Consider the following 72,089-nt stretch of genomic DNA (forward strand, 5'->3'; position numbering starts at 1 on the left):
ATAGGCAATAATAAAATATAAAATGGGCAGTCAGAAACAGAAGCAAAATACTGCGCAAGCACTGCATGTAGACTTCAGTTCAATGTCTGTTAATTATATTATGTAATATTTAATCGCAATATTTTATGTGATGCTCAATTTCAGATTTTTATGGAAAATAAACATTCTATGTCAAAATACAGTTGTAGTATTTAGTGGTCGTGATTTTTCACAACTTACACCACAACTAACACAGATTAAAGTCTCCGCAAAAATTCATCCCCACTGACACATGACCTCTTCCTTTACTTGTCAATTGTCATATTCCTGAAATAGAGTTCTCATGAAAACAGGGCAGAAATGACAATAACTTCCAGCTTTTGCTGGAAGTGAACACCCAGAACCTGTTACAAGGTGAGGTGACCCCTGAGGCCTCTCCTGCCCACGCCCCTGGGGGGTCCCTCACCCTGGAGCCAGGCCTTGGGCTGACCGATGGCCTTGTGAGGAGTGGGGCCCGGCTGTTCCCCCCGCGCTGAGTTACCGGGGTGCCTCTGCCCGCCAGTGCTTCGCTGCTTTTTGTTTGTGCAGATTAGCCTTTAATCACGTCACCTAACATTCTAGGTAGTTCCCAGGCGTGCCTATAGATTTTATAGGATGATAGATAAGCCATAGTCATACCAGCTGTAGGAATACTATTGAGTGTGTTTGCAGGTAAGAGAACATCGTTATTTCTTGGTCTAGGCTTTTTTTTTCTAGTTGTGTCAGTGATGAACGCTGAACGTATTGGTTTAAGTCTTTATATGCTCCTGTGTGTGAGTGTGCACAAAGCCCTGCCTTCTTCAAATAAACCTAGGGCTCTGACAAATTGAAAAATAGTTGAAAGGCTTTCTGTTATGATTTCTTTCTTAAACCTTTGAGAGGAAAAATGTTAAGGGTGACTCTGACATATCCGACTGCCTCTTGTTAAGCTTTAGGTCTTGTTACATCCATCTGTGCTGGATCTGAGAAGCAGAAAATGTCTTCAGGGGTTTCATCTCAGATGCCCCAATTCAAAAGCCAGTTACGGGAGGCGTCTCATGAGGCCTTGCTCCACCAGCCCAGAGGACTGCTGGAAGGGAGGTGCTCCTTAAAACGAGCCATGAAGGAAAGGTGGTGGAAATCCTCCTCGTGCGAAAGGTCTGTCTTATCATGAGAAGTTGTCAGGTGAACGGTGGGGATGACTTGTTCAAGGTTGACTGAGGAGAAGACCGTCAGACAGTTACAGGATTGCCCAGCTCTGTGGCTCAGGGCTGACCCCTCAGCAGCAGGTGGCCACAGCTCTCATTGCATGGCCCTGCATGGGCCTTACGCATGCATCACTGCCCTCCTGTAGTGACATTCTTCACGCCTCTGTCACCGTCTCCATCAACTACTAATGGAAGTACCTCTTGGTAAAGTTAGTGTCAAGAAGTAGAAGAATCTGGTCGTTTTTCTGCCTTTTTCAGCGTGAGATGTAGTTTGGGGTATTCCTAATGAAACCTTGGGTTGTAAATTGAACAAGCCACCTCTCATGGTCATCACAGCTTTCCTCACATAGTAGAAGCGATCCTCCTTGCAGAAATACCAATGTGAACAAGATCAACGGTAATAAAAGAAGTGTATCTTGAGTTCCCTTTGGCTTCCTGTGGATAAATGCCATCCTCCTGAAGGAAATCTTTTAATATCCCTCCAAATGCAGTCACAAATGGAACGGAGAGAGGAGAAAAACTCTCCTAACTAGATTTTAATCCCAGGACATGCAAGGTCAAGCTTGGCTGCTTTTCTGAACCAATGTTGAAATAAAAGGTGGGGTTTTTTTCATGAAACACTAAGTTTATCTGAAAGGTTTTGCCGCAATAATTTTTTCAAAGGCTATTAAGCTCAAGTTGTCCATAAGAAAAGTGTGGCGGAGAGGAGCTTTAGCTTTGAAAGCTGGTTGGTTGGGTTTTTTTTCTGAGGGCTACTTCTTGGTGCCGAAGTGGTTCAAGGCTTACCTGCCATGAGTTGCACCACTATCAAGTCATAAGACTTACAGAATAAACTTGCCTAAAGGAGGGAGAATTCCCTTCTTAGCTCAACATACATGGTTCAGATTAATATGTTCTTATTTCCTTCTTCCCCTAGGAATTTTCCTCTGGCAAAATTGAATGCTTCAGTGGACACTGTTTGAAATCAATGAGAAAAAACATGCCGCCCTGTTCAGACTCTAGCTTTGACAAAAGCAAGGAAATATTAAGTGAAAATGTCAATCGAAGACGCTTTACGAGGTATTGTATTTCTAGATGTCCAATCTCTGTTCAATTCATAGAATTAAAAGGAAAAGTGAAAGCATGCACAATGAGTCACATCATGATAAATCTACAGCTAAAAATCTGCGGGGGAGTATGATTATGTTAATGTCAGTGTCAGTGTCTTAGAACCAGAATCACTCTTCTTAGTAAAAGTCTTCTGCTTGTATAAAAAACGTGCATCTTTTCCCAACTCCTTTGAGATCTCTCCTCCGCTTTGGTTACTGAGATGTTATTTGCACTATTGAGACTTCAAGATTAGCCGGTTAGGAAAGTTGCGTCCTTACCGAACTGTCTGCATATGGTACGCAGCAGACTTGGGATCTGAATCCTCAGTGTGGTCCACAGGCTTTTCTTTGCATGATGTGGAGCACTGGATTACAAACTTGGTCAGGTTCCCTAGTCTTGATGGGGAACAGTACAATACAAGACTTCTATACAATATTCTAATACAATCATTCTTTTCTTCTTTCTCTCCTCTGTTCTCTTTCTTAATGTAGGCGGTTGGCAAAGCCAAAGTCAGACCAAAAAAAAGGAAGAATATAAAGAAGGTAAGTAGTGGTAACTCCCTAGGATTCCTTTTTACTCTGGTTTCTGAGAAGGATTGCGTTTGGTCACACCATCTATTTAACTTGGCCACAAAAACTGCTGAACGCATCAACCCAAAGCAGCTGAAGTTGTGAAAATAGATAGTGAAAAGATAGTGAATTTCCTATGAGTTTTACGAAAAGAGGTAGGTGAGAATAGGAGGATATGCTATTAATTCCTGTCAGGCTTGGGGAGAACACAGCGTGAATTCCAGCCTGCTCTTAGGCACTAGTGCCTGAGAATCTGTTCCTTAGCTCAGGTTTCTTTGTGACACGGATTTTCTGGAGTCTGCAGGACACAAATTAATTGAAAATCGTTCTTGCAAATAGGAGGTAATATTTGAGTTAAAAAGTAATTCAGTCATGAGGCGCACAAACCCGCTGATGTGGGGAAGGTGTCACTGAAGTTCAGTGATTCACCTTGGAACTGAATCACTGTGCTGAGTACACAAGCAGGCTTGGTGCTGTGAGGCTGCTTGCTGGCAGCTGGGAAAATGCGTTATTTCCAGGCAGCGTCCTGCCAGCCATGGATGGGCTGAACGCAGGAAGGGGCCTGAAATGCGCTTTGTGTGTAGTAATTCAAGTTCTAATTGTGCACTACTTCCTCACTGACCTCTCTTAACTGTTTTAATGATAGTGCAAGTAACAGACCCGTGGCAAAGGATGCTGTGTGGTAAATACTGGGCAGATAGTTTTTAAAGCAGGCAAGCCTTTGAGTTCTTTGCTATTTGGGAGTTTATCTTGAGACGTTTCTTATCTTCTAGAGCTTTTGTGTCAGGATGCAGAAAATGAGTGATGCATGCTTAAACAATGGACTAAAACCACGCATCTTAAGAAGAGACTTCCCACATAAATAATTTTTTAAAAAAACTATTCGATACAATTTGACATGGATGGAGTAAAAACACCTTAGAGAGAGGTATTTGTTGTTTTCACTTTTCCAGAAAGAAGTAACTGGAATGAACTTGCTTCCTGCATGGAACAAAAGTTGCGTGTTTGTTTTCATCAGATTGGCTTCCCAGTCTATTAAAAAATTGCTATACAAGTCATGCTTTTAGGTAGGTAAACATAATTAATTTAAGTTGAATGCTGTGGTGATGACAATAACTTCCAATTCAGTATTTAAAGAAAAAATCAAGCCACTGCAGATTTTTTTACATTTTACTAGAGCAACGGTGAAATAAAGGGACTAACGTATTTTCTGTCTCAAAATATTTTATACATTAATGCATTGTAGTCACCAGAACACTGAAGACCAGAGCTGATGCAAAAGCTGCACAACAAGTCCATGAAGAAAACGGGGATTTGGAGGTCCGCTGAAGCTGCAGACGTCAACAAAGTCGTTACACCATTACAAATCAATCTGTTTTGTTCGACAAACTTATAACAAAGTAAGTGGGTTTTTTTCATGATCTTACAAAGCTACTAAAATGAGCCTTACTAGCAAGCCTTTCTGCTATGGCATCATATTGGCTAGGGACTTTCTCCTTCTTTTGACAACAGAAAAAGGTATTGTTATTCCTGGCAGCAAGAGCTAAATGTATTCAGTGCTCAGGCTGAGACTTCCCTACGTGCCCTTACGTATACGGTACATCCGTGTGACAACTGCTGGGCTGCAGGTGCCTTCCATAGTAGAGTTCCACCAGGGTGGTGCAGCTTGGAACTTCTGGGTTGTTACTGGCAACCTCCGCTAACATTCCGTGGTCGTTGATCAGGTAGGGTCTCCTCCTCTTCCTCTGCCTGCACTGGTATGTCCTGTAATTATTGTTAATACATTGATTTGTGCAAGGTGTGGGCCTTTGTACTTCGCAGCAAAACTGTTTAACCTGTTTTTTGGAAATAGGTGCTTGTGGCTGCTTAAGACTTCCAGGTCTGAGAGCATGTGCGGGAGGATGTATTTGGAAGGTGTTTCATGTGTAAAGAATTTGGGCACAGCCAATGTTGAAATTTGCCACTGGTGTCTCTGTTTTGGGATTGCCAGTTGCAGAGAGGTCTTCATACGAGAGCATCTTTTATGTATGGGCTCGGTGGGTTTATGTGTTGTCTTGTGAACCAAGAAGATCACTTTACGTTGTGACTTTCAGTAGATTTAACTTGCCCTCTAAATGAATTTTCTTAGCATCAGAACTGCCTTCATTTTTAATTAACTTTTCTTCCATGCTTATGAATGTTCTTATAATGCTTGGTTGAGTTAAGATACTGAGGAAAGTTGGATAAAGCCAAAGTGAAGTAGTCCCAGTGTTTCTGCCTGTCTGTCCATGGCTTAATTCTCTTTGTGAAGCCCAAATGGACATTGTTTTCGGAAAGGTTTGCCAAGTGTAACAGCAGTGGGATGTTTTTTCCAGCATGTCTAGTCATGGAAAACCAGCACAAAACTTAGATTACAGTTAAGAGAAGAACAAGCAGCCTGTTGTCTGAGGAAGGCTGTGAGCTGAAAATTACTTAATGCTATCATGCAGAACAACTTAAGTGCTATTAAAAACTGCCATAATTTCTTTCTGTTGTCTTACTATGATCTTTAGAATTCTTATTTTTCTCTTGCTTAAATGGATTTTTTTTACTGTGCTCACCGAGAGGGAAAACAAACCTGAAAACAGTGTATTTTTGCAAATCTCAAACACTTGTTCTTAAATCTATAAAAACCTTGAACATTTGATCTAATTTTTAAGTAGTGTTTAAAAACTTGTCTGTCAATGATTCTTGCTTTATGAATACTGTATTAAAATATCATATTGATTATGTGTACTGTTTTAAATGGGTGTTTTTGTTCTTGCCTGTCTTTGCTCTTACATGTTAACTTTTTATCTTAGTACTGCAGAAGCAGTCTTGCAAAAAATGGATGACACGGAGAAAATGCGTAGGCGGCGAATGATGGAAGACCTTGGGGTGTTCCACGATGCAGAAGAAGTAGATACAAATTTATTTTACTATTTTTGTATAAGTAGTGTATTTCACGTAGGGGAATTACGTAGTTGTAATTTTAATTGAGCTGAAATAAGTTCTTCCAAAGAATAGCGTAGTCTAAAATAACATTTGTTTTTGCTCTCTAATTATAATTTAACATCTTACTGGTATGATCATGCTACAGATACGCTCTAAGGGTGAAGAAAATACCTTCTTCAGAAGACATGAAAGAGCAGTGATATGCTGAAATACATGTCTTATACTATGCTTTCTGAATTGCCGTATGATTTTTGAATGGACACTGTTTACAAACAGCTGTTTCAGGGCTTGGGTTTTCACTTCAGATCTTACTGAAAGCTGAATTCATTGATGCCTGCTTTATCTATGTTTGTTCTTGTGCCAGCCTTGCCTGTGAGCTTAAATAGTCCTCTGTCCTTAGAGGAACTTACGTTAAAATTATATACAGCAATCATATTTCCTCTGTCTTAGTTTTGCTCTATTAAATTAAGTTCTTCTCCTGTCTTGTTGAATGACAAGCACTTCATTTTTTAAACATCTTCATAGCCGGCTTTCAGAGGTTTTTTTGTTTAGATCTGAAATCCTTTTTTTTAATGAAACCGGAATTGTCCATAGTACTTTGTATATCATCTCTCAAATGCCCGCACAAATTTTATTTTGTCTGCTAGGGATTGCTTTTTCCTGGGCTCTGCCACACTCTTGGATTATTAACCCGTAATTAACAGATACCCTCAGTTTTGTATCTGGATAAGTATTTAACTATCACATGTACTAAACTATTTTAGAGCAGAAATTCTTGTTACTAATTCTGGATGCCAGAATGATGTTCCAGTTCTCTCTTCCAGTACCTTGATTTAATCTTTTCTGTCTCTGGAGTGCCTTGATAATATTACTCTGTAGGCAGGCAATATGCCTATGTCAGGTTTTCTGCATATTTGTCACTGATCTTTCTCGTTTCTTTTAATTAGGAAAACCTCGATATGTACTCCCAAGGAGAGAAAGAAATCCAAAGAGCTGCTGAAGAAATAGCTGATAATCAAGGTGGCACTGTAGATTAGTTCTGTTTTAAATTTTCTTTACTACGCTGTAGCCAAAAGCCTTGTCTTAAACAACTGAAATGAGCTGAACTACTCGCTATTTTTCATCTATTAAAAAAATCTATATTGCTGTTGACACTACAAGTCACGGACTTCAGGGCAGTACTGCAGAGAGCTCAGAACAGATATTCAGAGAAAAAAACAGGTGGGAATACAAGAAATGGACGTTATTACTCAGAATGAGAAAGAGTGATCATGCAACAGCAGCAGCATGACAGTTTTCACGGTTTTGAGCAGCACGGCAAGAGTTTTCAGGAAGTAAGGGACGCTGCCCGGTGTGTATGGAAAGCTCCTCCGGAGGATGAAGATCAGCAGGGGAGAAGATAGTGTTGTTCATTTTTGTGTTCAGCAGGTAGTCAGTGAAAGCTGCTGTCTGGTCCTGTAACTAGGACCTGTCATCCCAGTACTCAGCGGGAAATAACACGAGGAATCAGGTTAAATGGTAAAAGGCCATATTAACTTTATGTTTGAAGTGAGGGGGAAAAACGTTAAGGTTTTAAGGAGAATGATAGTTGTGATTAAGGCAGTCAGTCCAACGATCCTTGTAGGAGCTTTCTGGATGGAACAGAATGGGTCGAGACTGTACTCAAGGACAGAAAAGGATGTGGCGGTAGTTGAGCCGATGGGTGTTAGGTTTTGCGGTAGACCTCCTCTGCACACCCACAAAGGAGCTCAGAGAGACAGTGGCAGGAGGGGGAGCCCAAATAATACCCCGCCGGGCTACTCCCAGGGCCATCAGCCCATCAAAGTCCTATCTGCACAAGCCCAGAGGAGCACAGGGGTGCACGACGGCAGGCAGGGACCCAAACCAAGGACTCCAGTCAAGGAGGAAGAGCCACCTTGTCTGGGCCCCTCCCAGGGCTGTCTCAGCGGAGCCATCCGCCCCATCCGCCCCAGCGTCCAGGGGTGAAACCCATCTGGATGAGTCATCGGGGGCAGCTCTCCAGATCACCTTTCCGACTAAGGGGTTACTGCCTAGGGGTGGGACATACTGTGGGATGCAGGGGAAAAGCAGTTCACCCAGGACTTATGGGATCTTTAGGGCAGGAACCAAAGGCGGGACAAGGGTGGGGTTTAGGTGATTCTGGGAGGAACAAGAGTGGGCAAGTAGAGGGGCAAGGGTATAAAAAGGGCCAGTCACGTGTAAATAGTTGGCTGGTCAGTACGCTTGTCTGACTGTGCCCTGCGCCTGATCACCTGTCTGACCATCAGACCATCAGAGCTTGAATAAGAGATGATTTATGCAATACGCAGTGAGGGCAGTATCTTGGACATGTTACACAGCCTGTGTAAGACTTGACCACTGGCAATGGAGACCTACAAAAAGGTTCAAGCTAGATGTCCAGGTGTTAATGAGCACTGGGGTGATCTTGTTCAGAGAACAGTCCGTGGCCTGTTCATGATTGAACCCGTGGCTCCCAGGTGTGCACCTTGGTGATCAGACCTCCTCTATATGGCTTGGTTCAAGTGTGTGGATGTAGGGGTGCTGGGCAGGAGAGACTTGTAGAAAGTAATTATAAATCGTATGTTGAATGAGAAAGAAAGAGTATGGGGCAATTCATTTGTGATCAAAGTGAAAACTCTGGAATTTCAAATTAGGAAAAAACTAAAATATACTTCTATAATTAAAATCATGCCAGGAAGGAGTGGGGAAAGGAAAGCGTGTCAGTGGTGGTGTAAAGAAGATGAGTGGAGCAAGGGGAAGGACTAGAGGAGCAGAAAAGCAGAGAAATTCATGCCTTTGTGACAGGAGCGTTGGAGTACCAAGGACTTGGGATGGTAGTGGTGCCAAAATAATTTTTCAGTTTTCCATGTGCTGTCTATATATCTTGTGTAATTTATCTTGCATTCAGAAAGCAGTGAGACCTTTTGGGGGGAAGAAAAAAATGGGTAGTGCTTTCCAAGGAATAAAATTTTACTTAATTTTAGTGAGCAGGTAGGTGAACAGAGCATGTACATTCCTCACCTGGTGTCCAGCTATTAATGTGAGAGGGTATTATTAAGAACCTGCTAGACAATTATACGCTGTCTTTTGCATTCATATTGTCTTTCATGAAGAAACTTCAAGTTACTTTACAGAAGCTAGTGGCATAAACTGTATGCATTTGACATTGTTTTCTGACTGGGGAGGTTCACACCTGTGGCTTGCCCATTATTGCTCATGTGGCTGAGCTAGGGTTTGGGAGCTAGATTACCATGCTTAGTCTTAGCACTGTAGAGTATTAAAAACATTTCTGTGAAACACTTTCTCAAAATAACAAGGAATTACTTTCTGAAATAGTGGTTTTCACAGGAGCTGCATCTTAGCTAAGCAAGATGACAGTATTGTTGTTACTAAGACTGATGAGACGTCACCCAGCAGTTTCAGTGAGGACAGAACAATAGCTATATGTATGTTCCTCTGTGTATTGTAATTTCTGGAATGTGTCTTGCATAAATTGGTCTTAAGGTTTTGCAGGTTTTCAGATCTATTGTGTCATTAACATGAAGGTAATAGTAAAACCTATAGGCATCTGTGCAGTGCATTTTGAATTTAGTATCATTTACAACAGTACTTAAACAGTTTAACGTTATGTCGATTTACAGTAGTTTCATCAGAAGAAAGCGAAGACACTCGAAAGCGTTATGACTTTCGACAGAGGAAAACTGTTGAGCGCTATCAAGCTCCACTGGAAAGTAGGTTATATGCACAGTTTCTCTTAAGAGCTAATTTCTTGCATATAAGCGAGCTACTCTTTTAATGAAAATGTATACACACACTCAACTCCTATTTAAATTTATTACCTTCATTCTGCAGTTAGATTTTATTAAATGTATGTATCCTGTGCACATTGTATTTCTTTGCCATTTGGCATGCTTCCTGTTGTTTTTCAGTAAAAAATGACCTATGTATCCTTGAGAGAATGGTAATTAAACAGAATTGATAACCTTACTCTTGTGGTTTTCAGTTCTCCTTAAAAAGTAGGTGCGTGTTTTTTCACTTCTACTGTGCGCTGATTTAAAAAAAATAAATACACACACCCCGCCCCCAATCACTTGAAACTTCCCCTGAAATGAGAGATCAGTGAAACACATCACATTTTCTGCCTCTTTCACTATCCTGCTTTCTCTTAAACTTGTTTGTAACATTATTCTAAATTCTTTGCTTTCAACAGAACCAAGGCAACGTAAGAACTATCTTTCGGGCCGGTCTTCACCTGTCAGACAGAGATACTCATTTAGAAGTGCTCAGTCACAAGGCTCTTGCTGCAAAAGAACTAACAGGTTGGTGTATGGTTAGTGATAGTTCTTATTTATCAAGAATGCTGTCAGGCCCCTTACTGAATAATGCTTTCAAGGGGCAAGGGTTTTGAATTGGTGGTAGTTACAGATTAGTAGTATGATTATTGCTGTGGTAGTCTGAGGGTATAAAGAAAACAAATCTTGGGGGGGAGACTATACGTTTTATTAGCCGTTAGATTTTTTTTTTAAATGCAGTATTTGTGGTCACTGATGAGGTGATTATGGAGGTCATGGCTGAGATTGTATAACTGAAATTCTTTTGTTCTGGAATTGAAGCCAGAATCTCACTCTGAAAATTTTAGACTCTTCAGTCTTGAAGGAGACCAATTATTTTCTTAAAACTGAAGATAATTTAGTTAGAGGGAGAGCCTGTATGGAAGTTCTAGTGGAATTTTTTTTAATCACTCAAATACTGATTCTGGTTTCTCTTTGCAATCAGTTAATGTTTCTGTATGAAACTATCATTAAACAAGAAAAATACTAAATGAAATTATAGATGATAAATGGCAAGAGTAATGACAAAGGGGGTTTGGGTCCTGTAAGCAGCTGAAGCATGGAGAACGCTGTCTCTTGCTAGATATGAGAACTTTGTTTAGCATCCCTGAAAGCAGACAGTTATGGAAGGAAGGGTTTCTGAAGCCAGATTTTTAAATCAGTTAAAAAGGTTTATGTTTCACGGAGTGGGTACATAATGCTAAGTGAAACTCTATTTGTGTGTGAGAGAGAGAGATTGGACAAAATGCGTCATTTGTTCATGAAATTTATTTGCAAATTAGTTAAACATTTTCCCTTCCTAAAAAAAATTGAATTTTGCTGTCATAAGGAAAATCATGTAGTGTACTTTGAAATCAGATTCATAAGGAGTACACTGATCTGGAAACTTAATAGATCTCAAAGTAAATTCTGAGATACAATTCATTTAAATTTTGATATCACTTAGTCTGTACTTCAATTTTTTTCGCTTGTTTGTTTAAATGTTTGCAGACGGAGACACACAGTCCACAACAGGGATTCCACATCCTCTTCCTCATCTGATGACGAAGAGCATTTGGAGAGGCGTAGGAAGTGCAGCCGTAACAGAGATTCAAAAAGGTTAATGAAATTGGAGTGTAGGGGAGGGAGAAATCTACTTGGGAGGAGTCTGCACCTGTCTAACCGTGAACTGTTATCCTCTTCATCTTGTATAGTTTCTAAATTGTGGCAATATTTAATCGTATCTCTTGGTACTGACGACTGTAACTGGACTCTCTAAAATTGGATTTTTAGAATTGATTTTTAATAAGCAATTTGATTTCTAGGTGGGAATGGGGGGAGGAACTCTTTTATGTAATTTTTAAATGTAAAACTCTACTGCTCCTGTGCTTTACAGTAGTTTATTCCGAAAGAAAACCATCGTAACAGAAAATGTTATAAATAGAGGAAATGACGGCGCTCTTATTACTTAACAATTGGTCTAGAAAAACTATTTTGATAACAATCTAAGAAACAGGTTTTCAGCCCAGTGTCTTTCAGACATGTGTGTCTTCTGGCACACGCATCCCAAAGTCCTTGGGAAGGACCAGCAGTGGTGGGCAGCCTTTATAATGTTAATCCGCACTGAAATAAGTATCCCCTTGGGCTGTAACTTTTTGAATGTAGAAGCAAAAAATCTTTGAAAGATGTCACTGTGTTTTGGGGGGTTCTTTCATCACACAAATCGAGGTCAGTTCACAGTCTCCACATAGGGAATAACTTGTTTGAAGCTTGCATTCATGTATGTGCTGTGTTGACTGGTGTGGCTATTCGTAACTGCTAAGAGTTGTTAAAGTAAACCCAGTTTAATGCCTGCAGTGACCTTTTTCCTTTATTTACTCACAGACATTAAATATAAAACAATTTGAACACGTATTTAACTATTTAGGAAGTTTAAGCTCATTTGTAAGGTTTTCTGCATTCACTTGCCATTGTTATAAAAGCAAAAACTTTCTAGCTGCATCCTAAGTTAGAAAGCGCTTTTCTCTTTCTTCTTAATTCAAATCAGGTGTCTTCCACTAAACTTTCGGAAAGATGATTTGAAGGGAATTCACAAGGATCGAATGAAAATTGGAGCAAGTCTGGCTGACGTTGATCCAATGCAAACAGATTGTTCAGTAAGTATTTTTAGTTCATTGTGTCAGTGAGATGTTTCCAGTGCTTATGAAAGCTTTCAATAACGTGCTGTCTACAGCTACCTTGGTTTACAGTTTTCTCTCAAGCAGTTTGAAAATTGCCCAGAGCATTTCCTTTGTGCTGACATACAATTTCTGATGGAACTTTATCAAGGTTGCAGCTTTCTTTAACATATAAAATGTGTTCTTTTGAATTTATCTTTAGGTACGGTTTGATGGTGTGGGTGGTCTTTCTGACCACATTTCAGCTTTAAAAGAGATGGTCGTTTTTCCTTTGCTTTACCCAGAAGTCTTTGAGAGATTCAAAATTCAACCTCCAAGGTAACAGACATTGTTTCATAGAATCATAGAATGGTTTGGGTTGGAAGGGACCTTAAAGATCATCCAGTTCCAACCCTCTTCCATGGGCAGGGACACCTTCCACTAGAGCAGGTTGCTCAAAGCCCCATACAACCCGGCCTTGAACACTTCCAGGGTTGGGGCGTCCACAGCTTCTCTGGGCAACCTGTTCCAGTGCCTCACCGCCCACATGGTGAAGAATTTCTTCCTTATAGCTGATCTGAATCCACCCTCTTTCAGTTTTAAAGCCATTACCCCTTGTCCTGTCACTACATGCCCTTGCAAAAAGTCCCTCTCCAGCTTTCCTGTAGGCCCCTTTCGGGTACTGGAAGGCTGCTCTAAGGTCTCCCCGGAGCCTTCACTTCTCCAGGCTGAACAATGCCAACTCTCTCAGCCTGTCTTCATAGGAGAGGTGCTCCAGCCCTCTGATCATCTTTGTGGCCCTCCTCTGGACTTGCGCCAACAGGTCCCTGTCCTTACGTGGGGGGCCCCAGAGCTGAACGCAGTATTCCAGGTGGGGTCTCATGAGAGTGAAGTAGAGGGGAAGAATCACCTCCCTCAACCTGCTGGTCACCCATTTTCATGAGAATATTCAACTGAGGTATCAATATGTTTCCATGCTTCAAAATTTTCAGGAGTGTTGATGGGGTTTTTTAGCAGTAGTAAAAAGTAATTTCTTAAAAATGGATAGAATCCAGAATATATGTAGGTTCAAAGATGTACTGTGTGGGGAGAATATACTTTGAAAGTGTCTTGCCTTTAAAAGGCAGGGTTGGAGTGTTTTTGTTTTGAGTTCTACGTACAAGTCAACTTCATTAGTTTATAAGCAGGAAGAAGGAATTACCTACTGGTAGTCAACAGTAATTTGTTTCTTGGATGTCCAGTTGTCTCTCCCACCGACTCTCTTTTTTTTCAAGTGCTCAAGTATCAATTTTACAATTGATAGGACTTGCAACTAGAACCTTGCAGCGTTTGTTGTACTTAGTTATGAAATGAAATTATTAGAGATTTAATTGTTAGCTTTACATATTCTTGGTCAGCAAAACTCAATCATGGTATATTGAAATAGGACTTTTAATCCTTTGCTTTCAGTAACTTTAAAAGTATTACAAAGAACGACAACAAAATCTGTGTTTTGCTTCTTTATTCATTTAAATTCTTTTTGAAACAGCAGTGTATTGGCTTTTCTAGCTGATGGCTATATTTATCTGATGGCTATATTTATCTGATGGCTATATTTATATATCCCAGCTTTAGACTTCCTCCTCGTTTATCATCAGCAATGGGAGACCAAGTCCACTAACTTAAAGCTTTTTACGGGAGAATTAAATGCTTTACTATCAAATCTTGCCTTTTGTGAAAACAAGAATGAATGTGCCGTGTATCATTGAAGAATGAACTGGTGATTCATAAGTTAGCCCAGTCTTAGATTCTGTGCTGAAGTTTGTTCTTGTTTGGCTCCACTGTGCTGTAACCACCCCTGTTAGTTTGTCAGCAGTTTTGGAAGTGTTGTTCTGGGACACTACGATCATTTCTCAAGGTTCTGTACATCTGCATGATCCTCTTTATTCATGTTGTTTACTGCCTTGTTGAGTTGTGTAGGAACACAAAACTTCCATCTGGTTTGACTTTTCTCACGCTTCAGCTGTTACCGCTCTCTTACACGTGAAGTGTAAGCTAGAGAGAAGAGTTGTGTGTTGTAGGGATGAGGGTTGTAATAGGTACTTTGCCATGATGTTTTTTTCTTATGTGAATCTTTGGTATTTTTAATTGCAGAGGCTGTCTCTTCTATGGCCCTCCAGGGACTGGGAAGACACTGGTTGCTCGTGCACTTGCTAATGAATGTAGCCAAGGTGACAGGAGAATAGCCTTTTTTATGAGAAAAGGTGCCGACTGCCTGAGTAAATGGGCAGGGGAATCTGAACGACAGCTTCGTTTATTGTTTGATCAGGTAAGGTGGAAACGTGCCACGTGTTCTGTCCGAGTTGTAACTGTAGTTTTCTGTGGTCAATATTTTTAAGAACTCACTCTTTTTTGGGTTTTGTCAGTTCCTTCCACTGAAACGGGATTGTCAGTGTTTCTTTTTTCAGTGGGTTTTTTAGGGGCTTGAAATCTTGAGGTGTATTGGGAAAGATTAATAAAGCAAATGAGAGAACCTCACAAAGTAACACACCCCCCCTCAAAAAAACATCAAACAGCCACAAAAAAGGTTTCAAGAGGCAAGAGACGGTGGCTTTAGATCAGAGGGAAACAGATGCAGGCTGCAAGCATGGTCATTTAAATTCATTACAGAAGCTTGCTTCCAGAACCTCTAATTGAATTAAGTCCTGGCTCTGTTCTCGGTGGTTGCCAAATAGCTGTAAAAACTACTGGTATGATTTGTTTCCTGTCACCCAGTCTCAGCGGGTTGACATAGCTGCTGTCTTCTGTTACTCGTGCCACTTACTCCGTTAGCTCCATTAGTAGAGATCCCTGATGCTAGTTGGAAAAATCTAGCTCCAGTGACTTTCCAACCATGACATTTCTCTCTTTAAAATTGTGCTGGTTTACTTATGTCAGTATTCCTGTGTTTTCATTCTAGGCCTACCAGATGCGACCTTCAATTATTTTCTTTGATGAGATAGATGGTCTTGCTCCTGTGCGGTCCTGTGAACAAGACGAAATCCATAGGTAGTACATTTTTTGTACCTACATAGAAGCTGCTAGATCTTTGTGAAAAGAAGACCACAACCTATTTAACTTCATGTGACACATTCATTTGTCCTGAAAACTAGTAATTCAATGCTACTAAACTTCAGATGGTTTTTAAACAATAATTGAAAACAATTCACTAAGCTTGATAGCAGCACAAGACCTGTGTTACCTTGTCTGTTTCTTTATGTCTTAAAACGAGTCTTTCAGTAAGGAGCATCTCATCAATAAAAGCTTGTCCTTTTTGAGTGGTCATTGGAGAAGGTCATGTAAAACGTAACAAAATTTACTAAACCAGTGAATGAAAATTATATTTTTCTGTTAGCTCTATTGTATCAACACTTCTGGCACTTATGGATGGGTTAGACAGCAGAGGAGAGATTGTGGTAATTGGAGCCACCAACAGGCTGGATTCTATAGATCCTGCTTTACGAAGACCCGGACGGTTTGATCGAGAGTTCCTCTTCAGCCTGCCAAATAAAGAGGTCAGAACTTAAACTCAACCCTAATGCTAATGTGGCAAAGTCCCTCTTTGTAACAAAATCACATAACAGTGCAGTATCACGGAGCAGTTAAAGTCGAAATCAGTGTTGTACAACTTGGACAAAAGAGGGATGTCTGGAGAGAGCTGCGTTGTGCTGTGGAGGGCAGATCTGGTACTGAATATATATGACTAAGATGATTTCAACAAGAAGGTAGTTCTAGAATTAATTTTGGTTTCACTGTGACCAGCCAAGAAAAGGGGATGCTGCTAGTCACTGAAATGTTTAAGTAAGGATCAATGTCTGAATTAGCTATAAATTACTGCTATCTCATCTGGAAAATGACAGAAATGGTGTGCACGCAAGAATTCCTTTTTGCTAACAACAACTTTTACCAAGGCTGGTGCTGGAGCAACTTAAGATTTTTCATTCCCAAAGTGGTTCATGTTTGCTTACTTATTTAATCCAATTAGGCACTTTCACCCTGAAGCACTCTTGCTCTCAGAAAAGATATTTTCAAGATTCACACACGAGACTGGACCCCTAAGCCACTGGACATGTTTCTTGAAGAGCTAGCTGAAAAATGTGTTGGTAAGTTTGAAAACAAAGTCAGTCACTGCACGTGACTGAGTCCTAAGGAATCCGAGCTTGTACCAGGCAGCACCCGAGCTCTTGTGCCTTGCTGCAGCGTGAGGCAGCTGACACGCCTTGGGAGCAAACAAAGTTAGATGCTTCTTTTCTTGTCATTTTCTTCTTGTCTCTCAGAACATTAAATAGCTTTGGGGCATCTTCCTCAGGACTAAAGTTCTGATTAGGAGGCCGCTTCATAAGCGCAGGGTATCAAGCTGTGAGCCACATAACAAAACTTCTCTGCAGTTCGGTAACGCTTTGGATTATCTCTTAGCCTGTTAATTTTTAGCTGCATACAAAGTCTTTCAGTGTTGCACTTTGGAAACCTTGGCCTTGACTTCTGTGTTGCCTGAGACTGACATAACATTTGATTCTTGTTTTGTTTATTAGGATACTGTGGTGCTGATATTAAATGCTTATGTGCTGAAGCTGCCCTCTGTGCTCTGCGCCGCCGCTATCCTCAAATATACAAAAGCAGTGAGAAACTGCAGTTAGATATTGCTTCTATTAAAATAACAGCGAAGGATTTTGTCATGGCTATGCAGAAGACTGTTCCAGCTTCACGGAGGGCTGTGGCTTCACCTGGGCGAGCACTATCACCTATTTCAAAACCACTGCTTGAAAACACACTAGCAAGAATTTTACAAGCCTTGCAGAGAGTATTTCCCCACGCAGAGCTTGCTCTAAAGAAGGACCAACAGCAAGGTATAACAATAGTAGCCGCTTCTTTAAACTTCTGCCAAAGCAAAAACTTCTGATTTGTGCAATCAACATACAGAAACCTCTCAGCCATAATGACAGTAGGATTTTATAATATGCACATGCACGCCTTTATTTCAGGAATATCGTGCATAGTTTTTATTCTGGATTCTAAACTGAAGTGCTGGATGGGAGCTGTGAATGACTCGCAATACATGGGAGAGAACTACGCGTTCTCTCCTAGAGCACCCTGTTTCTGACAGTAGCTAATATCGTGTTTATCATTCGTAGAGATGGATTTAAGGTTTAATGTGTGAGGCACCTCTTTCAAAATAAATGTTTAAATGGGGGGAGAGGGCATTTTTACATGAATGCTTCTAATTCCTGTGAAGAATGTCGGAACCACAATACAAGTATAAGTGGTTTAAGCTAAATAGTGTTACAGCTATCGTGATTTTTAACCATAGTCTCTTAATTTGAATGTTTGTGGATCACACTGTACGCCTGCACATGAGATCAGAATGTTTCAGTAACGTATACTCTGGGGCTTGGCTTGCATAGCGTATGTGAGCTCACACTCCTGACTGCATCAACCCTGACCAAGTTGTCTGTCGGTTGGTGACAGCAAATAAATCGATAAACTCGCTGCACTCCTGATTAACGGAGATCCATGAATAGTTAGTTATTATCCTAATCCCTGGAGAATATCCTACCAGTATTACTCCCAGTAGAGCTGGTAGATTGTTTGCATTGGTGAAAGAGGCAGAAACCCACCAACAATATAAAAGCAGAGAGGCTAAGGGATTGGTAATTGCATCCCGTCTCCGTTGTCGGCCTTTCATGATCTCTTCCTTCGGGGATCTTTGAGGAGCCTTATTTAGAAGATGTGTTGGTCTGTATATTCTGACTCACTAGTCCTAGACAACGGGAAGTCTGTGGCCACCACGTTCACTTAATTTCCCCACATCCAGTGGGGGAACCTGCTCCAGAAGGAAGTGGCCTTGTTGGGTTTTTCAGGTGTCTAGGAACTACAGAAGTTCCTAATCATCTTTATTCTAAGGAAGAAACCTCCTGTTGTTTTCACCAACAGAGAGAGAATACCTTATGCAAATCATGCGATGTAGGACAGCTTTGTAGAGACTTGTGCAATCTCCTTAGATCTGTGGTAGGATAAACTCTTCAGAAAATAACATTCTGCATGTGCCCTCAAATGAAGAAATACAATATAAGGGGTCTCCAGCACTGATTTAGAAGCTGTATTAATGTGAGAGCGAGATATGGACTATTCAGGAAAGTTAACAAACCTCTCTTGTCTTTCAGACAGTTTAAATCATATTTTAAGAAATTATGCGATTGACAGTGATGAGGAATCACCATCAATCTTTGAAGATAAGCCAACTCCTAAAATGCCTGGTAGACAAAAGGAAAAATTCCTCAATTTTAGCAGGTACATATTTGTCCCTTGATGTTTGCATTATTCAGATGGCCGTGTCTGTAAACAGTTTTGGTGTGAGGGGTGGTAGATGAAGAAGTAGAGAGGAGGGGTGTGGGGGGGTGATCAATATTTGCAAGAAGTAAGCGTGAAGATCCAGCTGGGTACTGAGGTTCTAATGGAGTACACTGCCATAACCCATCAAACTGAATGGCCCAGCCCTCTTTTCCTAAGTCAAAGTGGTCCACAGACTATTAGAATGTGTTGATTTAATCCATGGCATTCCTTGAAAGACTCAAGACCAAAGAAACGTGCTACCTGTCCTTTTAGCTAAAAAACCCCTACAGATTCGTGTAGACATCTTTTGCCCTTCTAATTTCCAAGATTGTTAAACCAGCAGCGAATTAGGTAGCAGAAACAGAACTGAGAAATGGTTTGTTAAAACACTGTGAGAAAAACTTAAACAATGTCTGCATTTTGTACCTTTAACCGACTAAGTTTATGTTAACTTTTTAACATTTTAATGTGGAAGTCATATAAGCTGACAGTTGAAAAAACAGATTATTGTCGTCACTGGTGGGTCAGTTATTTTTCTCACTTTCTATTGCTGCGCTGTCCAGAAAATCTTCTGACCTGCTGAGCTTGGTTAGGTCTCTATACCTTTGTCTTCAGCCAGCAAAGGTACAATAGTATTGTGGTGGAAAAAAACGAATGCTCTTCACAAATGTGTTTCATGCTAGTAAAGCAGGATTACTAGGAAATTAATAGACAATTCAAAGATGAAACATTAGAATGACTGAATAAAATAAATATACATCTTAATACATATTGAGTGTACTGCTGTAATTTAACCAGTCCATTTGTGTACTTCTTCAGATACAGCTAATGTGTTTCAGTGCCCACGTTAATTTTTTTCTAGAAATGTTGTTCTACTCCTTCCTTCCCACTATCTCCAGTAACTATGGCCAAATTTCAGCTAAACTAGACAGATGTAGAGATCTCACAGCTACTTAAACTCAAGACCTACTGAAAATCAGTGTCTACGGGCAGTGAGGAGATCCAGATTGGCGTGTGCTGAGAGATAGAGTTGTTATTCTCCCCCATATTGGGTTACTGATGAGTTGTCACATGTGTATTTAGCTGGACAGTCCCCCTGTATGATTTAAGAGCTGTTACTTAACCCAGCCAAGGAACAGCAGACATGCTGGGGATTGGCAGGATTTCTTAAGGGAGGTATGGTACAAGTTTTTTAAAAAGAAAATGGGCTTTGACAGTGTTCCTGATCACAGACCAGCTTATTATTTGCTGGAACATGGAGAGTATTTACCGAAAGGGAAAAAAAAAAGAAAGGAAGGTGTATAGGAAAAAACCTTATCATCTGTGTGCCTATTCATCACCTCATTTTTAAACTTGTTTTCTTCTTCCTGTTCTAGAAATGCTTATTACCAGCCAACATCTTGCAGGCCACGATTCTTACTAGTTGGAGAGCCAGGATACGGGCAAGCTTCTCATTTGGCACCTGCAGTAATACATGCCCTGGAAAAGTTTCCAGTCTATACACTAGACCTATCTGTTTTGTTCGTTAGCATCACATCATCGGAAGAAACATGTGCACAGGTACCGTTTTTTCTCTTTAATCTCATAGGATTCATGAACTGTATATAAACTAGTAAAGTAAGCAAAATTCATTGTTAATGGAGGTGGCCTGGTTTGAATGTGCTGTTAGGTTTACTTCTGTCTGAAAAGCCACTTTTCTGCTAGATCAAATGATACCAAATGAGGATGTTACATGTGGCCGTATCTTTCATTCCAAAGGAATGGAAAGTGAGGATGTTGCTAGCAGCTCGGGAAGCTGGGAGGTGCTGCTAATAAACCCCTCTTTATAGCAAGAAGTCCTCCCCATCTCGGTGGGATCCAGAAAGTTGTTTTCATTGCTGCTTAAGAATCTGTGCTCCCAGTAGATGGCTCTGCAGCAGCCTGACTGCCTGTCATGCACTTTTTGTAACCTTCATTTTCATTATATTTGTAAGGCAATCAAGCTTTTGGGGAAAAGAAGTGTTTCTTTTCTTATATATACATATACAGCTTGTACTGCTGCAGTATATGCAGTAAAAGCGTTAAAATTCATGGAACGCTTATGTTTGTTTTTCTTATACTATAAATTAAATATAAGCAGATTTAGTGCTGTTTTCCTTTTTACTTTTAGGCAGGAAATCCCTTTCATTGTTTGACACCACTGTATTAAAATATTTTCACCTTTAGTAGCAGCATTTGAGAGCTCTACAAGTAAGGATGGACATGTTACATGACTGAATACTCATTTGTCACATAAGAGGAACAATTCCTTTTGTGTTATGTGATGGTTGCACCTGCGGTCATATAACTATCATGTCTAGTCACTGCCCGGATATACCACGTGCACTTCCCATCTTGTGACAGGAACTCCCTGAATATTGATAATCTGAAAGGGTGCACGGAGAAATTTGTCATGTGAAAGGACTGTTGCCGCTTCCCTCATGTGGTAGATGCATGTCCTCTTCTGTGATCGAGGTACCATCTGTAGGCAATGGCTTGTGGTCTTCCAAAGCACGTAATCTGGTCTGATTGATAATGAGAGGCTGTGAGTGATTTAGCTATTCAGGCAGCTATTCAGACTGGTCACCTCTTATAAAATGTACGTGAAGTTATGAATTGTAACCAGGCTTCTTTCACAGTGTCAGCCCTCATCTTTTCACATAGGTCTTTGCTTGTTCAAACTGTGCTTCAGAGTGACTTGGACATGTGCGCACTCTGAATTGAAAATGGTGCAGTCAGAGTCGTGTAGTGATTTACCCAGGCTAATACATCTTGCTCAAGGGTTAGTCTTGTTTTTTCAGGCACACCACCACAGCAGCTGAGTTGTAAGGCTCTTTAGGCATTACCTTACACCTAAGTAGTTTTGAAATCAGGCAGAGATTCAGGTCAGTTTCTGTCTGTGTAGCAATGTCCATATTTGAGTAAAGTGAAAATTTTACCTTATTGTTAAGGAGTTGTTCTTTTGTTGGATTGTTTTGATGTTTTGGCTGCATGTGCTCCTATTTCATAAGACAGTTTGACTGACGCGTAGTTATTTATTAGCCTGTTCTACATGGTTTAGTTTTCTTATCCAAGCTTTCATTTTACCAGTTGATGCGAGAAGCACAAAGAACAGCACCAAGTATCATTTATATTCCACATATCCATTTGTGGTGGGAGGCTGCTGGAGCTACATTGAGAGCTACTTTTACAACACTACTGCAGAACATTCCAGCATTTGCTCCAGTTTTGCTGCTTGCAACATCTGATGTGTGTCATGCAGATCTCCCAGAAGAGGTACTTCTGTTGATACTTTTCTTACTTTTTTTAGTCAGTTTTTTGTTAATTTATAAATCCTTTAAACGTTGGAGTACTGTGCACTCTTAAGCAAATTCATACTGTTATTACTCAGGCACCCTAACCAGGTCTCTTAAAATTTGCTTAGACAAAACAATGCTTGAAAGCATTTGCCTAAAGTGTTTTCTGAGTAAAGAGCTTGACTTTGACCCAACTTTTTCCCCCTTCTCACACACTCATGCTCATTAGACAGACATAAACATTTACTTCAGACAATAATTCCAGTGACTTCAAGATTGTTAGGTATGTACTTAGGCAAGAATATACGGTGCTTGAAATGTACATGGGAAAAAGATACTTTTACTGAAAAGTGAAAGATAGTTTTACAGAGAAAGTACGATGGTCACACTCTTAATGATAGAATGTAATTTCAAATTTAAATTCTTTATTAAAAATTTCAATTTCTTTCTTCATATCGGTGAAAGCTTTACAAATCAGAAAGCTAAGTTCCAACTTCTGTTTAAGTAACTTGGAAATCTATTTTTAGTTGTATTTCTTAACAAAATTCAGTAAGAGTATGTGCTTAGCTTTCTAGGTATCTGAGAGTGTGCATTAAAGGAAGGTGTTCAAAATGTGAATATGCTGCTCTGATTATTTTGTCTCATTTACTGGGGGGGAGAGAGGGGGTTGCCTAGATGTGTTTATCATCAAATGCTTTGAAAGGGCTTAACTTTCTACAGAAATTCTTCTACGGTTAATAAATTCTTTCTAAAATAAGTATTGAAATTCCTTCCATACTTTCTGGTAGTAGAGATTGAAAAATGGAGTAAAACTTGGAAGTGTGCAGCTTTAGACACCTCATTTAAATTAATTTAAAAAAAACCCACAGCACCTTACCAAAAAAAGCCCACACTTGTCTCCTGAATCCTGCCTGTTCCTTCTATAGCTGCCATAAAGATTCAAACTAAAGGACAGCAAGGCAGGTAAATACAAAATAAGCAGTCTAGGAGGTGCTGAATGTCAGCACTTTATCAGTGTATCATAGGGTCCCTTCATTGAGCTTTAACTCTAGAGGTGTTCCTTAGAGAAGATACTTTAATTTGCCATGCTAACCTATGAAAATCCAGCCTTTTAAGGCCAAGAAGATACCTTTTCACAGTTTGTCTTATCAAGGTGATTATTCAGTTTAATTTGGAAAGGCACTCATCTTTTTGGAACAGAACATGAATTTGTGTGACCTTACATCTGAAATATCTTTTCTCCTCGTGCTTTAGATAAAAGAATTGTTTATTAATGATGATGAAGTGTTCAAAATCCAGTTGCCTAATGAGGAAGAAAGAAGAACATTTTTTGAGGACTTAATTGTAAATCAAACTGCTAAACCTCCTGCATCAAAAACTAAGACAGGTGAGGATATTCTACATAGAAAACTTTGCTAACTGTAAGTTAACAGCTCTACAGCATTTGCTTTGGTGGTAATTTTCTATCAATAATTTTTCATAGGCTTGTATTTGAGTACCGTAAATTGACTAAAAGTTTCTGATTCTTTTAAGCTTGGCAGACATTGGAAGTACTGCCTGTAGCACCACCGCCTAAGCCTCCACAGCTGACAGAGGAAGAAATAAGACAGCTGGAGGAGCAGGAGGAGGATATATTGCGAGAACTTAGGATTTTCTTAAGGGATGTGACTCGTAGACTTGCCGGTGACAGACGTTTCAGAGCATTTACAAAGCCTGTCGACCCAGAGGAGGTAAATTAGTGTTGATCTGTAATACCATTTTATCTGCGTGTATTCATAATTTCTGCGTGTTTATATTTCTCAGAGTTTGTGTGCTCTTTATAGGAAGGTTTGTCTTTGTTTTTAGGACCGTACTATTCTGATTTTTCAAGAAGCAGAAAGTTTGCTTTTACTTTTGCTGACTCCTTGAGGCCCTCAAGTGTCTGTTATTTGAGTTTCACTGAAAGCCCCGGGTTCCTTCTGCAATGCCTTCAGAACTTTAGAGTATTTCAGTTGGAAGGGACCTATAACGATCATCTAGACCGACTGCCAGTTAGACCAACTGCCAGTTAGACCGACTGCCAACACAGTTCACTCATGAAAAGGCTTTGACATGTAGGCATGTTACAGCACTGAAAAGCAGAGAGATCTCTTTCTTTATAATTATAAACAGTATCTATAGGACTGTTTTAATAAAGCCTAAAGCTCTTTAATTGACTTTCAGTAGTTTCTGTGAGAACAGGAGTAAGAACAGCAGTTTTTAAAATAAATTCCAAGATTCTATTCTCTGTTTCGTCTGGGGCTCCTCCGTATAAGATCAACCATAAGGGCTGTGTGGTTTCTTCTTCCTCCCATACACTTCTGTCTTTTTTTTTTCTCATGTAATGTATTGAATAAGTCTAAGCCAGGGGCATATACTTGGAAGTCAGCTGTCGTTTTAATAGAGCTTTGCATTTCAGCAAAGTCCTGTTCCCCTAAACATCCACTGACTTGTCTTTCCCTTTACTTCTAGTTTCTGAGATGTAAATAACCTAAACCTAGATGTCCTCATCTCTACTAGTCATTAGGCTCCTTTTATGGTCTGAGTAAAGAAATTGGCACCTCTCGGTCCAGTTATCTCATGCAAAAGTAGATGCCTAGGACAGATACTTCAAAGGTGCATTCCTGCACCTTTTTCTTCCCGCCAACAACAAAGAGAATCTCGGGTGACTCTACTGAGAAAGCTTTCTTTGCTGTGATTTTCTGAAGTGAAGTGAAATGAATCCCACTCTGGGTGTCTGCTCCCTTCTCTGCCCCACACGTGCTTCTGACCTCCCTGCTTCTTGTTTTTCCCTCTTCTGGTCTGTCTCTTCAAAGCCAGTTGAAATAGCCCTTCTATTTTCAAGCAACTAACTGGTTAATTTCCATATCTTTGGATGTGTCATAAATATTTGGGGCTTTGAAGAAGTCCTTTATTTTACGTTATTAAAATAATTAATGTTGGTAGATACCATGTTAAATCTCTGAACACGCATATTTCATTTGTAGGTACCTGATTATGACGCAGTCATTAAACAGCCCATGGACCTTTCGGCAGTTCTCTCGAAGATTGACTTGCACCAGTACCTAACTGCAGGAGATTTTCTAAAAGACATCGATCTAATCTGCAGCAATGCTTTACAGTACAACCCAGATAAAGACCCTGGAGGTAAGAATGTGTTTTGATCCCTAATTTGGAAAAATTAAAAATGTATAAATTGATAAACGTCGTCTGTGGACAGTAGACTTGGGATTAGATCATTTTAAACATCCACAGAGAGCATTTCTTGCCAGGTTGTAAATGTTGGAGCATTAAACTACTTGGACAAGAAATTGTGATAGAAGTGTTGATCAGTAACTAGTGCTTTTGCTTTAATGATTAACTTTTATGTTGTTATGCTGAAAATATTCACTGAGATAACCCTTCAGAACCTATCTATGAAAAGCGCAAAATCTTTCGATAAGTAATCAAAATAAAGGATTTCATCGGCTGGTAGAAAAGACTCAGTTCTGACTGTAAAATTTCAGATCGTCTCATTAGGCACAGAGCTTGTGCTTTGAGAGATACTGCATATGCCATCGTGAGAGAGGAAATGGATGAAGATTTTGAACAATGCTGTGAAGAACTTCAAGAACCTCGCAAGAAAAGAGGTATGGTTTTTGAAGCTAATGATTTTAAGACTTGTCTCGGTATTTGTAACCAACAATGCAAGACACAATTCTTTGCTATCTGTTCTTTGTTGCAAGGTTGTAGCTCTTCGAAGTATGCTCCGCCTTACTACCGTGTAATGCCAAAGCAGAACTATGTTCCTGGCTGTGAGAAAACAGACCCAAAGTGTAACGAAAAGATGAAGATGCCAGCAGCGCCTGTAGATTCCAGTGCACCGTGCTCTGAAGGCAAGTTGCATTTTATTCAGACTTTCTTGGAGAAGGTGCTAAAGTCACTGATACCTTCTCTGGTTTTGTGACATAACAGGTTTCGGTGATGCCTGGTTCTTCATGCCAGAGGTGTTCAGTGTTTTTAATTTGCTTCAAAACGTGAGATAAATCCAGAGGTCATTCATTCGATATAGTTATGAAGTTCAAGTACAGTGGATGGTTTACACTGTAAGACACTGGACTTGATGACCCAACTGACATTTAACGGCTCCTAAATTGCTCTCTCTTGAAGTCAAAAATGTTGTACATGGCAGTTTCTGAATACTCAACTAGCTTTTAGTTATGAGAAACAGTATTTTTCCCTTCCCTGCCCTCAAATGCTAAAATCTATGCCACCTCTTAGTGTGATTTCCAACTGAAGGGGGAAAGGGCAGAAAAATAGGGGAGCAATAATAATAGATATGTAAAGGAAAGACAATTATTTCCCCACTTTTCCTGTGAAAAGGACATGAAAGAACAAAGGGACTTGGGTCTCTCGGCTAAAACGCATGACATGGTGTGAACTTTCCTGGTCTCCATAACAGGACTAGGAATTTTGCCATTGACTTCACCCATGCGCTTTGTGCAGTACTCCGTCGATACAAAGAACGGTGGGTTTTTCTGGAAGGCAAAAATGCTAAGTTTGTTTTAAACAAGGTTAACAGAAAGCGTGTGAGGTGTAAGTCTTCACAGGCAAATTTTTCTCCAGCAAATATTCCCTTAAAATTGTCTCTTTAACTCTGCCCAACATGTGTTTAGCTTCTGAAGTTTACAGCTTTATAACCGATTTGAAGAAGGGCTCGTCTCCAAATGCTTTTCTGTTCATCTATATTAGTTCACGTAGTAAGACAGTAAGCAACTTCACCTAATAACCTTGCTTTCTGGTAATACTTCCTATCTAAAGTAAGAATTTTCTGCTCATAAAATCTTGAAGCTGATGGTTTTGTGAGTGAAATTCTGTAGCTGGCTTTTTAAAATTTAATAGCAAATTGACCTCATTAACTTGCAACTCTTTCTCTAGACATATGTAGGGAGACAGACAATGTTATCTGAGCTCCTTTGATAATTTTCCTTGTAAGTCAAGTAAGATGAGTGTGCTGGTTTTGGCTGGGATGGGGTTAACTTTCTTCATAGCAGCTAGTATGGGGCTGTGTTTTGGATTGTATGGGGCTGTGTTTTGGATTTGGGCTGGAAACAATGTTGATAAAGCAGGGATGTTTTAGTTACTGCTGAGCAGGGCTCACACAGCACCAAGGCCTTTTCTGCTCCTCACCCCACCCCACCAGCGAGTGGGCTGGGGGTGCACGGGAAGTTGGGAGGGGACACAGCCGGGACAGCTGACCCCAACTGACCAAAGGGATATTCCATACCATATGACATCATGCTCAGTATATAAAGCCGGGGGAGGAAGAAGGAAGGTGGGGACATTCGGAGTAATGGCGTTTGTCTTCCCGAGCAACCGCTACGCGTGATAGAGCCCTGCTTCCCTGCAGATAGCTGAACACCTGCCTGCCGACGGGAAGTGGTGAATTAATTCCTTCTTTCGCTTGCTTCTCCGCGCAGTGTTCTTTTGCTCTACCTATTAAACTGTTTTTATCTCAGCCCACGAGTTTTCTCACTTTTACTCTTCTGGTTCTCTCCCCCACCGCACCTGGGGGGAGTGAGTGAGCGGCTGTGTGGTGCTTAGTTGCCAGCTGGGCTTAAACCACGACAATGAGGATGCTGGATTTTGAAGGAAGAACTGTTCTGGTAATGTTTTGGCTTACTTTTTCTGATATCTCTTTGTAGAGATGTCAAAAAGGAAACGCAGAAAGAACAAAGCGTCTTCAAGTATCGCAGCAAAGAGGAGGAAATTTTAGTTCAATAAAGAGAATAAAGTTCCAGAAAACCAAAATGAAGTAGAGAGTGCGGAAGAGTCTCCAGAAGAACATGTTTCTAACATGGATTGCACGGAAGTTGAGTCCACACAGGATTCTTCTATGGAAGAAAATGGAAGCGTACTTCAAGAACGACAGAAAAATGGGAATGAAAATAAATCTGGGTCAGAAAATGAAAGAGAGAGGGTTCTCCTTGTGGCTAAATCTGCTTCTGAAAAGAAGATTGTCATGCTTTCTGAACATTCAGACCTAAGAGGGGACAGTGAAATGCCAGATTGCCAAATAGCAGAAAGTTCTGAAGATGGAGATTCAAATGGTAAGTGAAAGGTCAAACAGGTCCTTTAGCTCCTTTTTCTTCCTGAGGAGGATTACACTATTTATTAGGTTTTAGCCTTCTTTAATTCCATTCTGCTGTTTCTGTTGCATCTCTCTAAAATCAGCACACAGTGTTTCTTGCATAATCGTGCTGCCCCTCTAGTTATAGTAGCCAAACTCATGTTTGTCTGCAGCTGCTGTTCTTTTGATTCTGAAGTTTGTTTTTCCAAATGGTACCTAATTGAAAAACAGTCATTGACTTTCTTTTATTGTATGAGTATTGTTCCACTAAGGAGCAGCGTAAGTTAAAAAGCTGTACTTCAAGCAATGTGGACCCAGAGTCACATGTGGAAAAGAAGACTTCTGTCCTAATGTTTGCAATGCAGGATGTGTTTCCTAACCTAAATTACTTTGGAGTTTTACCCTGCAGTGCTGTAATGGCAACGTGACTCTATTTTTTTTCCTGTTTTTACCCTGCCTTTTTCTCTAGTGCTTTTCTGTGTGCCTGAATTTCTAATTTTTATGGAGCACTGGCTTTTGCCAGAAAGAAAGTAAAAGTCAAGCATTTCTCAGTGAAAAAATGGTAATGGGTCTGCCTCTGTCATTGCAGAGAGAGACTGTATTCCAGGCACAGGACACTTCACTGATACTGTATTCCCGATAAACAGAAATCCTTGGCACCGCAGGCCGGTGGCCGCCGGCGTCTCCTCGTCCTTCGGCCAGGCGAGGTGCCGGCGTGCAGCGGTTGCGCAGGTTGGGAGTTCTCGGGTGGCAGGGACGCCCTCACAGCCCGCTCCTTCGCCGCCAAACTTCGTCTCCGTGCTAGACCGTCCCGCCACGCACCCAGATGGTTTTTAAAGACAGCGTCGTCTCTAGCCCCGTGAAGGGTTTTTCTCTGACGCCAGCCCCGAGTTTCTCTCAGGCGCCCTGAGCTGTCGCTGAGGGAGGACATGGCCACAGGGTCCAGAGCCCCAAACCAGGGGTGAGTGAGCACAAAGTGACGGCTCTGAGGGAAAAACCCCACACCACACCACCCCCCCCCCTTTTTTTTTTGTTTAGTTACAGAACTTGGAGAACGGGGACCTTTTCCTTTAGTACATAACCTAGCTATTGAGGCAATATTTAGTTTTGACTCCCGCTGCCTACTTGTCAAAAACGTTGCGTTTCTACATACTATTTCTTTGATCGCTGCTTGCCGTTTTGGTTCAGACACTAGAATACGACTGTTTCCCTGAGGAAGAAAAATAAAGGTGTGCCTTGTGGGAACCGTTAACAGTTGGTCATGGAAGCTCAAGATACACAGAGCTACAATTTTTTTAAAAAACTGTATAGGTACAGTATCCTGTCGAGACTACTGCCAGGAAAGAGTTTGGTCAAAGCTTTGAAAAGCAAAAGATTTGATCGCAGGAATGTTTCTGGTTCCTCATTTCCACAGTCACTCCTGTTCAGTTTTTCAAACAGTCATCTTGGGGAACGTGGTCAGCAAACCACCCCCACAGTCCCATCGAAAATGGCTGTCAGCAGTCAAGGTGGAGATCAAGTTGAGGAAAATTACGTTAATTCCTTTATTACCTTTCCAATGTAATACATTACATTAAAATGTAAATTTTCAATATAATTTTTCATCCTCCTGTGCTTGCCTTGGCCACATAACCAATACACCTAGAGTGGGGTGTAGCTAGCTACACCTAGCTCATGTACAGTTCTTATTTTAAAGTCTTAAGGCTCATGCTGTTTTTCAAGTGTAAGATTGTTAATGATCAAAATTATTCTGTGCTTAAAATAGAGCAGACAAAACCCCCCAAAAAGGTGATTCATTTTTTATTAACACCCATCCAAACAATACAGATAAAAGAAAAAATTCTGCATAGTACACAGATGTTGGCACAAACACACTAGAAAGAACCAAACAAAGGAAACTAAAACATGCGTAAGAAACTAAGCACGGAGGGATTGCACAGTTAGGCATTCAGTGTCACCAGACGTTGTGTGTGTGAGGTGACATAACAGCAATGTATCATGCCACATACTTTATCACACCTGATACAAACTTTTATTCTCATAAACTTACACTTTGCCTATCCTCAATTTTTTAAAAAATAGCTGTCAAATTAACAGAGACATTTTCTCTGCTGGTTTGAAGAGGCATACATCTTCAAAATGGGGTACTGCTTTGCTTTTACTTAAACATACTTATCACTAACAATATATTCACTTTTATGTAATAAACAGATGTAATTCTCCCCAGGTAACTAGAACACTATTTACAGTTTAATTCAACTACAAGCCACCTGACCTGTAACTAACAATTTATATTAAAATGCAATTCTCTGGTATCAAGAAGATTGTCATTATTAGAAGCAAGACTCAACTTTACCTTAGAAAGTTACAGTAGTACATCTTGCTTTGTTTCAAGTTAGGTTTTTTTGACAGGCAAACATATGCCATAGCAAAAGTTCTTATGTTTGTGGAAAGAGCGTTTCTCCCACATACTTTCTTTAGGTTGTTAATTCTATGAAAGCCACTTGAGGTGCCATCAGGTAATTAAAAAAAATTACCTCTGAACTGCATTAAGAGGTTTCTAAAGGATTTACTTTTCATATACCAAAATGAGATTTGGTTTAAAACCTTTATGTAATATGCAATTGACTATACAGCACCACAAGCTACTTCAGAAAAATGTATTCCCACAAGCTGGAAAACGATGGTAAAAGTGTATCAAGTTTTCAATTGTTTCCTTTTAAAGAGAGGTACTGAAATTATCTGGGAGATGTTCGTATCTGCAGCATTCCAAAGGCAATCACAGCAGTATGTCACATAAAAATATGTATATAGGAGACAAATATGAAATAAAAGCAGTTGAAGGACTTTATTTCAGCTTTCTTAAATTTTAAGGTATATTTGTTTCATGTATGTATAAATATATAAGTAGAAGTAATCTCTATTGAATTATGCACAGGTAACAGCATGCAATGAAAAGAAAACATGAGAGTAGAAGTCGAGTACGCTGAAATCAAGTATCACTGAGCATAACTGAAGGCTGTAATTTCTTTCTTCATTTCCTAATAAGAAAAAAAGACAAACTAGCAGTCAGCATAAATATAAGTTTAAGAGCCCTGTTTATTTCTTCATAAAAAGAATGAAGAATCTGTACATACATACAATTGTCAGTAATATTTAGCAAATACATGTGCTACCACCACCACAACGTCTTTCTATACCCACTAGCTTCAAACGCATCCTTATGCATCCAAAACAGAGAGTAGGCTAGCGAGACTGTATGGCTCTGTATCAAGAGACTATGGATCTGTATCAACAGTGGTTTCAACAATTAGAAAGAGGAGACAGTTCCTGAAAAGCCACAACTAAAAGCTGGAAATGTTGTTTTCTGCACTCTGAATAATGACTTGTCGAAGTCTCTCTCTTCATACAGTAGAGCTTGCTCCTGACTGACCTACACAGTCACTCGGAATAGGAGATTTTTTTTTTTGTTAAAGCTAAAGGTAGAAGTAGAAAACAAAGAAATCAAGTCCCTTTTAATTTAAGCATTAAAAGTTAAGTCACAAAAGCTCACAAGCCCTGAGATAACAAATAAATCCCTTCTCATGCTAAAACACATCGTTATCCTAGATGAGAGAAGGGCGCATTTTTCAGGAATGGCCTCCCTGAAGCCAAATAATCCTCACTGTTGCACAATGGGAACAGAGCATCTGTTCTAACTCTTCATCAGACCTGGAAGAAGAGATCGAGATGACCAGGGCTGAAAAGAAGAGGCTTCCCCTTTTTTAAGGCAGACTGAGAGGCATAAAAAATTTTATCTATTCTCAGGCACAAGCGTCTCAAAGACAAATGGATTCAAGGATATTGAATCTGAAGACTGAATATCCAACCTATCTAAATTGACTCAATACTGGGAATGCCTGACTGGGACCACAGGTGCTTCTGGAAGATTTCTGCTGAGTTCTGACAACTCAGAAATCTTCTCTTACAGGAAGAGATCACAGAATCTCACTCATTAGCATGAAACTGGCATAGGCAGAAATCTCCCCTATGTCAAATTAAAGATCATAGAATCGTTTAGGTTGGAAAAGACCTTTAAGACCATCAAGTCCAACCGTTGACCTAACACTGCTAAGTCCACCACTAAACCATGTCCCTAAGCGCCTTGTCCACATGTCCTTTAAATACTTGCAGGGATGGTGCCTCAGCCACCTCCCTGGGCAGCCTGTTCCAGTGTCTGACAACCTTTTCAGTGAAGAAGTTTTTCCTAATATCCAATCTAAACCTCCCCTGGTGCAACTCGAGGTCATTTCCTCTTGTCCTGTCACTTGTCACTTGGGAGAAGAGACCAGCACCCACCTCCCTGCAACTACCTGAAAAGAGGTTGTAGAGAGCAATAAGGTCTCCCCTGAGCCTCCTCCAGGCTAAAAAACCCCAGCTCTCTCAGCTGCTCCTCATAAGACTCGAGATGCTCGAGCCATGCTAGTTAAAAAGGGATTCTGGTGAGACTACAGAAAAACCTCAACGTCTTGTTATATTTCATACTTAATTTCTTTTCAAGAATAGAATGACTACTATACCAAGTATTACCATGTCTGACTGCCTGTAAGGGGAGAAAGAGGAAGCAACAGACTGTGAAAAGCACCCTCCTTTCATAGCCCCCCACACCTAAAAAGGTTCTGGAGAAGGACTGTTTGCAGACTGAAGTTTACTGCTTTGAGAGAGCTGTGTGGATGGACCCATTGTCTTCAAGTTGAAGCCTTTTCCTGCTGAAACTGCCAACAATTATGCCAAATACAACAATGGTTTTGCAATATGGATAAATGTCTTCCAGACTGAAATGAAAAAGTCTTGTGACACAGGCGACTAAGCAGTAAAGAGTAATGCTAAATAAGCATGATGTCCAGCGTGCACGCATACATATGCATAACACACACATGCATAACAGTGGTAGAAAGTGCTATAAGACAAAAAAATTTACCTTCACTAATTCGGTTTTGTCGTAATCTTCCCGATGTTGGTAAATGCACTGACTAAGAACAGCATATAGTTTTACCAAGTGAAATACATTGAAGTTCTTGGTTATCACAGTGACAAAATGCAAGAGTTGCTGAAGAAAAAAATGGGAACTACAAGTTTAGAATAGCGCAAGATCCTTTGAATAGGCTCTTTAGGTTTTCAGAAGCTAAACAATAACAATGCAACAAAGTGCCATCTTACTTTCTTATAATTTTAAATAAAATATGAGTGACACTTCAGAGAACAGATTAAATATCTTGCAAGATTTAACTGGAGAAAATGAGTTAATTTTTCATACTTCAGAAAAAAGGAAGGCTTACCTTTCAGACAATATTTTATTACTAATCAATCTATCACATCAACTATCATAATTGCGAATCAACTGCTTCCAGAACAGCCGGGAATGACACAATCCACTTTGTCGTAGAGTTGCTGCCGCAGCAAAGCCACTGTAGCATTTCATTAGAGAAACTGTTGCTGCAATGCAGGGCACCGTAAAATGGACCTTTGGAAGGCGGGCTACAGGTCTTCTAGATACAGCTGTCCCAGCTGGAAACAGAAGCATCCTTAGGTGCTCACCTTTGCCCATTAGCTGAACGTGTACTGTGCCTACAACTCTGAACACACTGCTCAAGTGTCTAAAGCAGACCAGGAAGCAAAGTTAGATCACTTAGCTCCTACCTTTAAACTGAAGAGTGGATAAACTAGCAGAGTGACTCTGCCTGGAGCAGATTACTAATCTCTCACACAGTCGTTTCTGTTACCAAAGACGTAAATGTGATAATCTCTGGGAAAACAGCAGTAACAAGCTAGTGGCAGCACCTTCTTCCCCTGCTGCGCTGTTCAGCATCTGTGTTGTGTGAGGCTGTGTAGCTTAAAAGAGCAGCCACACCAAATGAAAATATTACTGCCTCACAAGTGCCCGTCATCAAACTGCCTCCCTCAGATCAGCTAGCACAAAATTTGAGTATTCCCCTCAACTTCACTCTATACAACGTGCAGTTAAGACGCACAAAAACCATGCAGTGTGCTTTCAGCTGCTGCAAACAGAAAAGGTAGGATGTGACAGAGGTGTATGGTCAACATCCCATGTGAAACTATTTCTCATTGCTGCCACATAGATGATGGCATGCTCTTCTGTATGTTCATAAAGTTCTAGGACTGTTACCGAGCCAAGAAACAAACAACAACAACAACAAAAAAAACCCAAACAAAACCAAGCAGCTACATTTTGGAGGTTCACCTAGCTTATTCGCTGCCGGTGAGTTCCAAAGAGGCTCTCTGGTATGAGCGGCTAGTTCCAATGGCACCCATGTTAATGAAACAAGTTTTCTAAAAGATGCATTTCATGACGGTAGCTCTCCTCATAGCTGAAACATATCTAAGCTGAAACATATATATAAGGGCTCTACAGTACCATTTCTCCAGTGGGCAATAACTTCGTAGCAGCCTGACTCTATGAAAAACCTGTGTGGCTTCTCTATATACACAGGCGGACATGAACAACAACCCCCCCTGAAATCTGCTTCCTGAGGAACCCAGCTTTAAAAAGTTAGTTTCACCTCTACAAATTAGGTCACAGCTTAAAAATGTGATGGAAATTGTGTTGACAAGCCCTTTCACCAAAGGGGATTCCTATCTGGTCACATTGTCCCCACACTGGGGAAACATCCATGTAATATTCCCTTTCTCATCATGGCAGGTAAACAGTAGCCCTGCTCTGCACTGGCCAACTTCCAGGACTCCAACCTAGCAATTTTGCTAAGTTTGCTCACTGCAGTATCCCCTGAAGATCAGGTCCTTGTTCTACCCTCTCCAGTTCATGCGAAGGAACCTCTTTTACCCCCTGCAGCTGGGCCCATTTTTAACCCTTTCCCCAACTGTAGCCTGGAATAGCAACTTCTCTCCTACGAGGGACTCGAAAACCCTTATCACACTGTAACTGAATGAATGCAAAATTCTGACACTAGATTTTGAAAGAATTTCAGAAAAGTAGGTATTAGTGTTTTATCCATGATGAGCTTTATGCCAAGCTGTGAACTTCAGGTTTAAAGTCATCGCTGCCAGAAATAAAGGTCCTTTTCAGGTTCCTAATAAATGAAAACATGCAAAAGACAAAACAAAACCCCCAAATACATCATAAAAACATGCCTGCTTTATAACTGTGTGAGTTGTGAAGTCTGTTTCCGCGTGTCACCTGCCAGGAAAGACTGGGCCCTGTCCCAGTCCAAACTGGATGCCCTGGCCCCCTCCAAGGACAGACTGGGATCATTCCCAGTCCAAACTGGATCCCCTGGCCCCCTCCCAGGACAGACTGGGCCCTGTTCCAGTCGAAACTGGAGCCCCTAGCACCCTCCCAGTACAGACTGGGATCATAACCAGTCCAAACTGCATCGCCTGGCCCCCTCCCAGTACAGACTGGGATCATTCCCAGTTCCAACTAGAGCCCCTGGCCCCCTCCCAGGATAGACTGGGTCCCTGTCCCAGTCCAAACTGCATCCCCTTGCCCCCTCCCAGGACAGACTGGGACCATTCCCAGTCCAAACTGGATTCCCTGGCTCCCTCCCAGGACAGACTGGGCCCTGTCCCAATCCAAACTGCATCCCCTGGCCCCCTCACAGGACAGACTGGGATGATTCCCAGTCCGAACTGGATTCCCTGGCCCGCTCCCAGGACAGACTGGGCCCTGTCCCAGTCCAAACTGGATCCCCTGGCCCCCTCCCAGGACAGACTGCAATCATTCCCAGTTCCAACTGGATCCCCTGGCCCCCTCCCAGGACAGACTGGGATCATTCCCAGTCCAAACTGGATCCCTTGGCCCCCTCCCAGGTCAGACTGGGCCCTGTCCCAGTCCAAACTGGATTCCCTGGCCCCCTCCCAGGACAGACTGGGCCCTGTCCCAGTCCAAACTGGATCCCCTGGCCCCTTCCCAGTACAGACTGGGCCCTGTTCCAGTCTGAACTGCATACCCTGGCCCCCTCCCAGGACAGACTGGGCCCTGTCCCAGTCCAAACTGGATCCCCTGGCCCCCTCCCAGGACAGACTGGGATCATTCCCAGTCCAAACTGGATCCCCTGGCCCCCTCCCAGGACAGACTGGGCCCTGTCCCAGTCCAAACTGGAGCCCCTAGCACCCTCCCAGTACAGACTGGGATCATAACCAGTCCAAACTGCATCGCCTGGCCCCCTCCCAGTACAGACTGGGATCATTCCCAGTTCCAACTAGAGCCCCTGGCCCCCTCCCAGGACAGACTGGGTCCCTGTCCCAGTCCAAGCAGGATCTCCTGGCCCCCTCCCAGGACAGACTGGGCCCTGTCCCAGTCCAAACTGGATCCCCTGGCCCCCTCCCAGGACAGACTGGGCCCTGACCCAGTCCAAACTGGATTCCCTGCCCCCCTCCCAGGACACACTGGGCCCTCTCCCAGTCCAATCTGCATCCCCTTGCCCCCTCCCAGGACAGACTGGGCCCTGTCCCAGTCCAAACTGGATCCCCTGGCCCCCTCACAGGACAGACTGCAATCATTCCCAGTTCCAACTGGATCCCCTGGCCCCCTCCCAGGACAGACTGGGATCATTCCCAGTCCAAACTGGATCCCTTGGCCCCCTCCCAGGTCAGACTGGGCCCTGTCCCAGTCCAAACTGGATTCCCTGGCCCCCTCCCAGGACAGACTGGTCCCTGTCCCAGTCCAAACTGGATCCCCTGGCCCCTTCCCAGTACAGACTGGGCCCTGTTCCAGTCTGAACTGGATACCCTGGCCCCCTCCCAGGACAGACTGAGATCATTCCCAGTCCAAACTGGATCCCTTGGCCCCCTCCCAGTACAGACTGGGATCATTGACATTCAAAATTGGATCCCCTGGCCCACTCCCAGAACAGACTGCGATCATTCCCAGTGAAAACTGGATCCCCTGACCCCTCACAGGACAGACTGGGCCCTGTCCCAGTCCAAAATGGAGCCCCTGGCACCCTCCCAGGACAGACTGGGATCATTCCCAGTCCGAACTGGATAAACTGGCCCCCTCCCAGTACAGACTGGGATCATTGACATTCCAAATTGGTTCCCCTGGCCCCCTCCCAGGACAGACTGGGATCATTACCGGTGCAAACTGGATTCCCTGGCCCCCTCCCAGGACAGACTGGGATCATTCCCAGGCGAAACTGGAGCCCCTGGCCCCTCCCAGGACAGACTGGGATCATTCCCAGTTCAAACTGGATGTCCTGAACCTTTCCCAGGACAGACTGGGCCCTGTCCCAGTCCAAACTGGAGCCCCTGGCACCCTCCCAGGACAAAATGAGATCATTCCCAGTCCGAACTGGATTCCTTGGCCCCCTCCCAGGACAGACTGGGCCCCCTCCCAGTCCAAGCTGGATCCCCTGGCCCCCTCCCAGGACAGACTGGGATCATTCCCAGTCCAAGTTGGATCCCCTGGCCCCCTCACAGGACAGACTGCAATCATTCCCAGTTCCAACTGGAGCCCCTGGCCCCCTCCCAGGACAGACTGGGCCCTGTCCCAGTCCAAACTGGATCCTCTGGCCCCCTCCCAGGACAGACTGGGATCATTCCCATTCCAAAGTGGATTCCCTGGCCTCCTCCCAGTACAGACTGGGATCGTTGACATTCCAAATTGGATCCCCTGACCCCCTCCCAGGACAAACTGCGATCATTCCCAGTGCAAACTGGATTCTGTGGCCCCCTCCCAGGTCAGACTGGGCCCTGTCCCAATCGAAACTGGAGCCCCTGGCCCCCTCCCAGGACAGACTGGGATCATTCCCTGTCCAAACTGGATTCCCTGGCCCGCTCCCAGGACAGACTGGGCCCTGTACCAGTCCAAACTGGAGCCCCCGGCCCGCTCCCAGGACAGAGTGAGATCATTCCCAGTCCGAACTGGATTCCCTGGCCCCTCACAGGACAGACTGCAATCATTCCCAGTTCCAACTGGATCCTCTGGCCCACTCCCAGGACAGACTGGGCACTGTCCCAGTCCAAACTGGGTCCCCTGCCCCCCTCCCAGGACAGACGGGATCATTCCCAGTCCAAGCAGGATCTCCTGGCCCCCTCCCAGGACAGACTGGGCCCTGACCCAGTCCAAACTGGATTCCCTGCCCCCCTCCCAGGACACACTGGGCCCTGTCCCAGTCCAAACTGAATCCCCTTGCCCCCTCCCAGGACAGACTGGGCCCTGTCCCAGTCCAAACTGCATCCCCTTGCCACCTCCCAGGACAGACTGCAATCATTCCCCGTCCAAACTGGATCCGGTGGCCTCCTCCTAGGGCAGACTGGGATCGTTCCCAGTCCAAACTGGATCCCCTGGCCCCCTCCCAGGACAGACTGGGATCATTACCAGTGCAAACAGGATTCCCTGGCCCCCTCCCAGGACAGACTGGGCCCTGTCCCAGTCCAAACTGGAGCCCCTGGCCCCCTCCCAGGGCAGACTGGGACCATTCCCAGTCCAAACTGGATTCCCTGGCCCACTCCCAGGACAGACTGGGCCCTGTCCGTCTTACAACTGGAGCCCCCGGCCCGCTCCCAGGACAGAGTGAGATCATTCCCAGTCCGAACTGGATTCCCTGGCCCCCTCGCAGGACAGACTGGGATCATTCCCAGTCCAAGCTGGATCCTCTGGCCCCCTCTCAGTACAGACTGCAATCATTCCCAGTTCCAACTGGATCGCCTGGCCCCCTCCCAGGACAGACTGGGCACTGTCCCAGTCCATACTGGATGCCCAGGATCCCTCCCAGGACAGAACGGGCCCTGTCCCAGTCCAAACTGCATCCCCTTGCCCCCTCCCAGGACAGACTGGGCCCTGTCCCAGTCCAAACTGGATCCCCTGGCCCCCTCCCAGGACAGACTGGGATCATTCCCAGTCAAACTGGATCCCTTGGCCCCCTGCCAGGACAGACTGGGATCATTCCCAGTCCAAACTGGATTCCCTGGCCCCCTCCCAGGACAGACTGGGCCCTGTCCCAGTCCAAACTGCATCCCCTGGCCCCCTCCCAGGACAGACTGGGACCATTCCCAGTCCAAACTGGATCCCTTGGCCCCCTCCCAGGACAGACTGGACCATGCCCAGTGCAAATTGGATCCCTTGGCCCCCACCCTGTAAGACTGGTCCCTGTCCCAGTCCAGACTGGATGCGCTGGCACCCTCCCAGGACAGAATGAGATCATTCCCAGTCCGAACTGGATTCCCTGGCCCCATTCCAGGACAGACTTAGCCCTGTCCCAGTCCAAACTGGATCCCCTGGCCCCCTCTCAGGACAGACTGGGATCATTCCCAGTCCAAACTGGATCCCTTGGCCCCCTCACAGGACAGACTGGTCCCTGTCCCAGTCCAAAATGGATGCCCTGGCTGCGTCCCAGGGCAGACCCGGATCATTCCCAGTCCAAACTGGATCCCCTGGCCCCCTCCCAGGACAGACTGCAATCATTCCGAGTTCCAACTGGATCCCCTGGCCCCTCCCAGGACAGACTGGGCCCTGATCCAGTCGAAAGTGGATTCCCTGGCCCCGTCCCAGGACAGACTGCGATCATTCCCAGTACAAACTGGATCCCCTGGCCCCATCCCAGGACAGACTGGGATCATTCCCAGTCCAAACTGGATCCTCTGGCCCCCTCCCAGGACAGACTGGGATCATTCCCAGTCCAAACTGGATCCTTTGGCCCCCTCCCAGGACAGACTGGGATCATTCCCAGTACAAACTGGATCCCTTGGCCCCCACACTGGAGAGACTGGTCCCTGTGCCAGTCCAGACTGGATGCCCTGGCACCTTCCCAGGACAAAATGAGATCATTCCCAGTCCGAACTGGATTCCTTGGCCCCCTCCCAGGACAGACTGGGCCCCCTCCCAGTCCAAGCTGGATCCCCTGGCCCCCTCCCAGGACAGACTGGGATCATTCCCAGTTCCAACTGGAGCCCCTGGCCCCCTCCCAGGACAGACTGGGATCATTCCCATTCCAAACTGGATTCCCTGGCCTCCTCCCAGTACAGACTGGGATCGTTGACATTCCAAATTGGATCCCCTGACCCCCGCCCAGGACAAACTGCGATCATTCCCAGTGCAAACTGGATTCCGTGGCCCCCTCCCAGGTCAGACTGGGCCCTGTCCCAATCGAAACTGGAGCCCCTGGCCCCCTCCCAGGATAGACTGGGATCATTCCCTGTCCAAACTGGATTCCCTGGCCCGCTCCCAGGACAGACTGGGCCCTGTCCCAGTCCAAACTGGAGCCCCCGGCCCGCTCCCAGGACAGAGTGAGATCATTCCCAGTCCGAACTGGATTCCCTGGCCCCCTCGCAGGACAGACTGCAATCATTCCCAGTTCCAACTGGATTCCCTGGCCCCCTCCCAGGACAGACTGGGATCAATCCCAGTCCAAACTGGGTCCCCTGCCCCCCTCCCAGGACAGATGGGATAATTCCCAGTCCAAGCAGGATCTCCTGGCCCCCTCCCAGGACAGACTGGGCCCTGACCCAGTCCAAACTGGATTCCCTGCCCCCCTCCCAGGACAGACTGGGCCCTGTCCCAGTCCAAACTGAATCCCCTTGCCCCCTCCCAGGACAGACTGGGCCCTGTCCCAGTCCAAACTGCATCCCCTTGCCCCCTCCCAGGACAGACTGCAATCATTCCCAGTCCAAGCAGGATCCTCTGGCCCACTCCCAGTACAGACTGCAATCATTCCCATTCCAAACTGGATCCGGTGGCCTCCTCCTAGGGCAGACTGGGATCATTCCCAGTCCAAACTGGATCCCCTGGCCCCCTCCCAGGGCAGACTGGGATCATTCCCAGTCCTAACTGGATCACCTGGCCCCTTCCCAGTACAGACTGGGCCCTGACCCAGTCCAAACTGGATTCCCTGGCCCTGTCCCAGGACAGAGTGCGATCATTCCCAGTACAAACTGGATCCCCTGGCCCCGTCCCAGGACAGACTGGGCCCTGTCCCAGTCCAAACTGGATTCCCTGGCCCCCTCCCAGGGCAGACTGGGCCCTGACCCAGTCCAAACTGGATTCCCTGGCCCCCTCCCAGTGCAGACTGGGCCCTGTTCCAGTCCAAACTGGATTCCTTGCCCCCCTCCCAGGACAGACTGTGATCGTTCCCATTCCAATCTGAATCCCTTTGCCCCCACCCTGGACAAACTTGTCCCTGTCCCAGTCCAAACTGGATGCCCTGGCCCCCTCCCAGGGCAGACTGGGCCCTCTCCCAGTCCAAACTGGATTCCCTGGCCCCCTCCCAGGACAGACTGGGATCATTCCCAGTCCGAACTGGATACACTGGCCCCCTACCAGTACAGACTGGGATCATTGACATTCCAAGTTGGATCCCCTGGCCCCCTCCCAGGACAGACTGGGAGCATTCCCAGTGCAAACTGGATTCCCTGGCCCCCTCCCAGGACAGACTGGGCCCAGTCCCAGTCCAAACTGGAGCCCCTGGCCCCCTCCCAGGACAGACTGGGATCATTCCCAGTCCAAACTGGATTCCCTGGCCCCCTCCCAGGACAGACTGGGCCCTGTACGAGTCCAAACTGGAGCCCCCGGCCCGCTCCCAGGACAGAGTGAGATCATTCCCAGTCCGAACTGGATTCCCTGGCCCCCTCACAGGACAGACTGCAATCATTCCCAGTTCAAACTGGATCCCCTGGCCCCCTCCCAGGACAGACTGGGATCAATCCCAGTCCAAACTGGATCCCCTGGCCCCCTCCCAGGACAGACTGGGCCCTGTCGCAGTCCAAACTGGATCCCCTGGCCCCCTCCCAGGACACAGTGGGCCCTCTCCCAGTCCAAACTGCATCCCCTTGCCCCCTCCCAGGACAGACTGGGCCCTGTCCCAGTCCAAACTGCATCCCCTTGCCCCCTCCCAGGACAGACTGCAATCATTCCCAGTCCAAGCAGGATCCTCTGGCCCACTCCCAGTACAGACTGCAATCATTCCCATTCCAAACTGGATCCGGTGGCCTCCTCCCAGGGCAGACTGGGATCGTTCCCAGTCCAAACTGGATCCCCTGGCCCCCTCCCAGGACAGACTGGGATCATTCCCATTCCAAACTGGATCCCCTGGCCACCTCCCAGGGTAGACTGGGCCCTGACCCAGTCGAAACTGGAGCCCCTGGCCCCCTCCCAGGACAGACTGGGCCCTGACCCAGTCCAAACTGGATTCCCTGGCCCACTCCCAGGACAGACTGGGATCATTCCCAGTACAAACTGGATCCCCTGGCCCACTCCCAGGACAGACTGGGCCCTGTTCCAGTCCAAACTGGATCCCTTGCCCCCCTCCCAGGACAGACTGGAATCGTTCCCATTCCAATCTGAATCCCTTTGCCCCCACCCTGGACAAACTTGTCCCTGTCCCAGTCCGAACTGGATACACTGGCCCCCTACCAGTACAGACTGGGATCATTGACATTCCAAATTGGATCCCCTGGCCCCCTCCCAGGACAGACTGGGAGCATCCCCAGTGCGAACTGGATTCCCTGGCCCCCTCCCAGGACAGACTGGGCCCTGTCCCAGTCCAAACTGGAGCCCCTGGCCCCCTCCCAGGACAGACTGCAATCATTCCCAGTTCCAACTGGATCCCCTGGCCCCCTCCCAGGACAGACTGGGATCATTCCCAGTCCAAACTGGATCCCCTGGCCCCCTCCCAGGACAGACTGGGCCCTGTTCCAGTCCAAACTGGATCCCTTGGCCCCCTCCCAGGACAGACTGGGATCATTCCCAGTCAAACTGGGTTCCTTGGCCCCCTCCCAGGACAGACTGGGATCATTCCTAGTCCAAACTGGATCCCCTGGCCCCCTCCCAGAACAGACTGGGCCCTGTCCCAGTCCAAACTGCATCCCCTGGCCCTCTTCCAAGACAGACTGGGGTCATTCCCAGTCCAAGCTGGATCCCCTGGCCCCCTCACAGGACAGACTGCAATCACTCCCAGTTCCCACTGGATCCCCTGGACCCCTCCCAGGACAGACTGGGCACTTTCCCAGTCTAAACTGGGTCCCCTGGCCCCCTCCCAGGATAGACTGGGCCTTGTCCCAGTCCAAACTGGATCCCCTGGCCCCCTCCCAGGGCAGACTGGGCCCTGACCCAGTCCAAACTGGATTCCCTGGCCCCCTCCCAGGACAGACTGGGCCCTGACCCAGTCCAAACTGGATTCCCTGGCCCGCTCCCAGGACAGACTGGGAGCATCCCCAGTCCAAACTGGATCCCCTGGCCCCCTCCCAAAACAGACTGGTCCCTGTCCCAGTCCAAAATGGATCCCCTGGCCCCTCCCAGGACAGACTGGGATCATTCCCCGTCCAATCTGGATCCCCTGGCCCCCTCCCAGGACAGACTGGCATCATTCCCAGTCCAAACTGGATCCCTTGGCCCCCTCCCAGTACAGACTGGGCACTTTCCCAGTCTAAACTGGAGCCCCTGGCCCCCTCCCAGGACAGACTGGGCCTTGTCCCAGTCCAAACTGGATCCCCTGCCCCCCTCCCAGGACAAACACGGATCATTCCCAGTCCAAATTGGATCGCCTGGCCCGCTCCCAGGACAGACTGGGCCCTGTCCCAGTCCAAACTGGGTCCCCTGGCCCCCTCCCAGGACAGACTGGGCCCTGTCCCAGTCCAGACTGGATCCCCTGGCCCCCTCCCAGGACAGACTGGGATCGTTCCCATTCCAATCTGAATCCCTTTGCCCCCACCCTGGACAAACTTGTCCCTGTCCCAGTCCAAACTGGATTCCCTGGCCCCCTCCCAGGACAGACTGGGCCCTGTCCCAGTCCAAAATGGATTCCCTGGCCCCCTCTCAGGACAGACTGGGATCATTCCCAGTCCGAACTGGATACGCTGGCTCCCTACCAGTACAGACTGGGATCATTGACATTCCAAGTTGGATCCCCTGGCCCCCTCCCAGGACAGACTGCGATCATTCCCAGTTCAAACTGGATACCCTGGCCCCCTCCCAGGACAGACTGGGATCATTCCCAGTCCAAACTGCATCCTCTGGCCCCCTCCCAGGACAGACTGGGGCCTGTCCCAGTCCAAACTGGATCCCCTGGCCCCCTCCCAGGACAGACTGGGATCGTTCCCATTCCAATCTGAATCCCTTTGCCCCCACCCTGGACAAACTTGTCCCTGTCCCAGTCCAAACTGGATGCCCTGGCCCCCTCCCAGGACAGACTGGGCCCTGTCCCAGTCCAAAATGGATTCCCTGGCCCCCTCTCAGGACAGACTGGGATCATTCCCAGTCCGAACTGGATACGCTGGCTCCCTACCAGTACAGACTGGGATCATTGACATTCCAAATTGGATCCCCTGGCCCCCTCCCAGGACAGACTGCGATCATTCCCAGTTCAAACTGGATCCCCTGGCCCCCTCCCAGGACAGACTGGGATCATTCCCAGTCCAAACTGCATCCCCTGGCCCCCTCCCAGGACAGACTGGGCCCTGTCCCAGTCCAAACTGGAGCCCCTGGCCCCCTCCCAGGATAGACTGGGATCATTCCCATTCGAAACTGGATTCCCTGGCCCCTTCCCAGGACAGACTGGGCCCTCTCCCAGTCCAAAATGGAGCCCCTGGCCCGCTCCCAGGACAGAATGAGATCATTCGCAGTCCGAACTGGATTCCCTGGCCCCCTTCCAGGACAGACTGGGCCCTGTCCCAGTCCAAACTGGAGCCCCTGGGCCCCTCACAGGACAGACTGGGCCCTGTCCCAGTCTAAACTGGATCCCCTGGCCCCCTCCCAGGACAGACTGGGCCCTGTCCCAGTCCAAACTGGATTCCCTGGCCTGCTCCCAGGACAGAGCGAGATCGTTCCCAGTCCGAACTGGATTCCCTGACCCCCTCCCAGGACAGACTGGGCCCTGTCCCAGTCCAAACTGGATCCCCTGGCCCCCTCCCAGGACAGACTGGGATCATTCCCAGTCCAAACTGGATCCCCTGGCCCCCTCCCAGGACAGACTGGGCCCTGTTCCAGTCCAAACTGTATCCGTTGGCCCCCTCCCAAGACAGACTGGGGTCATTCCCAGTCCAAACTGGATCCCTTGGCCCCCTCCCAGTACAGACTGGGCACTTTCGCAGTCTAAACTGGATTCCCTGGCCCCCTCCCAGGACAGACTGGGCCTTGTCCCAGTCCAAACTGGATCCCCTGCCCCCCTCCCAGGACAAACACGGATCATTCCCAGTCCAAATTGGATCGCCTGGCCCGCTCCCAGGACAGACTGGGCCCTGTCCCAGTCCAAACTGGGTCCCCTGGCCCCCTCCCAGGACAGACTGGGATCATTCCCAGTCCAAACTCGATTCCCTGGCCCCCTCCCAGGACAGAGTGGGCCCTGTCCCAGTCCAAACTGGATCCCTTGGCCCCCTCCCCGGACAGACTGGGATCATTCCCATTCCAATCTGGATCCCTTGGCCCCCACCCTGGACAAAGTTGTCCCTGTCCCAGTCCAAACTGGATGCCCTGGCCCCCTCCCAGGGCAGACTGGGCCCTCTCCCAGTCCAAACTGCATCCCCTGGCCCCCTCCCAGGACAGACTGGGCCCTGTCCCAGTCCAAACTGGATTCCCTGGCCCCCTCCAGGGCAGACTGGGCCTTGTCCCTGTCCAAACTGGATCCCCTGGCACCCTCCCAGTACAGACTGGGATCATTCCCAGTCCGAACTGGATACGCTGGCTCCCTACCAGTACAGACTGGGATCATTGACATTCCAAATTGGATCCCCTGGCCCCCTCCCAGGACAGACTGCGATCATTCCCAGTTCAAGATGGATCCCCTGGCCCCCTCCCAGGACAGACTGGCATCATTCCCAGTCCAAACTGCATCCCCTGGCCCCCTCCCAGGACAGACTGGGATCATTCCCAGTCCACACTGGATCCCCTGGCCCCCTCCCAGGACAGACTGGGCCTTGTTCCAGTCCAAACTGGATCCCCTGGCACCCTCCCAGTACAGACTGGGATCATTCCCAGTCCAAACTGGATTCCCTGACCCCCTCCCAGGACAGACTGGGACCTGTCCCAGTCCAAACTGGATCCCCTGGCCCACTGCCAGGACAGACTGGGATCATTCCAAGTCCAAACTGGATCCCCTTGTCCCCTCCCAGGACAGACTGGGCCCTGTCCCAGTCCAAACTGCATCCCCTTGCCCCCTCCCAGGACAGACTGCAATCATTCCCAGTCCAAGCGGGATCCTCTGGCCCACTCCCAGTACAGACTGCAATCATTCCCATTCCAAACTGGATCCGGTGGCCTCCTCCCAGGGCAGACTGGGATCGTTCCCAGTCCAAACTGGATCCCCTGGCCCCCTCCCAGGACAGACTGGGATCATTCCCATTCCAAACTGGATCCCCTGGCCCCCTCCCAGGGCAGACTGGGCCCTGACCCAGTCCAAACTGGATCCCCTGGCCCCCTCCCAGGACAGACTGGGATCATTCCCATTCCAAACTGGATCCCCTGACCCCCTCCCAGGACAGACTGGGCCCTGTTCCAGTCCAAACTGGATCCCTTGCCCCCCTCCCAGGACAGACTGGGATCGTTCCCATTCCAATCTGAATCCCTTTGCCCCCACCCTGGACAAACTTGTCCCTGTCCCAGTCCAAACTGGATGCCCTGGCCCCCTCCCAGGACAGACTGGGCCCTGTCCCAGTCCAAAATGGATTCCCTGGCCCCCTCTCAGGACAGACTGGGCCTTGTTCCAGTCCAAACTGGATCCCCTGGTACCCTCCCAGGACAGACTGGGATCATTCCAAGTCCGAACTGGATACACTGGCCCCTACCAGTACAGACTGGGATCATTGACATTCCAAATTGGATCCCCTGGCCCCCTCCCAGGACAGACTGGGAGCATCCCCAGTGCGAACTGGATTCCCTGGCCCCCTCCCAGGACAGACTGGGCCCTGTCCCAGTCCAAACTGGATCCCCTGGCCCCCTCCCAGGACAGACTGGGATCATTCCCATTCCAATCTGGATCCCTTAGCCCACACCCTGGACAAACTTGTCCCTGTCCCAGTCCAAACTGGATGCCCTGGCCCCCTCCAAGGGCAGACTGGGCCCTCTCCCAGTCCAAACTGCATCCCCTGGCCCCCTCCCAGGACAGACTGGGCCCTGTCCCAGTCCCAACTGTATTCCCTGGCCCCCTCCCAGGGCAGACTGGGCCTTGTCCCTGTCCAAACTGGATCCCCTGGCACCCTCCCAGTACAGACTGGGATCATTCCCAGTCCGAACTGGATACGCTGTCTCCCTACCAGTACAGACTGGGATCATTGACATTCCAAATTGGATCCCCTGGCCCCCTCCCAGGACAGACTGCGATCATTCCCAGTTCAAACTGGATCCCCTGGCCCCCTCCCAGGACAGACTGGGATCATTCCCAGTCCAAACTGCATCCCCTGGCCCCCTCCCAGGACAGACTGGGCCCTGTCCCAGTCCAAACTGGAGCCCCTGGCCCCCTCCCAGGATAGACTGGGATCATTCCCATTCCAAACTGGATTCCCTGGCCCCCTCCCAGGACAGACTGGGCCCTGTCCCAGTCCAAAATGGAGCCCCTGGCCCGCTCCCAGGACAGAGTGAGATCATTCGCAGTCCGAACTGGATTCCTTGGCCCCCTTCCAGGACAGACTGGGCCCTGTCCCAGTCCAAACTGGAGCCCCTGGGCCCCTCACAGGACAGACTGGGCCCTGTCCCAGTCTAAACTGGATCCCCTGGCCCCCTCCCAGGACAGACTGGCATCATTGACATTCCAAATTGGATCCCCTGGCCCCCTCCGAGGACAGACTGCGATCATTCCCAGTGCAAACTGGATTCCCTAGCCCTCTCCAAGGACAGACTGGGCCCTGTCCCAGTCCAAACTGGAGCCCTTGGCCCCCTCCCAGGACAGACTGGGATCAAAACCAAATCAAACTAAACCAGGCTGTGATTGCTGGTAACAGTACAGGAGAGGGCATCAGATGCTTCCACCCGAGGAGCAAAGTGGCCATGAGACCTTTTCACTTGTGAAGTTCCAGAGCTACATGGGATATTTCTGAACAGGGAAAAGAAGAAAAGAGGGGGGGAAAAAAAGAAAAAAAAAAGAAGAGTAATTTTTGACAGGAAATCTTGCTGTTTGCTGGGATTATTTGGGTACCAGCTTCTGTTTTGTCTTTTATGTATTTTCATATTTAAAAGGACAAAACAGATGAGGAAGAAAGCAGTGTAAATGCAAGTCCCGGGGAGAAGCTTATAAGAGACCTGAAGGCTGAAAATAACAAAGTGTTGTCCAGTCTGGCTGGGCTCGGGAGCACAGGGCCACCAACAGCCGACGAAACACGTACGTATTTCAGCATAAATAGCAAGTAGATTTTGACTTCCCCAAACGTTATCAGGAGGCATCTTTGGTAATCTGTAACATCGAGGAAGTGTGGTGGGAATGCAGCTGAGGTAGGTCCACCGGTGGATTTCTTACAAAGTGGGTGGCAGAGAACATTTGGAACAACTGTGAACACGCTGCGTGGCTGCCACGGTGCTGGTCCTCGTTCCTCACGGGGTTTGCTATCTTACACGTAGATACCCTGGTTAAAGCTGTTCAGAAGAGGTGCGGTTTTTGCTGGCTGAGCATGAGCGGCGGATCCGGAGCACACGGGCAACGAGGGAGTCCCGGCTGGAGGAAGCCCGGAAGGAGTGGGAGCACCAGTATGCCGCCGTGGCTCAGGCGAGTTTCCCAGTAACAGGCACTGTAGCCAGATACCTTAACCTGTGGTCTGATGTTTTCCCCTTCTTGTCATCTTTCAGATTTGTTACTCACACACCTCTCTGCCAGCAAGGCCCCGACAAGACCTTCCAGGGGCTTTTAAGCCTGGGTAAACTGGCAATAACGTAGCCCTTGGTTAGGGGTCCACAATGTAATATCAAATCTCTCATGAGTTCAGCTGACAGAATATGCTGTCTACTTCTAACTACATTGTAGTTTGTGGTCTTCATTTTGTCGTTACAAGAAATTATTACGGAAATAAGAGATGCCAGTGAATGCACCGAGCCATGTCGAAGCAGCTCAGGCTTGTGTCGTTTCAAAGTCCTTGACAGGGAGAACCAAAGATATTCCCTGTAAAACCAGCCATGAGATAAACACCCTAGAACATGGGGCAGACGCGTTCTTTGTTCTTTTTCTTAAAAAAGGGTAATACTGCTTTTAATTTGGGGCATGTTTCTGAAAGCAACCGATCTCAACGTGACTTATTTAGCCAGACAGAAGCATTTCAGTAGGAGGCTGTGGCGTGTAAGAGCCAAGGAGTGCGTGACAGGCTGCTCTGGGAAAGACGGGGTCTGATGGTGACTTGCTTAATAAATCGTTCAAGGCAAACCTTCACTGAAAGGCCGTATGCTGCTCCCCTCCCAGTTGCTCTTCGTGAACCGTTTCTTTGCTTCAACATGGGTAACTGCCAAAGGGAGGCGTCAGGAAATTCGCTATCTGCGTAGAGCGGCGATCACGGCAAGAGGGCTGGGTTTAATGGGGAGAGCACAGCTTTACAGGAATCCAGCGCGTTTTGTGGGGGTCTCTTGATTTTTGCACGAAGCACGCATCACGCAGCAAAGTTACTGCCTTAAACAAAAGTGCTTGACTTCTTCCTTAATGAAGGAAGGTGACTCCGGGTCTGGAGCTGTCTGCTGCTCGTAAAAGTATGTTTCAGAATGAGCTATTCAAAAGCCGTGTGGGCACGGTGCTGGGCAGCCTGCTCTAGGTGACCCTGCTTGAGCGGGGGGGTTGGGCCACGTGGGTTCCAGGGATTGGAATCCTCTTTGTTGTGATTCTGTGATTCCGGAACTTGTGCTGAGAGGGGCAAGCGGTGTGGTACGCTGGAAATGCCTTGTTAACTCCTGTCTCCCTGTGCTGGATGGCTGCGTGTGTGTTCTGTACTGAGACACTTGGCACCTTTATCCGTCTGCCCAGGTAGACCAAGCAATGTCAAAAAGGGGCACGGTGCTGGGCACGGTGCTGGGCAGCCTGCTCTAGGTGACCCTGCTTGAGCGGGGGGGTTGGGCCACGTGGGTTCCAGGGATTGGAATCCTCTTTGTTGTGATTCTGTGATTCCGGAACTTGTGCTGAGAGGGGCAAGCGGTGTGGTACGCTGGAAATGCCTTGTTAACTCCTGTCTCCCTGTGCTGGAAGGCTGTGTGTGTGGTCTGTACTGAGACACTTGGCACCTCCATCCATCTGTCCAGGTAGAACAAGCAATGGAAAAAAGAGCGTAATTTCAGAACTGGCTTTAGGAACTTTTGCTAGCTTAGCCACATTAGGCAGGGACTGCAACTCTTGAATGGCAGTATAGTTGTGTTAGAGAATAACCATAGGAGGTAGCTGGGTAAACTGGCTGAAGTGTCAAATTCCGATCTGTGTTGGTTTTGTTTGTTTTCTCATTTAAAGGGAAATCAAGGCTACGGTCTGCATCAGATACAGGATCTTAGCTGTTGGGGGCTGTTGGGCTAGAGAGCTAAAATTCTTTCTTCTTCTCTTTCTTCTTCTTCTGGGTACTCAGTTATAGCTTTCCAGATATTGCTGTTTAAAAAAAGTAAAGTGGTCCTAACATAACTGTGAGAGCATGGAATGTTGTCAAACGTTCTTTGTTTCTGCAGATGGTTCGTGCTTGCCGAACTCCGGAGTCGTTCACATGACTTGCACCGGCTTGCAGAAGGAGGTGATCTTTTACTGTATCTTTATTGAGACTGTCAAGAGATGTACCTTTTCTAAGTTTTCTCTTGCACTGCTTTCAGTGTCAGAGACCATTCTATGCTCATCCTGCCCATCCACATGCAGAATCGCAATTGTACCCTGCCACTTTTATGCCAATGGTAACGTTTTCGGTCCACTCTTGGGACTGTAAAACTACCATTGTCTCCTGTTGAAGCACGATCAGGGATTGAGTGTCTAGAACGGAATACAACGTTGCTGTAGGAGCAAGAACAAAAATGTCGTGGAAGGCGGCGAAAGCTCTTACTTCTATATTACCCATCAGTCGAACTGCCTGCTTAGGCTTCAGTTAGGGTTTGGATCCCTGATTAACCTGAAAAAGGAGGACAGAATGGAGAAAATGAAAAATTATTTGACTGCTTAAGAAGCAATGAATTCTTTGTTCTCCCAGACTTGGCCAAATCATAACTTCTGAGCCACGGCACAGATTGTAACAAATAATTTTGAATTAAGTTTGAGCTCACTAAACATTTCCAACGTCAACCAGCTTCTGCGCAAACAAGCATAGCAAGGGTCTTCCACAGTGTGATTTAAAGTTGTGTGTCAGTTTTGGCTTCGATAGAATGCATTTTGCGTCAGTGTTCGGGGAAAAAGAAAGGCCTGTGTATTGACAGAGAAGATAGAAAATACTTAATTAAGCATTGCAAGGGCTGACATTTTGTTTTACAGGACTTTTTTTATAAACTGTAACTGTTAGTTTGGCTGCCGTCTTTAAGACTCTACATAGTAATGCTTACTGAGATGGCTAACCTAAAGGGTATTACTGACGCAAGCTTTCTGACAGTTTCAGTGAACATTTATGTTATTTCTCGTAGTGCTTATCCAGAACCTTAGTGACTGAATAATAACGCTGTCTTAATCTGTAGTTTTTGATTGATGTTTCAGACCTTGAAATTTTTGAAGAAATCTGGTCCTTTGACAAGTGAAGCCATTCACGATAGCTACAATAGGTGTCTTGCAGCTGGCTTGCTGTCTCCAAGAGTAGTCGATGTCCAGCCATCCAGTTTGAGTCAGGTGAGCGCATATCAGGGAATCAAGGGGGAAACACACCCATCTTGTCTGACGGGGCTCCAGAGGCTACAAGACACGATAATCTGATTTTCCTATTATGTGCAAGTTGCACTGAAATGCAGGTGGTGACTTTAGTGAGCAGAAGTAATAGCAGTCCTAGATCCAAGCTACTGAGTTTGACTGGGCACAGCCCTAACAGATCTGTCTTTAGAGACCCATCTATTAATTCTGTGCCACAGCTACGCACCAGGAAGCATCTTTCCCTCAGGACAACCTTTATCCCTGTCAGTTTCTCAAAGCATTAGGTTCAGTGCAGTAGCTGACGATGGGGGTGTCTCGCTAGGATGTGAGCTGTTGCAAACATCAGCTTGCTGCACTATACCCGATCATTTGCTTCCAAGGAGGTGGGCCGTGGTAAAGGATTACTGTTGTCAGCTCTACCTGACAATTTCCTCACCGCTTCCCTTCATTTTCCCATCATCACTCGGCTTTTCTGTGGCCTCTCAAAGCAGATCTTCACCTCTGTAGCCTTTGCCTTGCGCTCCAGTAGCCCAATTTCCCCCGCTTAGACAGCCCTCTTGTTACTGCAACACCTTGGCCGCCTTTATCTCATGACGCCCTCTCCCTTCGATCCTCTTTATCCCACCATGGTGACTTCAGCCCCCTCTTTCCCAGGTTTTCCATTTGCAGCGCACCACCCCTGCTCTCTCATCTGAAGAGTTTCATGAGAGATGGAGCCTTTGTGATGAACAGCCCATCCTCACCCAGGCAGCATCTAAGCGAAATGATCAGCTGGCTAGTCATCATACAGTGGAGCAATTAGTAGGAAGGGGAGAGCGGTCTTCCCACTGCCCTCATCTTCCTGTCTACCGGATTCTTTGCCAGATTTGTGGAAGTGTCTTAGGGCAAATAACACTTCTGTGCAATGTGGTAGCTAAAATAAATTTCTTGGCCAGCTGACCTAGCCCAGAGACTGCTTATTTTGCAAGCCTGATGTAGACTCTTACATTCAAATTAGATGTTCTGCTGTCAGCTCCAGTTTGGGAATAACTTGGGAAATCAAGGCATTTTTTAATAACCTTTGCTGCATTGTGACTGTATCGTTCAGAGACTTGTTAGGCATTTGAGCAGGGATTTCTTTTGAATGTTAGTAAGGCAAATTTCAGAATTAGGGTCAGGAAGCCTGGTTTGGAGTTTTGTTTGCCACCCTACGTAGTATTTGGTGTGTTTCCTTGTCTGAAAGCAGCTTTCAGAAACAGAAGGAAGTATCACATGTGTATTCTAATGTGTAGAAATCGCTTTGAATGCAATGATTTTACCCAGAAGGGAAAGAGACTTTTGAATTACGTTTCAAACAAAGAAACAAACAAAACCCAACCAAACAAAACAGTGAAATTTTATGAAGGATCATTTCAGCTGAAAGAAGTATCAGAACACCAGCTGAAATAAACTACTCCTTAATATCGCATGCCTGTGCGTACCTGTGCATTATCCTTCTGAAGGATTACCAGCACGTTAGAATACAGTATTTGAACAGCCTAAAATTTAAACCTATTAGAATTTAAATGGTTCACTTCTTTTCTGTCATTTGAGAAAAGTATTACTTCATGTTCTGGGTGTCAGAACTGCTTCATGTCTTCACAGTCTAGAAAGCTGCTTGACCTGAGCTTCACTGTTCCCACGCAAAGAGGGTATTTGTTCTGTCCCCTTCACGCATTCCTGATGGCGAGCTCATGCGCACAAAATGCGTAATGGGTATTAGCAGAGGATGTTACTGAAAATAGTTACCTGGAACTCAGGAAATTGAGACTATAATGCAGAGGCGTGCAAATAAAGATTAGAATTAGCCTTCGGTAAGTTGAAATGTCAGAGGAAAAGTTTAATGTGTTCCTCAGACCAAGCAGCAGTCCAGCCTGTGGCTAGAATTCAGAAGAAGAATGTGGAATTAGTTGCAGGTGTACTACTTGACTTTGTGCTGTCTGCATGAGTATACCAGTAGAAGCAACCATTTGCTGTTGATGGTTCAGCTATTGAAAGTATGTAAGATTCTCATTTTACTTTGTCTGTTACGTTTAGAAGGAGCAGTTAGAAGCGGTATTGTCAGCTGCTGTCCAGACAGGTTCTTTAGAACTTCTTACTGGGTGCATTAAACAGTGGGCATCTGAAGGTAATACTTCTTTACATTGTTTTTATGTTATATATTGGTTCGTTTGAAGTTGTTGATTTGTTTCTTTTTTGTTGTCTCTTTTTAAAGAGCAGCCAAGTTCTGCTGCTAATTTACGGCTTGTTCTTGAGTGGACATGGAACAAAGTGATCTCTACAAAAGAAGAATTGGACCAAATAAGTGAGTACTAGTGTAGTCATTCCACAAACATAAAATCATTCCTTCTAATTGAGCTTATCCAGTAATCTGCTGGTATATGGTATTGCACATGGTTCTTTAAGTGTGCTTTGAAACTCTGAAATTGCTCTGTAGGCTAATGCTTTAATGTTTGTTCTTGAAAAGGTGTTCCGCTCTTTGATGGCTCTTGCAACTTCATTGACCCACAGACGTTACAGTCTCTTCAGCACTGCCAGTTGCTTTTGAGCAACCTTAGGACAGTCTTAAACTGTTTTCTAACAGAAGCACAAGAGCTGACTGAAAAAGGTTTGTCATAGTATTATTAAATCTTTGGTATGCTTTCTTAAGGTTTGGAATTATGCTTGGGTTGTAATTGTGGGAACATGAGCTTTTGTTGGGTTTGGTGATTGGAAGACGGTTAAATTTAGCTGGGCGAAGGGGCTTAAATCTGAGAAGCTGGGACGACCACTCAATATGCGTTGAGTTCAGGGAAACAGTTTCTTGTGGAGTTCATGCAAGCGGCTAGGGGAGACTACGCTCAGCAAGAAGCTATGTAAGCACCTGGGTTGAAATTGCAGCACCTGAATGTGGTAATGCTCAACATGTTTCTTTTTAATTCTTAGCCAGCAATTTATAATTGCATGCAAATATTGAATTGCAAATTACTAAAAAAGATAAAGGAAGCGCAAATGAGTGACTTGTAAAGTAAGTTACTTGAGTTTCTGTAGCTTTTTAGATCATAAGTTGTTCTTGGCATATTGAGAAAAAGAAAGACTGTCCCTTTGCTCTAGTAAAAATCTCTGCTACTTGAAAACCAGGTGTCGTCTTCCTGCGTGTATTTAATAGTTCAGGCTTAATTTTGTTTTATGTTAACCTTTAGTGAATCTGGTTCTTTGGAGGGGTTGCTTTCTCTTTTGGTGGTAATTGTGGGTTTTTTCTTCAAATAAGAAAGCGATACAGAGTAGAAAATGCAAAGACGAGAGATTTCTACCGGGTTATTTTTGTATTTTCTATGTAGTATGATGAAGGGAGTTTTGTAAAAAGGAAAGGAATTGTGTAACAAAAATCATCCTATGCCTTTTTTCAGGTTTTGCAGACTTGACAAACAAGAAGGTGGTAACTAGCCTCATTTCTTTGTATGCACGAGTGGTCATCTGGTTCTGTCGAGCGAGTCTCCTTCCAGAGGGTTTAGGTAAGCATAAACCGTAAGACATTTGTACCAAGGAGACTGTCCAGTAAGTGATTCCTAGGAACACGTGCTTAGACACGCTTTTGTAAATGTTTTGTCAGCAGCAAATCCTGTTGGTTCAGTGACAATGTATGCCGAGAAGCTCTGGTGGTGAAATTGAGATTTTACAGGTTTTTCAAATACATAGCGTAGAATAATGCAAGCAGTTTCTTTCCTGGATGTTTTTTAGAAATAGCAATAAGGCTCTGATTCAAGGAGCTGCTGGTGTCCACAGCTTGAAATACTTGGGATTTTAGACAAATTACTATTAGGCAACAAAAGCCTGTTGGAATGCTTGTTTGTACAGTAAAAGCACTACCTGCATGTTTTGAACTTTTTATGTATTGCTTGAGGAAACAATAGGCCTTGGAAATGCTTCTTTATTTGGATGGATTATAAGTTCTATTGTCAGCCCTAATTGTCTTTACAAATGCTCACATGACATGTTTAAAAAGCCATTCCCTTTGAGAACTGGTGTTTTTTATAGTGAATTTCAGCTAACGCTACATGTTCTGAATGCTACATCAAGTGCAAGCTTGAAATGGCACTTGAGACAAGAAGGAATTGAGTTTTGTCTCTTACATCTCTTCTGGCAAAGGCAGAAATGGGCTTGGCTTCTTTCAGAGTTGGTGATGCTTACCTTGTGTCTGCCTTTGTAGTCAAAAATTTTAGTCGAAAAATGTGCTATTGTTTCTTTAACTTGCTTTTACGTTATTGCCTGTAGATGATGATATGCATTTGTCTCGACCTTTCTACAACTATCCTCTGATTCAGAGCTACTATGCTGGTCAGCGACAGAAACTCGAGCGTTTGTCAAGGTAAGCCTTACTGGAAAACTCTGGAACACTTCCACTGCAAATTTAGAAGTGGAAGGGAACAGCTTTTATCTCAGCCATTGTATTTGCTGTGCTTAATGCATTTGCCGGCCATACTCGTGACTTCAGTGATGCATGTGTTCTCTTGAGCCCAGGGGTTACTTGCCCATGGTAAAATCCTTATATATCCCTCGGCTTAGTACCACTTGTTGGTATCATCGTTTTTTGTAGGGTACTTAATTCATTGGCTCATCTGTATAATTTGTCACTACTGGAAAAGATCACGTGACCAGGCTAGGATCAGTCGTGTCTGGTTCAGGAAAGCACAGCGTTCACAGAACAATTGTTTTGGACACAGAAGAAAGCATGTTTAAAAAGAAAACAAATCATCTCTTTTATGGGCTAGTAATAGATGGTAATAATTGTATTGGCCTAAAGCTCCTACTCGCAAGTACCTTTGTGTAATTTCGTAAGACAGTCAGAGTTACGTGTAGTTGGCACACCTAGCACTCTATCGGCTAGTGCATAGAAGTCCCTTCCTAACGTAAACTCTCTTTCCTGGACTAGCTTACTAGCATATATGTGATAGGCCTTGGATTAGACGATAATAGATTTTTCTTTGGAAATGGTACTGGAAACTAAGGAAAGACCTAAACAAGCTTAGGCTATGGCACTGTGAAGAAGAGGCTGCAAGATGAGTTAAGGTGGAAGCTGCAGCATATTAGGTATTGACTGTAAAGTTCATCTTTCTGAGCTTAATTCTCAAGTAACTTGCACACAGGCTCATGTGATCCTTAGAAGCACACAAGCTCTGGTGTGCTTTTGGCGCTTGCTGTCGTCGGGAAATTAAAGGGTAGCGTCGCAGTCAGCAGAAGGCTGTGATGGACTTGTGAGGAATGTAATTGTTAAAAGTTCAGCCATCCGTAATTGTAATTCTATTTTGACCTCTGTTAATAACTGAACATGATCTAATGAACATCTTTCACCTGACTCAGAAATTTCTTTCACGTGCATTTCAAGTTCTAATCATGCCTTTGTATGTCTGTTACTTTCTTTGACTCCTGGGAGCTTTTTTGTTTGCTTTTGACTGGAGGAAATCTGTTACACTGCGAGGGTGGAACTTGTGGTTTACTCTGCCTGAATCCTTGCTACCTTCTGTTCCAGAGGAAAATGGGATTCTGACTGCTTGATGATTGATGGAATGGTTTCCCAGTTAGGAGACCAAGTTGAGAAGTTGTGGCGGAGAGATGAAGGAGGAACTGGGAAATATCCACCTGCTAGTTTACATGTGAGTGTTATGTTCACAGAAAACAAGAATGACAACAGCAACAACAACAAACCCTCACCCCCCCAAAAAAAAACCCCACCCAAAAGGCAGTGATTTATGAAAGACAGGAGTTTTTAAAAAACTTTCAATTTTTCATTTCAGGCACTGCTGGATCTCTATTTGCTAGAAAGCATTGAAGAAAGCTACAAGCATGCAACTGTATCCTTTCTAGTTATTTTTATTACACCTTCAGTATATGCACGTAAATGTTCTTAAATGCTTGTCACCTACGTGTTTCATAACATTTTTTAATTTATCCTTCAAACACAATGCAAGTGAAAACATTTCGTTTAGAATTAAGTCCTAGACAGAAGCATTGTTTTATTTCTTTGTACTGTGCATTTCTTTTTTCTTTTTTTTTTTAATGTTTTGTTGCAAAGCTTTTGTTCTGTTAAAAGTGCACGCCCACAGAATAGTAAACAGAGGGAAAAGTCATTGGGCAGAAACTTAATTTCTAAGCTGCGGAAATATCCAGAATTGCTTTTGTTGTTTGTTGCCTAAGCCGAGAGGAGAGCCTAGAGAGCAAGGGGTTTAAAAACTGTTGTACCCCAGAGCTGTCTTATTAGAGTACGTCCCTAAAAACGGATGTCAGAAAGCGAAGATGACACTGCCAGTGAGTGATCCACATACTGGTGTAAATCCCATTTTAATCATTCCGAGCTGAGTTGTGTTGTAAGGACACCATAATTTACATTGGTTCATATACTCTGGAAATGAGGAAAAAAACCAACTGTAGAATTTGTTTGCTTTAATAACTAAGCGTGGGATGTTCCAATGTTTTGAATGTCCAACTGGTAGCTCCACTGACTAAAGAGGGAGCCTGAGTTTCTAACTGAAGTAGTTAAATACCCAAAGTTAACCTTTTTGAATGCCTTACAGAAACCAAAGAGCCTTTCTTTCTGGTTATTTATTCAGAATGCAGTTTTGTGGTTAGGACCCAAATGTCGTCAGGTTAGAATAGCTTAAAACAGCAAGACTAAGCCATTAGTATTTTCTGCTTCCTACCACTTGCATATCCTTACTTCCTGATGTTTTTCTAAATGTTATGTGATAAATTTTGGTCTTACAAATTTATTAGCCTTAATTAGATACGTGATACCAGACAATTTACTTGCTGCTAGATGTCATGCATTCCTTTCCGAACAAAACAGAAACTTTAATCGACTCCTTCCCAACTGCCTTTGCTATCCCTTGGGGTCTTGTTAAGCTTGTTCAAGGTTTCTGGCTTCTAGATCACAATGATTATGAAGTAAGTATGTAACAGTTTAGCAAGACATACATTGCAGTACAAAGCGATAATCTAGAAAGCAATTTTAATAAATTGGTGCTTAGCTAGTAACAGGTGATAAAACATCAGAAGCTTTTTTGTAATACTGCCACGACATCTTCAGCAATAAATTATGCTTTGAAATGTTTGTTTCAATGACTTTGACAGGCAGTTGGTGAAAAGGAAGACAAAGTCCACTTTAATAATGCTTGATATTTGACTTTTCAAAGCCATCCGTTTAGGCTGTTTTCAGCAGACCAGTTGAGCACTTTCTCCAAAACAGTGGTTTAGGTACTTTAAATATTAAAGCTAAGATCATAGCAGCCAGAGTTGAGACAGAAGACTACAAAAGTGACTTTTCAACCTAATCCATGTTCTTTCTGATGCTGAAGGTTGTTCTTTGCCTGTCACAGCGTTGATGGAATCGGTTAGTCTGGGAGAAGAACTTATTATTTAGTAGTGTATTTATAACAAGCGGTGTTTGTATGCAGAGATTTGATGGACCTAGAAAAGTGTGACCTACTCCTTTTAAAACACTCACTTTGTTCTGTATGGCTAACTGAATGCTCTAATGCTTTTTCCTGCAAATACTTGTTATCTACATGTCCCATATCAGGTATTTCATTGGTTAGTCACCTAAGTTTATTTAACACCCGTTCACCCTTCCTTAAGAAACTTTTGAATATTTTTGTTGCCTGCGTGTATGTATGTATCTTAGTAAACGTGATCTCTGACTTCTACAGAATTCGCTGGCCCTGCTCTTTCATCCAGCTACAATCAAAACTGTGTCATGGCAACATATGAGAATTCTTCAGTCCCTCATGTGCCAAGGAGAGCATAGGCGAGCCCTCAGATACGTACAGATGATGAAGCCCTCAATGTCAAGCAGTAGTGAAGCGCGGCTTTTCCTCACTGTGTTGTTGTCCAATAGGTAAAGAAATATATCCCCCCGTTTTGGCGCTCAAATATTGTGACAGGTGGAGAACAAATAATACAAATCACGACGCCCTAAATTTCCTTTAAACTTTGAATACCACAACTTTGGGGCATCTTTTTGGCTATACTATTAATATTCCTTTACGTCTCACAAAAATTAATTGCAGGTGCATGGTGGAGGCTTGGGGTCTGTTGAAGCAACATACCACTAATTTAAACCCAGAAGAGCTGTTAAAACACATGTTTGAAGTCTGTCAGGAGGTGGGACTAATGGAAGACTTACTGAAGCTACCTTTCACAGGCCCTGAACGAGTAAGTGTGGACAAGAAAATAAAAATCTTAATCGTCTCTTTGAACAGAGAAGAGGCAGATTCATAATCGATTTTTGAAATGTGTTATTTCTCATAGGAGTGTTTGGAGAAGTTTTTACAGACCACTGCTGGTGTTCAGAATCGCAAACTTCTTTTAGTCCAGCATCTGCAGCGTACCAACTATATCCCAGCACGACAGTTGAATCAGACAATGAAGGTTAATCGCATGGTAAGTGTCAAGTGTGCAAGGTTCTCTTAGGTGTTACTAACCATTTTTGATAGTACTCAACAATGCTTGGGGTTTTATACCGTTCTTTGAAATACTAGGAATAAGCTTCTACACCTTAAGTTACAGCCGAACCTAAAAGTTGAACAAAATATTCCACTACTCCAAAGCGTGTGCTGATGGGTAGCACTTGCTGCTGTTCTGTGCGGTGGATGCATTTTACTGTATCTGCAGAGGATGTTTATTCACTCATTAGAAATAGCACAGGCAGTTCCGTGCAACGAACTTCTTGTAATTCGTCAGCGTTCTGCTTTACGCTTTTCATTCATCAGAATGATCGTGATCCTCGCTTGAGAGAGAGAGCACTTGCCAGAAATTCTGTATTAGACCAATATGGCAAGATCCTTCCTAGAGAAAGGAAGCTGGATGTAGAGAGAGCCAAGCCTTACCATTTGCCTTCATCTGTCTTAAGAGAAGGTAATTTTTCGGGGGGGAAATACAATGGACAGCTAACCATCGCTTTGATTACACGAGGCTGAGGGTTTTTCCCTCTCGCTTTACAGTCGCAAGACCAAAGCCATTATCAACAGTAACAAAAGAAGCTAATGCAGGAAACGTGCACCCAAGAGCAACTTTCATCAGTAATGTATTGTCCAAAATTGGAGAAGTATGGGTAGCAAACGAGCAGAAAAACAGTTTCTCACTGCATGATAGGTAAGCAGCCTTCTAACAAAGTTTAGTCTTGAGCTACATGTTTGGAGAGAGAAAAATCCATTTGAATTGTGTTAGCGTTTTGGAGGGAAGGTGCGCCTGAATAGAGCTTTGTCTGGCTTTTTTGCGCATACAATATGTAGCATTTAAGAATCAATACATCGTAAGTAATATTTGGAGAGTGAGTTTTTCTGCTATGATAATAGAGCGGAAAAGAGGCTAGTAGTTGTCAGATGATTTTCCTGCAGGTGGTATGGTCAAATAAACTTGGATTCTGGTATGTTTGGACTTCAGGGGAATGAAAGTCATTTACATTTTCCTTTTAATTCTAGTCCTGGAGTGACAGAACCACCAGTCATAACACATCCTCTCCCTGATGCAGAGTCGCGCAATGCATCTGTTGGGGCACGAGTTAGAGAATTTTTAGGAAAATGTTCCAGGTATAGTAGATCTACACAATGAATATTTCAAAAAGGTGTTGCTTCTCATATATATATATTTGTGTACGTGTGTGGGTGTGTACACTTCCTGTGCTTGCAAAGCGTTCTGTTTGCATTTAGTTTTGTGTCTGTTAAAGAAAAGGCCAACTTAGGGACACAACTAAGTGGAGAATTTGAAGTGGTCCCAGCATTGAAATGTGGATGCATTTTCTTCTGACACGAGAATGACATCACTTGTGCAACTTAACATTGGATTACTCTTGCCTCAGAGGCAGTGATTTAGGAAATTAAGTATGAAATGCAACGAAATAATTGAAAAGAAGAAAATGCCTCTGACTTGTTGGTGGGCCTGAGACATCACCCCAACAGGGAGGGTTCACCTGTATTTCTTGTTCATGGAATGTTTTTGTTACGTACCATCTCAGATTTCTTGAACGCAGCATGATTCTTTCCATTGATTTATTTCTTTTCGTATTTTAAATTGTGTCCCTTAACAGATTGCTGGATTTGGTGGTTCGTCCTGTTCCTTCACGCTCTGCAGCACGGGGTGGTAGCTCACATTCACCATGCAGAGCTTCTACTTCATTAATGCCATCCAGCCCACTGAAACCAAATACGCATGGTTCCGTCTCACAAAAGAAGTTTTCAGGAGCATCAGAGCTGAATTTACTAGAGACTCCTCTTGTGGTTAAGGTTCGTACTGTAAGAAACCGGTAACAACCAACCAAACAAAAAGCCTGTAAACTTTGTTTAAAATGAAACCACCAGAAAAGTCTTTAGAAACAAACACTGATTGGTCTTGAGGAACGGAAAAAGGTTTTCGGTGTCCCAGACTTCAGATGAAGTTAAATAGGCTGTCAGTTAGTTAGCTCGTCTCGGCTTTGGGAACAGAAATCTCAGAAATGGAGCATGTGATTGCGTACACTGAATACTCTGGTCTCTGTCCCTTAACCGCATAAACTTTTCTCTGTAGGAGAGAGTACATTGTATGTTTCTAACTTTACATTCCGTGGTGATGTGAAAGGAAACGCAGTATTTCGCTGTCCTCAGTTTTGTCTCGCTCAGTTGGAAGTTAGTCTGTTTGGTAATTAATAATGCATTAACAGATGTTTTTTAACTCTAGGTCATTGAAGATAGTGCGGGTAAGGCACAAACCTCAGAAGCTCCTAAGAGAAGAACAATAAGCGTTCCACATGCTAAACCAGAAAAAACGGCTACTCATGAGCAAACACCCGCCCGGACGGCTGGGGAATCAAGCACACCCAGGAGTACAGGAGGGACAGGGCGGTGTGGCAGGAAGAGACGCGCAGTATTGGAGGAGAGCACGGGGGAGGAGGCCTTCCCCCAAGGACCTGGTGGCAATCCTTTGCTGCCTGAAGGCATAAATCCACCAGGACGTGCCAAAATACTTAGAATTTTAGCAGATCGTATGGCAAGAATATGCCCAGTGTGCAAACAAGGCCACAGATAGATAAGCAGTTTAATTCCCCCGTCAGAAGTTCCTTTTGTTGGGAATTGTTCCATTGTTAGGCAATGCTTGTAACCTGTTAGCCTAGGCCAAACAGAAAATACTACCAAAAAAATAGAATTTCAAGTAATAAGCTAGCATTTGTTTCTTATTTGGTTTGTACTTTTGTCTTCTGTGCAAAACTTCCGGTTTTCCATTCCAGAAATGCTTTTTTCACCAAAGTAGTCAAGGTACTGAGCCTCTTTGATACGCTTGGCAAGAACTGTACCATGGTTCCTTTTGAATTAAAGCTGTTCCTAAAAGAAAACGCATTTTCCAGTGCACTGTGCTATGCGGCTGACCGGTATGTGAGGTAGAGGGAAGAAGGCATGTGATGGTTACTGATCCGTCCCTTCGTTCAGGTCACTTCCTCCTTGGCTCTGTTATCACCGGGCATGGGTCAAGAGCAGGCTTCTCCCACAGCAGTCATGGATGCCCTGGACCCCTCCCAGAACACACTGGGATCATTCCCAGTCCAAACTGGATCCGATGGCCTCCTCCAAGTATGGACTGGGATCATTCCGTCTCCAAACTGGATCCCCTTGCCCCCTCCCAGTACAGACTGGGATCATTCCCAGTCCAAACTGGATCCCCTGGCCCCCTCCCAGGACAGACTGGGATCATTCCCAGTCCAAACTGGATCTGGTGGCCTCCTCCCAGGACAAAATGGGCCATGTCCCAGTCCAAATGGGATCCCCTGGCCCCCTCCCAGGACAGACTGGGATCATTCCCAGTCCAAACTGGATCTGGTGGCCTCCTCCCAGGACAAACTGGGATCATTCCCATTCCAAACTGGATCCCCTGGCCCCCTCCCAGGACAGAGTGGGATCATTCCCAGACCAAACTGGATCCGATGGCCTCCTCCCAGTATGGACTGGGATCATTCCCAGTCCAAACTGGATCCCCTTGCCCCCTCCCAGGACAGACTAGGCCCTGTCCCAGTCCAAACTAGATCCCCTGGCCCCCTCCCAGGACAGACTGGGATCATTTCCAGTCCAAACTGCATCCCCTGGCCCACTCCCAGGACAGACTGGGATCATCCCCAGTCCAAACCGGAACCCCTGGTCCCCTCCCAGGACAGACTGGGACCATTCCCAGTCCAAACTGGATCCCCTGGCCCCCTCCCAGGACACAATGGGCCATGTCCCAGTCCAAACTGGATCCCATGGTCCCTGCCCACTACAGAATGGTCTGTGACCCAGTCCAAAATGCATCCCCTATCCCCATCCTAGGACAGACTGGGATCATTCCCAGTCCAAACTGGATCCCCCGGACCCCTCACAGGACAGACTGGGATCATTCCCAGTGCAAACTGGATTCCCTGGCCCTCTCCCAGGACAGACTGGGATCATTCCCAGTCCAACCCGGATCCCCTTGCCCCCTCCAAGGAAGACTGGGATCATTCACAGTCCAAAATGGATCCCCTGGCCACCTCCCAGGACTGACTGGGATCAATCCCAGTCCAAACTGGATCCGGTGGCCTCCTCCCAGTACAGAGTGGGATCATTCCGAGTCCTAACTGGATCCCCTTGCCCCCTCCAAGGACAGACTGAGCCCTGTCCCAGTCCAAACGGGATCCCCTGGCCCCCTCCCAGGACAGACTGGGATCATTCCCAGTCCAAATTGGATCCCCTGGCCCCCTCCCAGGACAGACTGGGATCATTCCCAGTCCAAACTGAATCCCCTGGTCCCCTCCCAGGACAGACTGGGAGCATCCCCAGTCCAAACTGGATCCCCTGGTCCACTCCCAGGACAGACTGGCCTTGTCCCTGTCCATACTGGATCCCCTGGCCCCCTCCCAGGACAGACTGGGATCATTCCCATTCCAAACTGGATCCCCTGGCCCCCTCCCAGGACAGGCTGGGATCGTTCCCAGTCCAAACTGGATCCCCTGGCCCCCTCCCAGGACAGACCGGGATCATTCCCAGTCCAAACTGGATCCCCTGGCCCTCTCCCAGGATAGACTGGGATCATTCCCAGTGAAACTGGATCCGCTGGCCCCCTCCCAGGACAGACTGGGATCATTCCCAGTCCAAACTGGAGCCCCTGGCCACCTCCCAGGACAGACTGGGATCAATCCCAGTCCAAACTGGATCCCCTGGCCCGTTCACAGGACAGACTGGGATCATTCCCAGTCCAAACTGGATCCCCTGGCCCCCTCCAGGAACAGACTGGGATCATTCCCAGTCAAACTGGATCCGCTGGCCCCCTCCCAGGACAGACTGGGATCATTCCCAGTCCAAACTGGATCCCCTGGCCCCCTCCCAGGACAGACTGGGATCATTCCCAGTCAAACTGGATCCGCTGGCCCCCTCCCAGGACAGACTGGGATCATTCCCATTCCAAACTGGATCCCCTGTCCCCCTCCCAGGACAGACTGGGATCATTCCCATTCCAAACTGGATCCCCTGTCCCCCTCCCAGGGCAGACTGGGATCATTCCCATTCCAAACTGGAGCCCCTGGCCCCCTCCTAGGACACAATGGGACCTGTCCCAGTTCAAACTGGATCTCCTTGTCCCCTCCCAGGACAGACTGGACCCTGTCCCATTCCAAACTGGATCCCCTGGCCCCCTCCCAGGACAAACAGGGATCATTCCCAGTCCAAACTGGATATACCTGGCCCCCTCCCAGGACAGACTGGGCCCTGTCCCAGTCCAAACTGGATCCCTGGCCCCCCACTGTGGACAGAGACGGATCATTCCCAGTCCAAACTGGATGCCCTGGCCCACTCCTAGGGCAGACTGGGCCCTGTCCCAGTCCAAACTGGATCCCATGGCCCCCTCCCAGTACAGGCTGGGATCATTCCCACTCCAAACTGAATCCCCTCGCCCCCTCCCCGGACAGACTGGCCCTGTCCCTGTCCAAACTGGATCCCCTGGCCACCTCCCAGTACAGACTGGGATCATTACCAGTCCAAACTGGATCCCCTGCCCCATTCCCAGTATGGACTGGAATCATTCCCAATCCAAAGTGGATCCTCTAGACCCCCCCCAGGACAGACTGGGATCATTCCCAGTCCAAATTGTATCCCTTGGCGCCCTCCCACTACAGACTGGGATCATTCCCAGTCCAAACTGGATCCCCTGGCCCCCTCCCAGGACAGACTGGGATCATTCCCAGTCCAAAATGGATTCCCTGGCCCCCTCCCAGGACAGAGTGGGCCCTGTCCCAGTCCAAACTGGATCCCTTGGCCCCCTCCCAGGACAGACTGGGATCATTCCCAGTCCAAACTGGATCCCCTGGCCCCCTCCCAGGACAGAGTGGGATCATTCCCCGTCCAAACTGGATCCGATGGCCTCCTCCCAGTATGGACTGGGATCATTCCCAGTCCAAACTGGATCCCCTTGCCCCCTCCCAGGACAGACTGGGCCCTGTCCCAGTCCAAACTAGATCCCCTGGCCCACTCCCAGGACAGACTGGGATCATCCCCAGTCCAAACCGGAACCCCTGGTCCCCTCCCAGGACAGACTGGGACCATTCCCAGTCCAAACTGGATCCCCTGGCCCCCTCCCAGGACACAATGGGCCATGTCCCAGTCCAAACTGGATCCCCTGGCCCCCTCCCAGGACAGACTGGGATCATTCCCAGTCCTAACTGGATCACCTGGCCCCTTCCCAGTACAGACTGGGCCCTGTCCCAGTCCAAACTGGATCCCCTGGCCCCCTCCCAGGACAGACTGGGATCATTCCCAGTCCAAACTGGAGCCCCTGGCCCCCTCCCAGTATGGATTGGGATCATTCCCTGTCCAAACCTGATCCCCTTGCCCCCTCCAAGGAAAGACGGGCATCATTCACAGTCCAAACTGGAGCCCCTGGCCCACTCCCAGGACAGACTGGGATCATTCCCAGTCCAAACTGGATCCCCTGGACTCCTCCCAGGACAGACTGGGATCATTCCAAGTCCAACCTGGATCCCCTGGCCCCCTCCCAGGACAGACTGGGATCATTCCCATTCCAAACTGGATCCCCTGGCCCCCTCCCAGGACAGGCTGGGATCGTTCCCAGTCCAAACTGGATCCCCTGGCCCCCTCCCAGGACAGACCGGGATCATTCCCAGTCCAAACTGGATCCCCTGGCCCTCTCCCAGGATAGACTGGGATCATTCCCAGTGAAACTGGATCCGCTGGCCACCTCCCAGGACAGACTGGGATCATTCCCAGTCCAAACTGGAGCCCCTGGCCACCTCCCAGGACAGACTGGGATCAATCCCAGTCCAAACTGGATCCCCTGGCCCGTTCACAGGACAGACTGGGATCATTCCCAGTCCAAACTGGATCCCCTGGCCCCCTCCAGGAACAGACTGGGATCATTCCCAGTCAAACTGGATCCGCTGGCCCCCTCCCAGGACAGACTGGGATCATTCCCAGTCCAAACTGGATCCCCTGGCCCCCTCCCAGGACAGAGTGGGATCATTCCCAGTCAAACTGGATCCGCTGGCCCCCTCCCAGGACAGACTGGGATCATTCCCATTCCAAACTGGATCCCCTGTCCCCCTCCCAGGGCAGACTGGGATCATTCCCATTCCAAACTGGAGCCCCTGGCCCCCTCCTAGGACACAATGGGACCTGTCCCAGTTCAAACTGGATCTCCTTGTCCCCTCCCAGGACAGACTGGACCCTGTCCCATTCCAAACTGGATCCCCTGGCCCCCTCCCAGGACAAACAGGGATCATTCCCAGTCCAAACTGGATATACCTGGCCCCCTCCCAGGACAGACTGGGCCCTGTCCCAGTCCAAAGTGGATCCCCGGCCCCCCACTGTGGACAGAGACGGATCATTCCCAGTCCAAACTGGATGCCCTGGCCCACTCCTAGGGCAGACTGGGCCCTGTCCCAGTCCAAACTGGATCCCATGGCCCCCTCCCAGTACAGGCTGGGATCATTCCCACTCCAAACTGAATCCCCTCGCCCCCTCCCCGGACAGACTGGCCCTGTCCCTGTGCAAACTGGATCCCCTGGCCACCTCCCAGTACAGACTGGGATCATTACCAGTCCAAACTGGATCCCCTGCCCCATTCCCAGTATGGACTGGAATCATTCCCAATCCAAAGTGGATCCTCTAGACCCCCCCCAGGACAGACTGGGATCATTCCCAGTCCAAATTGTATCCCTTGGCACCCTCCCACTACAGACTGGGATCATTCCCAGTCCAAACTGGATCCCCTGGCCCCCTCCCAGGACAGACTGGGATCATTCCCAGTCCTAACTGGATCACCTGGCCCCTTCCCAGTACAGACTGGGCCCTGTCCCAGGCCAAACTGGATCCCCTGGCCCCCTCCCAGGACAGACTGGGATCATTCCCAGTCCAAACTGGAGCCCCTGGCCCCCTCCCAGTACAGACTCCGAGCATTCCCAGTCCAAACTGGATCTGGTGGCCTCCTCCCAGTATGGATTGGGATCATTCCCTGTCCAAACCTGATCCCCTTGCCCCCTCCAAGGAAAGACGGGCATCATTCACAGTCCAAACTGGATCCCCTGGCCCCCTCCCAGGACAGACTGGGATCATTCCCAGTCCAAACTGGATCCCCTGGACTCCTCCCAGGACAGACTGGGATCATTCCAAGTCCAAACTGGATCCCCTGGCCCCCTCCCAGGACAGACTGGGATCATTCCCAGTCCAAACTGGATCCCCCGGCCCCCTCCAGGAACAGACTGGGATCATTCCCAGTCCAAACTGGATTCCCTGGCCCTCTCCCAGGACAGACTGGGATCATTCTCAGTCCAAACTGGATCTCCTGGCCCCGACTGAGGAGAGACACGGATCATTCCCAGTCCAAACTGGATCCCCTGGCCCCTCCCAGGACAGACTGGGATCATTCCCCGTCCAATCTGGATCCCCTGGCCCCCTCCCAGGACAGACTGGCATCATTCCCAGTCCAAACTGGATCCCTTGGCCCCCTCCCAGGACAGACTGGGATCATTCCCAGTCCAAACTTGATCCCCCGGCCCTTTCCCAGGACAGACTGGGATCATTCCCAGTGCAGCCTGAGTAAGCAGGTCTGACCTCAGAGCTGACTGTGCTGTGAGTAGCACATTGGACTGCAGACCTCCTGAGCTCCTGCCCAAGCTGAGCCATTCTATGTTTGTACAGGCAGTACATAAAGAAATGATAGCTAGTTGGTATTAAAGCGTTATTGTTGTTGCTTTAGTAAATAACTTAAATGCTAGTTTTTGGGGGGGGTGGTTTCTGTGTCTTCAAGTTAATGATTTTAATAGCGCTTTTTTGATAGCATATCCTTATACCCAATGGTCTCTCTTTTATACAGCTCAGGGAGGACAGACTTCATCCCTGTTTGGGTGTATTCAGAGCAATCTTTTCATCCTTTTAGTCGAAGTTCATAGAGCTAACATAGCTCTGAGTTTGTTATACACAAATGTAAAGTTAATTTGGCGATTTTTACCTTTGCTTTACCTCCTGCAGTGGAGGAGAAACGTTTTTTGGTAGTAAGACAGGGCAATCACTTTTTTTATTTACCTATCACTCACCTAACAACGACCTGCAATATTTTACAGGAAGGAAACTTCATTTACTGGGGAAGGCAAGGTCCCTTTAGGTCGGCGAGACTTTCTTAAGGACTACAGGGATGCTGCTGGTCAGCTGCTAGGTGAATCCAGAGCCATATTCCAAGTGTGACAAAGAAATAACGTCTTCTGAGGAAATACAAATCTATTCGTGTTCAGGCCCTGGTTTTTTATGTGATGCATCTTTCACTCTCTACCTGTTCTCCTCCCCCGGCGGGGGCCGGAGGGAGAGCCTTTCGCGCTAGCTGTGGGACGCACAACAGGAGCAGAGCCATCAACATGTGCGAAGTCTTTGTGAGGGACCGCGCGACATTTGCGTGTCCCCAGTCGATGAGCTCAGCAGGTGCGCGGGGCCCTCCTCCGGTAGAGGGTGAGGAGGAGGCACTTCCGCGTAGTATTTCTCCGGTTTGGCTTAGAACCGCTCACTGCCGCTTTTTCCGCGTCCTGCAAGGGGTTCCGCGGCAGACTCTTTTTTTTCCTCTCTTTTTTTTTTCTTTTTTTCTCTTCTTTTTTTTTTTTCGCTCTTTTATTTTTTTTTTCTCTCTCGAGATCGATGTGCTGCGGGTTTGATTGTGCATCCCTGGGCAGCGGGGCCGCGCACCAGTGGGGAGGGCCGGGCCCATGGCGGCCTCCCGCCTCCGCCGCGCTGCGCGCCCGGCACGGCGGCCCCGCACCCTCACCCGCACCGGCACCGCCGCGCTGCCGGAGGCCACGTCTGTCCAGCTGGGTTTGGCTGGCGGGTGCCGCGGGCGGCGCACCACAAGACAGTCCTGTAGGGTTGGTAGTCATGAACGCCGCAGCAGCAGCACGTCGCTCTGCTGCATTTCCCTCAAAGTCTCTGAGGTGAACCTCCGCGCAGTGGAGAATTTGACCGCCTCCCTGGATCCCTTCCAGCGCCTTCGAGGTAGACAGGTCATAACTCAGTCCTCTCGTAGAGAGCAGATGTCGGAGAAACGTGGGCACTGCCGCCTCTTAACCTCCAAAGTCCCGCCATTCCGAGACAGAAAACAGCGTGTGCGTGTCAGAAAAATGACCCCATCGCTGTCCCAACCTAATTAACTTGACCAGCCGCTTTACAGGTGCTTCAGTCCCTCTCTCAGAGAGGATTCCTGCAAGCAACGTGGCCGCAGCTTCTGTTTCCATAGCCGCGCCTGAGGGGTGAGGAGCGACCTCACACACCGGTGTCTGCCCCACTTCTTGTGCCCGAGCAGCACCTCCCTCAGCCGTGGTTTCCCACTCCCCTCCTCTAGCTGCTTACCGCAGTCTCGGAGACCTCAGTCGAGCTGAACCATCCTCTGCTACCAGATGTTGGAGAGGGAGACGGACCCGGAGTAACGATGGAATCTCAATATGAGTATAGTCGTTCTCCCCTTTATTCAAGCTTAGAGTATATATAGACAGATGCCAAGAACACGCGTCCGCAACAGTTGTATGATTGGCTTACAGCCTCTGTTCACGCGCCAAGGCGGCGAGTGAGATTGGTACAGTGCTCTTGTGCACGCACAGGAGCACTTCTCCTCTTCGTGGATGTAGCTCCTTCTTCTTGTTTACCATTCCACTGTCTCTTATCACAACAGGCTTTCAAGGACAGTTAACGGTTTCCTCTGAGCCTTCCCTCTCATCAGAGACTGGGTTGCTCATGGGAATCAGATCGTGTCCCTTGTTACTAAGCCATTCCTCCACAGAACACCACCATGGTTCCAGAAATTCCTTCATTTTACTAATGACTAAAGCCAATCATCTTGCAAACCTACAAACAGCGGTCCCAAGGGAGGCCCTTTGAGCTCTCCTGGACCGCAGCGGGCTGCGACCAGCATCTCCCTCCAAGTGGGACGCCTCTCAGAGCTCGCAAACTCTCCAGTTTGTGAAATTTGGAGGACTGCCACCGAAAGCTGGTGACGAAACCTGGGCTGAAAACCTCCCCTCCTGGAGGCTCAACCCTGGCCCCCTGAGAAATACTGAGACATTTGAAGTGAATATTTCACGGAACTCGAGGGGAATTTTTAACAGGTATACCTTTGTATATGTATCTATAGCTTTATGTCTGTGTGCGTGCGTGTGTGGATCAATCTGTAATCAGGCTATTGTTGTGATTAGCTTGCTTCAGGCGATTGTGATTAGCTCGCTTTGTAAATCCTAAAATTAATCCATGATTAAGTGCTGCCTATAACTTATAATTTACCTCAAACGGTGAACGAACCTCAAATTGCTGCTAAATACACATAGTCCTTAGATGAAACGCATTGACCGAGTCTGGGACTAGGATTACACCTAGCCGCACCTAGACTGCTCTCTGAGAAGGAGCTTAGAAAGCAAGGGGGTCAATTCCGACCCTCGTGACTCAACGGGAGGAACTCTTCATCCCTTGTACCTTCTCTTTTCCTTTAGAGGTAAAGCGTTGACCAAGCCTTGGAGTGAGTCTGGGTTCAGCGGCAGCTAATCTCCTCTTTGAGAAGTTTAGAAAGCAAGGGAGTCCATTCTGAGCCTTGTGACTCAATGGGAGGGTCTTCCTTATTCTTTACCCCTTTGTTTCTCCGCTCTCTCCCTCTGTATAAATCATTCTGAGTTGATTCTCATTTGATTTCCCTTTGTATGTTTTAGTAAGTAGTAGAGTGAACCTTGCCATCGAATTCTGTTGAGTCGCATTTTTATAAACTTCTATTAAAATCGCTTTTCCCAATA

General features: G+C 46.4%; 1 pseudogene; it reads left to right on the top strand.

Annotated features, from left to right (window-relative positions):
* The first annotated feature begins 2,172 nt into the window (after positions 1-2,172).
* Positions 2,173-28,928, top strand: LOC132321188 (ATPase family AAA domain-containing protein 2-like; annotated as a pseudogene).
* Positions 28,929-72,089: the final 43,161 nt, after the last annotated feature.

This window comes from Gavia stellata, unplaced genomic scaffold (assembly GCF_030936135.1).
Source record: "Gavia stellata isolate bGavSte3 unplaced genomic scaffold, bGavSte3.hap2 HAP2_SCAFFOLD_134, whole genome shotgun sequence".
In the NCBI taxonomy this organism is placed as follows: Eukaryota; Metazoa; Chordata; class Aves; order Gaviiformes; family Gaviidae; genus Gavia; species Gavia stellata.